The sequence below is a fragment of the Sabethes cyaneus genome, chromosome 1 (assembly GCF_943734655.1).
Source record: "Sabethes cyaneus chromosome 1, idSabCyanKW18_F2, whole genome shotgun sequence".
In the NCBI taxonomy this organism is placed as follows: domain Eukaryota; kingdom Metazoa; phylum Arthropoda; class Insecta; order Diptera; family Culicidae; genus Sabethes; species Sabethes cyaneus.
The window spans coordinates 146,685,808-146,757,896 of record NC_071353.1 but is presented as its reverse complement, the minus strand read 5'-3'; the positions used below and the strand labels follow the sequence as shown (position 1 = coordinate 146,757,896).

The following is a 72,089-nucleotide window of genomic DNA, read 5'->3' as shown; positions in this document are numbered from 1 at the left end:
AATTGAAGACAGAAGACAAAAAGCATAAAGCGGAAAAAAGCAGGTCATAATAAAAAGAAGAAAGGAACAGATGAACGGGTAAAACGTATAACGAACGAACGGGATAGAAAATGAGTTTAAGATCAGACAAATTGAAAAGTGATGGAAAATGAACGAAAAGAACGAGGCAGAGAAGGAGCAGAAAGGGTCTGAAAATGAGGAAAACGGAAAAAGAACAAGGAAAAATGGAACTGAGAAAATTTGAGGCTTAGGAAAAGGGCGAAAAAACGGGAAAGAGAAACAAGAGTTAAGGAAAACAGAGAAAGAGGAACTACCAGGTATAAAAAAGAGAAAACAAGGCAAGAGAGGGAAAACGGAACAGAAAACAAGAGAAACCAAAAGAAAGAAAGAAGAAAAAGAGAGAGTGGGTGAGAGAGAGACGATACAGGAAGCAAGTAAAATGGGGCGGTGGAAATGTGACAGAAAAAGAAGAAAAGAAAAACAATCTATCTGTCTATTGGATAGTGTCTATTTTGGATAGAGAGGAAGTGTATGATTCATTGGATGAACTGAAAAATTTCAATATAGACTAAAAATATATAGGGAAATGACCCACTTTTTTTAATTCAAGTTCAAATTAGCCAAAATTCAAGCTCAAATGAATGCCCGATTTTTGGCCCAATTACAATCCAAATTCAAGTCTGATTATATGCTGTATGTCAAGTCCTATTTCCACTCTAATTTCTAGAGTTCACCTTCCGTTTTGATTTTGAATCTAGTTGCTCCCGAAAGTCTGAAATTTTCAACTTCGCTGGTATTTTATTAATAATAATAGATTCACCATCCTAGTATTACTCCGTTTTTTCAGACCAAAACGTTCTTCTGAAAGGTCAGGAGCCTTACCTGTTGCTTGTCATGCTAGTGATTAGCGGTGGCGTCTGTCAGAACACAATGAAAAATTTTTGATATCCGGGCTAGGTTGATTACTAAGCCAGAAGTAGACGAGGTCGCGATCGCGGGCGTCATTGGGAAACCTCGTAGAAGACTGCTTCCGGATTATGAACCTCAAGCAGAACACTAAAACGGTGAAGAATAAGAATACCGGTAGCGCCATCACTCGAAACCATATGATGTGGAAAAGATTCCTAAGAATTACAGTGATCTTACACGATACTCATTTGACTGTTTTTTCGTCAACCACAATTGAACATAAGGAAGGTTATTGTTCCAGCTCTAAACCATCAGTTCCAAGGCGTTGACAACTCCGACAGCGACAGTCAGAAACATAGGACGAAAATACGTCGAAATAATTGCTAAAAGACCATGAAGGATGACAGAGATATGGCAGTGAGATGACTTACATGAAGAGAAGACAACAGAGATGACAAAAAAACGGTGAAAAGGTATTGAAAAGCTGACGATAAGACGATGAAAAGGCGGCGAAAAAACGACGAAAGACGGCAAAAGACATCGAAAAAAAAACCCACAGCACCAACAAAAATGCAAAAACCGACCATAAAAAAACGACGAAATTCAAGATGCAAATACAAAGATGGTGAAACAGCGACAAAAAATGACACAAGAATAAACAAATCAACAAAATAACGATGAAAAGACGTTAAACTGGCAAAAAAATTTCGTGGCTTTTTTGGTCAAAACTAGAGGATAAAAAGCGACTCACAAACGACGGAAATATTACAATAATACGATGAAAATGGCTAAAAGACGCTAAAGTAGCGACAAGAAAAAATGTTTCAAAAGCCTAAAAAACTAGACAAAACATGCAAAAAAACCACCCCAATGCCGACGAAAAGACGCCAAATAACAATCGAAACAGAAAAGACATTTAAAAAGCGTCAAAAGGCAACAAAACATGCGAAAAGGTCTGCGAATATACAGAAAGACGACAAAAGAACGATGAAAAGGCAATAAAAGGACAACATTTTTGTTGTCTTGTAAACAAACAAAACGTGCCAAAAAAGGGCGACAAAAAATGCCGAAAACAGAGTTTGAAAACCGAGACCACGCTACGGAAATGACAGCAAAACACAATGAAGACGACGATAAGACGCAAACAACAAGACAAAAAGATGTTTAAAAAGCGTAAAATACGAAAAACATGCAAAAAAAGAAAAATTACGAATATACGACAGAAAATTGTCGACTTGTGACCCTGGGTTAGCTCCGGGGTACGATGCTGGTCTATCAAAGGCAGTCGCCGTAGGTTCGAACCTCAACTGGACGATGCCGCTATTGAGTCAATAGGACCTTTACACTAGCCCCGTAGTTTTCCTGTACTCTAAGGACGTTTATACTCATGGCTTTGACTTTGACAACATAAACCGGCGAATGAAAAGATGCAAAAATACGAAGAAAAAACAACAAAATGTCAAGGCCAAAATAAAGGCGAAAAACAGCAACAAAAAAGACGACAAAAACGGTCAAAAGCCGTTGAAAAAACGTGACGAAAAATACAAAAACCCGTAGTCAACAAATGGCAAACAGACGACGAAAATGTGACGTAAAGATGGCGGACAGGCCATGAAAAAACGACAAAGAAATAACAAAAATACAAAAAAACACGTCAAAAATAATCAACAGAATGACGGAAAGACAGCAAATAGATTACCAAAAGACGACGAACAGGCGGCGAAAAGACAGCGAAAGAAACGATTTTGAATGCTAATAACTCTTCCACTACTTCCAACGGATTTCGATGGTCCGCATACCGTTCCATTCATAAAAGATGCAGCAACTTTATAGCTTTCTCGAAAAGATTGTTTTACGATCGCTACATAGTGAAAATCAACGGAAACTTTCAAGCTAAAATTTTCCCATACTTTTTCGCTGCCGACGGATGACGATTACATTAACCAAGCTTGTGATTGTGGGTTGCCGCTGCTTCAAGACAGAGAAGCAGATCCTTTCTTCTTGAGATGGGAAGACTATTGAAATTACATAAAAAGAAAAGCAAAGCCATTATCGTTGACCTTTTTGCTAGTTTTATAACGCTGCAAACAGGCGACATATGCAGTCATGGACTGGCTAATGTAAATCAATTTTCGTGCCTTGACGGTTACAATCGCGGAATGAGAGAGTAGACAAGAGCGAATATGTTCAGACGGCAAAGAATGGAATTAAATGGCATCTGCACAGCATGCTTGTTTTTTGATAATTGTCAGTGCGGAAAAACGTACACTAAATATAGTATTATTTGAATTTTGGTGAAGTTAGATAAAAAAGATGACTCTTATTAATGCATATATTTTAAAAATGTAATTTTTTCCTAGAATTTTGTTAATAGCTGGGTGCGTGAGAAAGATTTCTATTCGAAAATACAGCGATGATTCGCTAATGAGCGTTCATTAATTGGACGGTTTGTTAATTGGGTGTTCGTTAGTTGGGCCATGCTCCAACTTGAATGTCAAAATTCTATTCAACTTTTGACAACTGACAGGTCGTGACCGAATTAACAAAATAAGGCTGTACTCCGATTTTGCCTCTGGTAAAAATATTTGATTTTGGCATCATAAAATACACAAAATACGTATCAAAATTACGATACAATTATTTAGCACTATTATTTACTTAACGCCATTTTACGCCACACATAGGTCAATATATGGTGTGAAAAGTTTTCTTTGATATTCGAGGTGTCTTTGCGAAAATCCGCCTAACGTAGTTCTACGCGTGCCACGCGGTTGCGTCTAGAATACAACCTTTACGGTTTTTCCAGACCTTTAAAGCTAGCTTGGGGGAATACACTGAATATTTGAACTGCACTGCATGCGGGGCCGGTACCAAAACACACGATTTCTCAAGGAAAGACTTCTCAGTATTGATAAATCTATGGCTCAAACGTCATCCAAGGCTTCAAAGCAACTGGAATTTATCATTGCAATCGACAAACAGTATTAAAAATATTTGTAAAAGTGAAAGTTGTATTTGTAAACGTTGAACCATCCTCTAGTGTAGCGCCAAAAAAAGGCCAAACGTAAGCCCAAACGTGAAAACCTTGAAAAAAACATGCATCGGTCTCTGAAATCAGTGAAAATGATGACCCAAAATTGTCCAAAAATGAACCATGTGCAAAACGTTACAGTTAAAATGACTCGCAAAGTTCTTCAGAGAAAGACAAAATTGGTGCTACGAACTACGACGCAGCACCCAATGATCAGGATTAAATTAGAAGAAGAAGGAAACGAAGAGTATTTCTCTAAGACTAATACAAATGTTTCAACGGACATGTTCGCTGCTGCAAAAATGAACCAAGCAGCTGATGTCAATGGTAGAGTAGAATTATTTCGTCAGCAGCAGTTTAATAACTTTGTGCCTTCGCCACGTCCTCGGCCAACACCTCCATGGTCTAACCGACGGCTTCGAAAGTTGAAGCGGTAACGACGAATTCCGACGACAAAACTTGCGCTTACTACCGCAAGTAAGAATTATAGAATCTACGACCGTTTTCTGCATTCTAGGTATGTGTTGCTGGATCAAAATTATTTGAAATACTGATTGGGAATGTACTACTTCGTGAGTTCAAGTCATATATCTCCATGGATCAGCATGGCTTTTTTCTTGGCAGGTTAACAACTAGAAATTTACTGCAGTTCACATCGCATTGCATTAAAAGCATGGAAAATGGCGTGCAAGTGGACACTATCTACACAGACTTGAAAGCTGCGTTCGATCGTGTCGATCACTCCATCTTAGTAGCTAAAATTGAACGTTTCAGAGCCACAACACTCTTTACTGAAATCTTATCTCGTTAAACGCTCGCTCTCTGTTAACCCTCTAACGGGCAACACCGTAAAAACGATGCGATCAAGCTAATGACTATTTTATCATGAAAGTACATACAAAAAAACCTTACGTTCTGATTTTCATGCAAAAATAATTATCTGGAGGAGCGCCAGGTAAGAAAAGTCCAATTTCTCCTTTTCTTTTTTCACGTCTAACGCTCTGCCCAGATATTTTTTCAATTCTGATATATTACAAAATTAAAATAATGCATGAGATTTACTCATAGAAAAATTGTTTAGGTCAATTATTTTGTTCTAGATGTCCTTTTCCTTCAAAAGTAAAAAAGGGAATATTCGCGCATTAATTATTTTCGGAATTTTTGTTTTTGAAAAATGATAACTTGAATGCATGGTCAGAATGTTATGATATTAGTATCAAGAAATCTGTTCTGAACACATTTTGCGTATTGCCAATTAAAAACAAATTTCGTATGCGGCTCTGGAGCTCCAAAAGCGAAGGCCGTCTCTAGACGGTCTTACCCGCTAGAGGGTTAAATTAGGCCACATTGAGTCAGACAGTTTTGTTACCCTGCCTGGTGTTCCACAAGGGAGTATCCTGGGACCGCTGTTGTTCGTCATTTTTCAATGACGTGTGCTTTATCATCCCGCCTGGTTGTAAACTCATTTACGCTGACGATCTTAAATTATTTCTTGTCGTCCGAACTATGACGGACTGCATTGAACTGCAATGATTCTTGGATTCTTTCTCTGATTGGTGCTTGCGAAACTTATTGACTATTAGTGTGTCAAAATGTTCCGTAATTTCTTTCACACGTAAGAAAACTCCAATATTGTTTAACTATACAGTGTCTGGAGAAATGCTTGAAAGAGTCACAGTAATTAACTTGTCGTAACTCGTAACTCACTTGTCCGCTCCATTCTGGAGACATCGGCCATAATATGGAGTCCCTGTACCGAAATTTGGAGCAACCGGATTGAAGCAGTACAGGCCAGATTCCTACGTTTCGCTCTGAGGTTTCTACCGTGGCAAAACCCCACCCATTTGCCGCCTTTTGCTGACCGTTGTCGACTGCACGGAATCGACACACTGGCATAGAAGCGAAATATTTTTCAAACAATTTTCGTGGAAAAGCTATTAACTGGAGAAATAGATGCACCCAATATACTATCCGAAATCGATTTGAATGTGGCCTCCAGAAACCTAAGATAGCGTGATTTTCTGCGCCTTTCATTCCACCGCACAAATTATGGCCAAAACGAACCCCTTAGGGCGATGTGCGTCGTGTTTAACCTTTACGCCACCGACATCAAAAATGAAGGTACTTTCAGTTTAACTTTTGGCTCTATCTCTATGCAACTAGTCTTAAAAGAACCACATTAGATGGGCCTTTAATGAAAATATATGCTGGTAAATTACGGTTCCATTTTACCGAAGATCTTCCAGATCGCGGTGGGATTTTTTTTGGCGTCATAAGTATCAGATAAAATAAAACTAGAAATCTGCTTAATTGACTGCGCAAAAGTTATTTATTTTTTTGTAGTCACTAATAACGAGTTTTACACGGTCGAGGACTGGCTTACGCCTCACATTCCGGAACATCCATTGTCGGTTCTACCGGAACTCAAAAGTGGTCATTTGCAATTCTCTTCGAAAACATGGCAAATGGGGTATCAAATCAAAGGATACCTACGCGGTTCGCCTGCGTAGGGGTCCTGTCGGGACCCAGGTAGCCGCCATTCGACTCTCGCTGGCGGACAGAAACGAAGCCCTGGAAGCTGCTAGGCTAAAAGTGGGGTGGTCGGTATGCCCACTGAGCATGCTCAAGCAGTCGGAGGCTTGCTTCCGGTGCTTCGAGCACGGGTATAAGGCCTGGAACTGCAAGGGACCAGATAGCAGACAATTGTGCAGATGTGGCAGTGCTGGCCATAAAGCAAGGGACTGCGCGGAGCCTCCCCAGTGCTTGATCTGTACCGGTAAACGGGACGCAAAGTACGTAACGGGAGGTCCAAGGTGCCCGGCTGGTGTGTCGGCGACCAAGCCACGATCATAGTGCAAGTGACACAACTCAACCTGAACCACTGCAGCACGGCTCAGCAGTTGCTACATCAAGCAGTTTCCGAATCGGCAACGGACATTGCCATCATCTCGGACCCATATCGCGTCCCTGCCGGAAACGGCAACTGGCTCACGGATAGGTCCGGGACGGCGGCTATATGGACGACAAGCATGTTCCCGGTTCAAGAGGTTGTGTCAACCGGAACCGAGATGGTCTATCGAGCAGTTTACGCGGATGGTAGACTGAGTATCAGTTGTGCTGACTGGTCTAAAGCCGGTGGTTGTGGCGGGAGACTTTAACGCTTGGGCGGTAGAACGGGGAAGTGGTCACACGAACCATAAGGGTCGGATTCTGCTTGAGGCTTTGGCAAAGCTCAATGTAGATCTGGCCAATGTCGGTACCAGAAGTACCTTCAGTAGGAACGGTGCGGAATCTACCATCGACGTGACATTCGGCAGTCCCGGTATGATAGGAGGCTGGAGGGTAGACAGTGGCTACACTCACAGTGACCACCAGGCATCAGTGGCGGGTAGAGCCGACACTCCAACCACCCGTGGATGGAAGACATCATACTTCGATCCCGAAGTATTTGTGGAAGCGATCCGGAGAGAGTGCGGTGATCGCGGTATTCTCGATCCGAACGCTTATCATTTGGTTGAGGTACTGTCGCGAGCGTGTGATGGCACCATGCCTAGGAAAGGCCGACCTAGGTATGGGAGGTCATCGGTTTACTGGTGGACAGATGAAATTGTGGAACTCCGTGGAACGTGCCTTTGAAAGGTTATGTGCTAGTGCCAATGCGAACCCGTGGGGTGATGCCTACAGGGTCGTAATGGCAAAGCCCAAGGGCGTGATGGCGCCCGCAGAGCAATCACCAGATATGCTGGAGTCGATCATCGAGGGCCTCTTTTTGCGCCACAAGCCAAGGCCCTGGCCCCAGGCCGATGAGTCGTCCCACGACCGACGTTCCAGTATCTCAGACTATACCGTAGGATGGTCGGCCTCCCAGCCGAACATCCAAAGTGACGTGGGCGACGGCGGTTTAGAGGTCGGGGAGGAAGTGACGGTTACGAACGAGGAACTCGTTGAAATCGCTAAATCCCTAAAGGTGAGCAAGGCACCGGGGCCAGACGGAAACCCGAATATGGCCTTTAAAGCGGCTATTCTGGAGGCTCCCGAATTATTCGGGGCACTAATGAGTAGATGCCTGGAAGCTGGCAACTTCCCGGACAGATGGAAGCGACAGAGCCGGGAAAACCTCCGGGTGTCCCCTCTTCATATAGGCCGATCTGTCTGCTCGATACTGCGGGCAAGGTGCTGGAGAGGGTTATCCTTAACAGACTCGTACAGTACACGGAGGGTACAAACTTCGGCTTCCGTAAGGGCAAATCTACGGTGGATGCCATCTTGTCTGTCACTAAGACAGCCGAGGTGGCAATCCAGCGTAAGAGGACAGGTATCCGCTATTGCGCAGTTGTCACGCTTGACGTGAGAAATGCGTTTAAGAGCGCTAGTTGGGACTCCATAGCCAACTCGCTTTGGGACGCCCAAGTGCCGGTGTCGCTGTACAGGATTCTGGAACCATATTTCCAGAATCGTGTGCTACGCTACAACACGGAGGAGGGTCAGAAGTGCGTTCCAATCACCGCAGGGGTTCCGCAAGGTTCCATACTGGGCCCGGTGTTGTGGAACGTCATGTATGACGAGGTATTGAAGCTAAAGTCCCCGGTAGGGGTAGTGATTGGCGGCTTTGCGGATGACATCACCCTGGAAGTCTATGGTGAATCTATCAGAGAGGTTGAGTTGACGGCTGCCCACTCTATAAGCATTGTTGAAGATTGGATGCGAACCAGGAAACTGGAGCTAGTGCATTACAAAACGGAGGTTATCGTGGTGAACAACCGCCAGTCGGTACAGCAAGCAAAGATTAGCGTCGGGGACTGCACTATTTCGTCAACGCGGTCCTTAAAACTCCTGGGAGTCATGGTCGACGGCAAGCTCAAGTTCGGGAGCCACGTCGACTATGGCTGCAAGAAGGCTTCCACAGCTATTTCGGCATTGTCTCGTATGATGTCTAATAGCTCTGCGGTATATGGCAGCAAGCGAAGGCTTTTAGCCAACGTGGTCCAGTCTATACTTAGGTATGGCGGACCGGTGTGGTCATCGGCGTTAGCTGGAAAGCACCTATCGTCTCATGTGACAGATGTGCTTGTGAGTGGCGAGTGCGTATCGTACAGTTTCGCATGACGCAATCTGCGTCTTAGCCGGTATGAACCTATATTGGCATCATCATCAGCGAGGACGTAGAGTACTTCAACCAACGTATAACCAGGGGCATACGGAGTACCACAAGGTCGGCCGCGATGACCACATGGCAGCGGGCATGGTCTGATTCCACAAAGGGCCGGTGGATACACCGACTTATTCCGGAAGTATCCAGGTGGGTCGACAGGCGCCACGGCGAAGTCAACTTCCACCTGACACAGATTCTGTCAGGGCATGGTTGTTTTAGACACTATCTGCACTAGTTTGGGCATGCAGAGTACCCCGCGGGTCCCGAATGCGTGAATGTTGAGGAAACTGTAGGACATGCTTTCTTCATATGCCCTCGTTTCGCGGGCGCGAGAAGCAACATGATGGCAGTGAGCGGACAGGATTATCTAAGAGGATGCGTTAAGTACAATAGCCCCTTCCTGAAGTAATAGCAATAGGTGGCGCCAGGGGGGATGGAGGCTAGAGATTCGAGTAGGGTTTTAGTGGGTTCGGATCCTCACGCCCCATTAGGGAGGTCGGGATACTAAACCCCACTCCTTGAGTTGTCTTCTCAGGTGTCTGATAGTATCGCCTCTTCTAAGAAAAAAAAACCGAATTAATCCACCTAGCGGTGTGACCTAGCCTTTCTACTGCCGCAATAATTATTTTTTAATTTCCTAGGAACATCTATAATTAACTTGACTATATTTTTAAATATCCGTTCCTCAGAGGTGGGCACCGCTAATCAGCTAAGCGCTAACCTTTTAGCCAGCTAGTGCGTTCGCTAGGTTTCAAATCTGTTAGCGCTTTCATTAGCTTCCGATAAGTTAAAGTGCCACTAAATAAACTACTAGCCGCTAATTTTTGAAAATAATAACAAAAATAAGTGTGCGGTTTCTTACAAATTGATAAAATTGCTCGCAGCTGTTCGCGACGCGAGCAAATATAGTTCATTCATGGCTAGTTGAACTATTTCCAAAAATTAGTGGCTGGTAGTTCATTTAGTAGTACTTATGTTTATCGGAAGGTAATAGAAGCGCTAGCACATTTAAAACCTAGCGAACGTGCTACTCGCTAGCTAAAATGTTAGCGGTTAGCTGATTAGCGGTGCCCACCTCTGCCGTTCCTTATTATTCAAAATTCTTATATCTGAAAAAAAGGTAATATCTGAATCTGAAAAAATAACTGAGTAGAGCATTAGATATGAAAAACGAAAAAGTGAAATAGGACTTTTTCTTAGTTGGCGCTCTTTCAGTTAATTATTTTTGCATGAAAATCGAAACTAGAGCTTCTTTTGAATAAACTTTAATGAAAAAATAGTCATTAGTTTGATCGTATCGTTTATATGATATTGCCCTTTAGATGTTTTAGGAAACGATGAGATCAAAGAAACAAAAGCAGCGCCATAAACATGCTTGAGGATGGCCATATGATCGACATAATTTTCGGCGCCTGTTATTTTTCCTGATATGAGTGGACCCATATTAATTTATGTATTAAAACATGATACATGACATATGATATTATCTTTTAAAGTGTCACTAGCGAAAACAAATAGTACAGAATTATTAGTATTTCTTCCTCTTTTTCATATAAAATTTCTAAGCTCTAGCATCTATTGATTATAAAAGCATCTATTGATGCGTAAAATTTGTTTGAAATTGGTTCAAATTTATTTGGGAAAATCAACTCATTAGTATTTTGAATATTATACACCACTATACCTATATGATTAAATCAAATACTTTTCTTCGCTTTTTGCTTTGCTCGTTCGATTGCGGGTAACAGCAAGTAAAGAAAATGACAACTGAAATGTTTCTCACTCTTCTTGTATTTCTATGTGAATTTTAAAATTGCAAATCGCATATACATACATACATACATACATACATGCATACTTACATACATACATACATACATACACGCATGCATACATACATACACATACATTGAATTCAATCGACCCCTGATTAATTTATTTCGATTTTATACATTTTAACGGTTTAATATACGGCGCTGAAGTGTTAAAGTTTGAATAACTTTTGAATCAATCATCCGATTTTCAGTAACTTGGTTTCGTTTTATAGATCTCAATAGTAACTTTCAAATGATAATAAATTGTAGGATGTTTCCTATTGAATTAATGCTTATCTATACCTATAAAGAAGGATTTCTGTCTGTCTGTCTGTCCGTATGTTCCTTATAGAATCGAAAACTACTGAACCAATCGGCATGAAAATATGCATGTAGAGGTTTTTTGGGGCCAGGAAAGGTTTTAGTGATGGTTAGAAACCCCTCCCTCCACTAAGAGGGGGGGCTCCCATACAAATAAAACACAAATTTCTGCATAGCTCGACAACTAATCAAGCAAATAGAACAAAATTTGGCATGTGAGTGTTTTCGGTGACAAGAATTTATTCTATGGTAAATTGAGACCCCTCCCCTCTTTATAAGGGGAATTATAACTCCTCTCCCCTTTAAGAGGGGGGTTTCCATACAAATTTCCTCATAACTCGAGAACTAATCAAGCAAATGGAACCAAATTTGGCATGTGAAGGTTTTCGAGGGCAAGAATATTTTCTATAGTAAATTAGGACCCCTCCCCACTTTAAGAGGGGGGGCTCCTATACAAACTAAATACAAATTTCCTCATAACTCGAGAACTAATCAAGCATATGGAACAAAATTTGGCACGTGGGTGTTTTTGGAGACAAAATTTTTTTCTATGATGAATTGGGACCCCTCCCCACTTTAGGAAGGGGGGCTCCTATACAAATGAAATGCAAATTTCCTCATAACTCGAGAATTAATCAAGCAAATGGAACCAAATTTGGCATGTGAAAGTTTTCTAGGGCATGAATATTTTCTATGGTGAATTAGATCCCCTCCCCACTTTAAGAGGGGGGGCTCCTATACAAACGCAATACGAATTTCCTCATAACTCGAGAACTAATCAAGCAAATGGAACCAAATTTGACACGTGGGTGTTTTTGGAGTCAAAAATTTTTTCTATGATGAACTGAGACCCCTCCTCACTTTAGGAGGGGGGGTTCCTATACAAATGAAATACCAATTTCCTCATAACTCGAGAGCTAATCAAGCAAATGAAACCAAATTTGCATGTGAAAGTTTTCGAGGGCAAGAATATTTTCTATGGTGAATTAGGACCCCTCCCAACTTTAAGAGGGGGGGCTCCTATACAAACGAAATACAAATTTCCTCATAACTCGAGAACTAATCAAGCAAATGGAACCAAATTTGACATGTAAGTGGTTTTGGACGCAAGATTTTTTTCTATGGTGAATTGAGACCCCTCTCTTCTTTAGAAAGCGAGTTATGGCCCATCTCCCCTTTAAGAGGGTGGGCTTCCATACAAATGAAATACAAATTTCCTCTTATCTCGAGAACTAATCAACAAATGGAACCAAATTTGGCATGTGGGAGTTTTAGATGGCAGAAATTTTTTCTATGGTGAATTACGACCCCTTCCCAAGGGGTCGGTCACTCAGCACAGCCGTTTTTATGTTAGGCGACTTGAAACGAACCGAACTGTGCCGGTGCTGTACCGAAAGTGCCGAACTGGAAGATTTGTTAAATTATTTAAAATCTGATAGATCTGGCAACCGTGCGAGATGATTTTGACAACTGGCAGTGCTCCCATTTCATATGTAAAATTGAACCGGAGGTGTGTAAAGCCCTATAAATGTTATTTTTATAAGGCTTTAGAGGTGTGCCGTTTAATATCTCTGCAGTGCCGGGGCACTATGTGCTGAGTGTCCGACCCCTTGCTCTTCCCCTTTTAAGAGGGGAGCTCCCATACAAATGAAATTCAAATTTCCTTATAACTTGAGAACTAATCAAGCAAATGGAACCAAATTTGGCATGGAGTCTTGAATTTATTTTACGATAGTTAGAGACATCTCACCCCTGTGGTAGGGGGATATGGACTCTCATACAAATAAAACAGAAATTTTTGCGAAACTCAAAAACTAATCAAACTCGAGAAATTCGAGACTCTTCCATAAAACATTAGTCAATACAAAACCACAAAAACTATCTATAGTAACACTAGATCATTCAGGACGAGACGGTCGCGAGTGTTGCCGGTGACCCGCCGTGGGAAGCGCCGCCCACTGGAGGGCTAGCAAAACTCGAGATTGTGACAAAGATCATCCGAGATTCATGATTTATGTACAACACAGGTTAATTTGTGGCAATACTAAGTTTGTCGGGTCAGCTAGTATGCAATAAAAAGCAGTTTTAAATAGATTTTTTTCACATTTCTTTATGTAACTTTCAAACCACAAGCCCATTTGTCATGAAATCTTGAAGTTAAGGTTTTAAAAGACTCCCCTTTCATATGCAATCAATTTTATTCAAATCGGTTAAGGGACCTATGAGATAATGAGGTCCCATATTTTTCATATTTTTATACATAACTTTTGAACTAAAAGTCCGATCAGTATGAAATTAAATAGCGAACAATGGGACACCTAGACCTTTCATTTGACACTAAGATCATTAAAATCGGTCTAGCCATCTTCGAGAAATGTTGGCTCAATCAAAAGCGTTCCACACACACACACACACACACACACACACACACACACACACACAGAAAATGCTAAGTTTTCGAAACTGAGTCGAATGGTATATGACATTCGTCCCACTAGGCTTTCTTTCGATTTTCGGGTTTTCGAGTGATTCCTATACCTTTATACTATATTTTCATATAGTAGAAAGGTTAAACCTCGAGTATTGCGCACCCGTATGGTGCTCGTATTATCAGAATTGTGTCAGTCGAATATAGTCGGTGCAACGGAGTTTCATCCGCTTTGCCCTCCCTAGGTTACCGTGGAATGGTCCGCTTCGGTTACCAAGTTACGAACAGCGCTGTAGATTAATCAACTTGGACACCCTGCAAACACGTCGGGATGTAACTAGAGCCGATCTTGACTAGATTCCGATATTGATAAGGGGCTGACTCAGCCCTGCGATATTTGGAATGCTTCTCCTAATCAGGTGATAAATTTCATACGAAATGCATCACCTGATTGGAATAAATGCCGACAGTAGTTGAGGTGGCTCATCAAACTTTGATAGCTCACTGATACGACATGGCATAAATTAAAAGAGGAAACACCACAATAGATCAAAATAATGGTCGCGGTGGTAAGCCCCCAATACGGGGACAAAAAACTAAAGCCGTGTTCGTATCAGCTGTTCTGACATGGAACAATTCCTTCTTATTTATATATAGCGCACCGGCGAGCTAATTACAGTACTTTCGGTACAATAATCGGCACAATAACCAATAACTTCAACCGTTTTGTGTCCTACTTCGACTTTGACGTCAGCCGCAACGTGCTGAAAACCTGATTTAGCACTCTAAGCTATTAGTTTTTAAGTAGTCAGTAGAATAGAAAAATCTGTTGTCTTTTCAGCTTGAATCACTTATAAGTGAACTTGTTTATCCCACCAATCTATCAGTCGCTTCTCTTCTGTTCTAGCAACTCACACGCTGATCCTCCTGGTGGCAGTCGGCCGAAACACATTTGCGATATCTGCGGTAAGGAATATAAGGACAAATACATTCTTGCGGCGCATAGGAATATTCACACCACAACGCGATTTTTCGAGTGTGACATATGTGGTATAATGTGTAAGACTGCCAATATACTACGGCAGCATAAAATTTCCATACATACGTCGGAAAAAAAATTCGCTTGTGACGTATGCGGTAAAGCTTTCCACACGAACAGTCAGCTAACGCGGCACATGCTACTGCACAGCTCGGAACGCCCGCACCGATGCCCGGTTTGTGGAGAACATTTTCAAGTTCGATGTAAGCTGACGCGGCATATGAAGAATCATCACAGCGTTCCGTTCGAATGCGACCTCTGCAAGGCATCCTTTAAGTCACGCAGTGGCCTGCAGGGTCATCGGGACAAAAAACACACATCCGGTAATCGAAAATACCCCGGCCGGAAATACGCTTGTGATATCTGTGACCGAAAATGCACCAGCAGAGATATTCTCATCTGTCATTTGAGAACACACACCGGAGAGCGACCGTTCGGGTGTGACCTATGTCACAAAACTTTCATCAGACGCGCACAACTTAATTATCATAGAATCAAAACGCACACACAGGAAAAGAATTTCAAATGTCCAGAATGTGGTAAAAATTTTCACTTGAAAGCACAATTAACACATCATCTGAAAACACATAACCCGTATCGCGAATTCAAGTGTCTGATATGCGGAAAAGTCTATAAAAATAGATGTACGCTCGTTGATCATATGCATCGCCACACCGGTGAGGGAGAATGCAGCTGCGACATCTGTGGTGCATCGTTCGAATCACGTGCTAGTTTACTTCAGCACAAGAAAATCCACACATCCACACCCGTTGACCCAAAACCTTTCAAATGTGATCAATGTAGTTCTGCATTTATGCACAAGGGTAGTCTCAGTTATCACAAAAAGAAACGCTGTCCAGCAAGTTCCCAAATGCACCAAACTGACGAATTCAAATGTGACGTATGCAGTAAAACTTTCATGTCAAATTATGCACGGAAGGTTCACCGTATTTCAAAACATACGACCGAGAAGAACTTCAAATGCGACATTTGCGGCAAACAGTACCACATGTTAGGGCAATTGGAGAGACACCTGAAATTGCACAGCTCGGAGCGGTCGCATAAATGCAATTTTTGCGAAGAGGAATTCCCCACCAATAATAGGCGTATGAAACATATGAGCAGCGTTCATTGCGATGAACGGTGGCATAAATGCGACATGTGCAGTCTGTCGTTTAGAACCATCCCTGGAATGAATCTTCACAGGAGAAAACATCTACAGATGGAGGACAGTTTGAAGCAGGACGCCGAACAGCGAGAGAGCAGCACACAGGTTGACGCACCTATCTTAGATGCAAACTGTGCTGAAGTAGTTGGTCCAAGTAAGGGAAAACCTCATTCAGACAGTGAACTCGTTGATTCCTAGGAGTTTCGGAACCGGCATTTTCAGTTCCAGGCGCTCATGTTGAAATTCATATTCCATTTGTAATACACAATAAAGTTTAAAGTGAACAAATAAAGTACAACATCGCAACTCAGCAGTTTGATTTATCAAAGAAATTCGGTGCCCGTGCCATTAATACTCATCTCACTCAATTGGATTTCCATGGTGTTTTTTTCCAAAACTCGCTCTGATGACTCAAGCCGTCCATTAAGCCGTCGCTTAAAGCGTCGATGACACTGGGCGAGTTTTTAGGTTGCTAGTAAGCGAGTTGGCGAGTAGATCGTGAACTCGCCCTGTGTCATCATACACACTAGCTGACTAGCAGATTGTTTGCTAGTAGCGAGTAAAGTTGAATGCTGCTCAATTTTACTCGCTACTCGATGGCGTGTGCGCTTGTTGGCTAGTACACTAGCTGTGTGGCATCATAGTTGCGAGTAACTAGCGACGCAGCGAGGGGGTTTTTAAATTATTAATTTTATAGCACCAGAAATGCCAAATATTTTTACTAAGTTTGAAATTGTAAATGCAATGTAAATTAATTGAAGTAATTCCTCCTTCCACATTTACCAATTATACATCTATGAAGTTAGAATTAAATAACATAGGATAACTCTTATGTAAATTGTACATTGTGTACGTTAAACTTGATCGTTTATCTAGTAACGATTTGTTCGAATGTACGGTATCGCTGTCTAATACGTTTTAGATTTATCAAAAACCCTCGCATACTAGCTTACTTGCCGATTTGTGCGTTATCATGACTCGGGCATTCGCTAACTCGCCCACTCGTGAGATCGCTGACTAGCAGCTTACAAACTCGTCCAGTGTCATCGACGCTTTATCGCCACACGCACAGATCACGATTCGTCTAGGGATGGGAACTATCAGTAAAAATCGTTACTGATAACTATCAGTAATTTCAGTACGTTACTGATAACTATCAGTAAGTATCAGTAATTTTATTCATCAGGGCATTGAAGCAAATAATAGGAAATTGTAATATTATAACTGCGTTCTTCATTGTAAGTTTACTTTGTAATTTACCAAGCGGGCTTTATGGAGGCTCGCGCAACTACGGACTAGATTTTTACTACCCAGCAGATATGTTGGGAGCACATCGTGCCTACGCATCACACGAACCAGTCGATCAAGACCAGCCATTGCACTTATTGGATGAACACGGTTTCCCAGATAAACTGACGCTACTGATCAGAGCTTTTGGATCGAGTGGTGTGTTTCGTGCGCATCTCGGGGACACACCCTTCGCGACGCGGCGAGGGTTGAGACAAGGTTAAAAGATGACTGATATCATAGCTAGGAACCTTGCGATGGTGGAGGCAACCTACGCCAGGTTGAAGGCAGTAGTCAAGGAAGATCAGATTAATAATAAATACGTCAAAGATCACATACATGAAAGGAAGAGGCTCCAAGGAACCAAACGCGTGCCTCTCACGAATGGTAACGCTTGACGGCGACGAACTAGAAATGGTAGATGAATTCGAGTATTTTGGATTGCTGGTGACCGCGGACAACATTAGTAAGGAAATCCAGCGGCGCATTCAAGCGGGAAAGCGAGCCTACTTTGCCCTTCGCTATACGCTACGATCAAGAAGCATACGCTACCGTACGAAGCTGATAATGCACAAATCTTTTATTGGGTCAGTAGTGTAACCTTTCGGTTACAAATTTTAAATAATTAGCTTTGCCAATTTAAGATCTCAACCTGCTCGAATTTCCTTAATCCTAAAGCCCTAAGTCCACATCTGAGTAAGCTGTCGGCTGTGTGAACGATAGCCCTCCAAGTCTTCTGGACGGAGGGATGGTTTACAGGGGAAAGTTTTCTCTGATGCGAATGTCTCTCATTGCTAACAACCAGCCTCGGATAAGCTATCAACTGTGTGGGTGATAACACTCCAAATCTTCTAGATGGAAGGGTCACTCAGGCGGGATAACTTTACCGAGACGGCATACAGTCACCTATATGGGTGATAACATTCCAAGCCTTCTAGGCGGAACGGTCACTCAGTAGGAAAACTTTGCTTACTATCACCACCCCGATTTGCAACTGTAAGGGTGGTAACCCTCCAAGTCCATGGATGGACGGACCACTCAGACACTAATACGCCCACAGATACGTCGATAAATACGAACACGGTGTTCAATACCACAGGGTGCTAACCAAGAGGATTGTTGCCAATTCAATAGGTTGTTTAAAATCGGGAAGCTTCGGATATCCCGCTTTTAAACTTGAAAAGCTTTAAAAAGGCCAATCCGTAAAATGAAGCTTTATTCTTTCTTGCAATCCAAAAGAAAACACTGGTGCGCGACGGTGATTTTTTTAAAGTTGTACAGGTTTTAAAATTAAATTGTGACGGAAGATAATGTTGTTTTGTTCAAATTCAAAAGTAAGTCAAAGTTAATTGTGCAATCTTAAAAGAATATTATTGTAAAAGTATGTTTGTTAAGTATAGCTATTGTGATAGTACAATGTAATCCAATATCCGAGAAGACAAGTGATTGTTAGTAGCAAAAAACAAACAGGTAAACATTTTTAAATAAAAATGCTGGTGTACGGGGAAATAGGTGTAGGGCTAGTACGGTGAGATATCTAATGCGCTCGTAGGTCCTTGAGGGGCCTTTTGTGTTTTGGTTCCAGAAATTTGGACCGTTTCTTCGACAGTCACCAAAAGTGCAACACAAGAACACCGCATCCGCATCTAAAATTACGACCACGAAGCTACGAACATCGTTCAAGGTGTAGAACCATTCATCACCGGAACGTCAATAAATCGGTGGCCAGGAAGTACAGACCCTGGTGGATTCGTGTGCTTCGGCTGCTTAGTCCAGCCTAGTCCTACCGGCTTGACCATTGCCGGCGGTGAGGGAAGACCGCAGAGAAGAAGGAGCAACCGCTAGCCCCTCTAGTACACCAAAACGAATGCGCGCAAGTAAACTTAATAAGGCCGTGAGAATTCTCGGGATAGGGAACAATAAAAATTGTAATAGTGATTATAACTTTGGGTTTAAGCAATATTATCCGCCACTAACTTCCCTTATTTCCGCTTACCGAACTCGAAAGGAGTATTCAGCCCTCTTCTTTTGGTTTCTTTTGAGAATTTTGCTTTTTCTATTTTATTTAGCCTTTCAACAGCAGCAATTGAACTGGTAAGTTTTTCTCTTGGTTAAACTTTGCATATTGTTTCGATATCCGTTTCTGTGTTCGCGCGAGTTACGTGGTGATAATAAGCATTGTTGTGACTGTACCGGTGTAAGCAACATAAATTCCTCTCAAACCCCCCACCCCACTGAGCAGTTAGAGGCAAACAGTAGTTCTTTGTGGACCTGTAAGCTCGCTCACGGAGGATATACGCGCTCTTGCCGTGTCCGAACGTGAGGGTACTGCGGATATTTGGCGGAGTACAAACTGAAAGCAAAGAGTGGTGGAGACGTATGAATCATGAGGTACAGTCATTGTTTGGAGAGAATTCCATCGTACATTTGGCGAAAGTCAATAGGCTACGGTGGGTCAGACACGTCGTAAGAATGCTGGACGATAGTGCGATGGAAACAGTTGTCTTCAACAACCTCACTGCCACCAGGAACAGGGGGCTCAACGTGCAAGATAGCACGATCATGTCGAAAGTGATTTGTGACTTTTGAGACGACTGGAAAATTGGCGACGAGTGGCCAAAGTTCGAGTTAAATGGAGGCGACTGCTTGAATCAGCACGAACTACCCCGACTTTAGGCTACTGACGTTGACTACGATATATTGTGTCATCCACGACCACGTTTATCGTACGCAACTACCGACCAATAAGTTTATTCTAACTAATTTTTCTAACGGGACAACGTTACTATATCAGTAAATATCAATAATAGCGAAACCTTCCTGATACTTAGTGATATTATTGCTTACTGATAACTATCAGTAGTTAATGATAGTTTTCCCATCCCTAATTCGTACAGATCATGATAAACAGTGAATCTTTAGCGTTGATCACAAGATTTTGTTCTCTAAACAGTCTCAGCAGTCGATCATACTGTAACATTTTACCTAGCTGCGAGAAAAAAGGTCACATATGTCGTTTATATTGTGATTCATACGTTGCACACAACCAATCGTCTGTATCTGTTATATTCGTTATATTTCTCAACGCAATCATGCAATTGAGCTTGCTGACTTTTATCGTACGCACACATCGACGCGCGATTTGTTGTTGCTGTTGTTAGATTTTACATTGATTTTACACGTTTGTTTTTGTTTTCCCCCAGTTATACCCCGGTAAAAAAACATACGTTTGAGTGATAAACGATAAGTTTTTGCAGCCTTTTGCACTGGGCTTAGCAAGCTCTATGAACATGATCTGACATGAGGTTTGTCATAATCTGTGCGGATCGCGACAAAGTATTTGTCACTTGTAAGTAGTGATGTCAATGAATCTGAATCTGATCGCTCCCATGATCTTGATCGCTAGAAGCGATTTTATTCCATCCCTGCTGCGGATACATTCCATTGGCCAGTGTTTGCGAAGATGTTTAATCTTTGTATTAGTTCTTTGAGTTCCTTTATTGCATAATATAGCTCTAAGAAGTTGTACCTAAAAGAGTCAAAACCGGAAACTGAAACAAGTACCGTGAACGTACCGTATTCTGCGCAGTTAAGACATTTTTATGATTCTTCCGCTATTCTAAGCATCCTAGATTTAAATTAACAACGTGGATAGCAGCAGCGTGTAGTGCTACGGTCTATAATATCTGATAAAAAATATGGGAATTATTAGTCGACCAACAATTGAGTTTTTTTTTCGTTTTGTAAACTTATCCACGGTCCCTAAATTCTACGCACTTTCTTGCCCATGTTCCTAATTCTGCGCATATTTGCTCCTAATTCTGCGCACCCAAAAAGTGAAAATAAATACTCTTGCCATGCTTTTTATGTCTTTATACGCTAAAAGCACACAAAAAAAATCCGGCATTAGCCATTAGTAATGACCCATTACCATAATTAAATCCATGATCCGGCCTTCTTGTGCTGTCCGGGTGGCAAAGGAATATTGTTATCATTTTGATTGCGTCATTTTAATATTTTATTCTCGATAACGTGAAGGGCGAATTGATTCGGGTTTTCTGCATTCTGAACATTACACTATAGACTAATACTAAAAATTGTAATTTCATATAGAAACCACTTTCCCACTCTCTGACAGTCCCATGAGGTTGGACATTAACAAAAAAAAAATAGAAGACATGGTTTCATGAATTGGCGCTCGTAGGTTCGGACCCCGAGACACAGCACAGGATGCCAATCAATGCAAGTTAAAGATTCTACTTGAATTTTCATGCCTCTATACCTCAGCCATTTGGGTGAGGTTGCGTTTTCTTCGTAGGATACATTACTGCGCAGAATTTGGAACATGAATAAAAAATCTGTGCCTAAATATGCGCATTATTGCATCGCATTTTTCTAAGAAAAGCAATGCATACAATCACTCTTTTTGTCTAAAACATGACTAAAACTAATTATTCTTTCTAATTATGCTGGGTAATTTGATCATTGCAAAGAATTTCGATCATAAATTTGTTAATTTTCTAGAAGGACAATCTTAGCTTTGGTGCTAACGACGATGTCTTCTGCTATATAAAATACTTTCAGTTTCACGTTAAATTATTTCGCTCTCAAATATTATGGCCCGTTAATGAATAATGGCGTAATATTCAACAGACATCTATAAAAAAATAACGCAATGATCAAAGTTATGCACAATGTTGAAAAATAATCATATTGTGAGTTTCATTGAAAATTATCCACCGCGAAACTCAAAAATGAAATGCTCTTTCATAGTTGCCGGGTCGATTTTGATATTATTGGAAGAAATCACACAGAAATCATAAAGTTTTAGTTACTTTTGACGACCCAGTTAGGTGAACAACATGCCTGTTTACAGCATTCTGGCAACAGTTCTAGCGCGGTGTTTGCTTCAAGCGCGGTGTTTCCTTTAGACCGCGTTTAACTTTGGGCAAAGCACCCAATATAAAGTAAAATGCGCAGAATTAGGAGCGGTCACGGTAGTTTTTATGGTCGATTTTATTTAACTGAATAAAAACTTCTGGTTGTTTGCAACATTTATGTAGTCTGATTAGTGTAAAATGCTGCTTACAAAATTCTTGATTGTTTGCTATCATTAACTCATTTTTTAAAATTTTGCGACTTAGTTCGGTCTGATTTATCCTTTATTCTTTATTCTTCGAGAAGGGAAAAGCCCGCGGAAGTGGATCGGCTTTAGCGACTCCTTCTTCAGCAGGCACAAAACCTTCATTTTTTAGCATCAACAGCGTACATACCAAATGATACAACTTAATTAGTAACTGTACATTGGAAACTTAAAATTATTACATGTTTTAACACATGATTTAACACCGACCATATGACATCACGACAAGCAATCGAGTTGAGCAGGCGAGTCTAGCAGTCGAATCAAGCAATCGAGTCAAGCAGTTGGGCCGAGCAGTCGAGTCGAACAGTCAAATCGAGCAGTCTAGTTGAGCAGTTAAATCAAGCTGTTCAGTCAAGCAGTCCGGTCGAGCAGTCGAGATGCCCAGTTGAACCGAGCAGTCGAGTTGAGCAGTTTAATTGAGCAATTAAGTCGAGCGCTTGTGTCGAGCAGTCGAATTGAATTTTTTAGTCAAGCAGGCGGGTCAAGCGGTTAAGTTGAACAGTTGAGTCGAGCAGTTCATTCGAGTAGTCGAGTCGAGTATTTGAATCGAGCAGTTAAGTCGGGCTGTCGAATCAAACAGAAGTCAAGCAGTTGAGTCGAGCAGTTAAATCAAGCTGTCCAGTCAAGCAGTCGAGATGGTCAGTTGAACCGAGCAGTCGAGTCGACCAGATTAATCGAGCAGTTAAGTCGAGTAATTCCGTCGAGCAGTTGAATCGAGTAGTCTAGTCGAGCAGTCGGGTCGAGCGGTTCAGTCGAGTAGTTCAGTCAAGCAGTTGAATAGAGTAATTAAGGCAAGCTGTCGAATCAAACAGTTAAGTCAAGCTGTTGAATCAAGCAGTCGGGTTGAATGGCTAAGTCGAGCAGTCTGGTCGAGCTGTTGAATCAAGCTGACAGTTGAGTCGAGCAATTAAATCGTGTAGTCTAGTCGAGCAGTTGAATCGAGCAATCGGGTTGAGCAGCCGATTCGAATAGTCCAATCGAGTAGTTGAGTCCGGCAGTTCATTCGAGCAGTCGAGTCGGATAGTCCAGTCGAGCAGTGGAATCAAGCAGTTGAATTGAGTAGTTGAGTCGAGCGTCGAATCGAGCAGATAAATCATGCTGTCCATCCAAGAAGTCCAGTCGAGCAGTCGAATCGAACAGTTCAGTCGAGCAGTTAAGCCGAGCATTCGGGTCGAGTAATAAGTCAAGCAAATGTGTCAAGCAGTCGAATCGAGTAGTTAAGTCGAGTAGTCCACTCGAGCAGTTAAATCGAGCTGTTCAGTCAAGCAATCAAGTCGATCTGTCCAATCAAGCAGTTGAGTCGAGCAGTCGAATCGAACAGTTTAACCAAACAGTTCAGTAAAGCAGTCCAGGCGAGCAATCAAATCGAGCAGTCTAATCGACCAGTCCAGTCGACCAGTCTAGTCAACCCGTTGAGCAATCGAGCAGTCCAGCAGTCGACCAGTGAGGTGACTGAGAATACAACCCATTGCTACGAAAGCATTACGTCCTGTCAGGGAGCTGGTTTTAGTTACCAATAAGCCTCTTATGGCGTCCTGTCAGAGACCTGGTTTTCGGTACAGACATAAGCCTCCAGGCTTGCTGATTATCGCGAAAGCGCTTTACTCTCTTTGTTAGTTATTCTCCAGAGAGTTGCACGACCTGTGAAAAAAAGCTTCTCAGATCAGCTTCGATCAGCTTTGCGGTTGAAGCTATTCGGCATATTTCGCTTTTTCATGTTCTTCGTTCCTCTCTGAATTATCGCCTGCATGGCAGGCAACAAGTATTGCTCACTCATGAACTACGGGTTAATGCGATTCACAAAGCAGTCTTCAGCTAAAGAAGCATTCAATAGTGAGCGATATCATCTACATTCTTCATGAAGAATATTTTTTGGTTCTTCCTCGCGAATGAATGAATGATTTTAGGAAACAAGGGAAACCAGTTATTCATGTCGAATGGCAAAATTCGTTGTGATGGTAAACAGAATCAGAAGATTTGTTGCATTGCGGCTAGATAAACCTAAAACTTTTCCTCTTAATTCTATTATTTGGTCGGCGTTAAGTCAAACCGAACCTAGTAACAAAACTTTGATTTCGAGAAAAACGCGTTCAAAGTTTGCTGCTCTGTATGGTTTATAGCTATGAATCGTTCGAAATCTTCTCATAACTCTGGCTGTTTGCAACATTTATGTAGTCTGATTAGTGTAATGTAGCTTAGAAATTTCTTGATCGTTTGCTGTCATTAACTCATTTTATTAAATGTTGCGACTTGGGCCGGTCGAAGTCAAAGTCCAAGTTTGCTACTACTGTGTAGTTTAAAGGTTTCAATCGTTCGAAATCATTTCGTATCTTTGGCTGTTTAAAACATTTATGTATTCTGATTAGAGTGAATTGTCGCTTTGGAAATTCTTAACCGTGTGTTGTCAATAATTTAAATTATTTAAATTTTGCGACTTGGTCCGGTCTGATTTGAGGGGGTGAGAAGGAAAAGGGTGTAAGTGACAAAATTGGAAAAATCGAGATAATGGTAGGAAAGGATACTTTGAGTAAGGTTTTATGCATGCCAGAAAATTCACGTCAAAATTTTACCGTTTAATGACTTTTATAAAAACATGAAAAAAACGAGCAAAATAAAAGTTGGTTTTCGTTTGGAAGGAAAGGGGTGTAAGTGCACTATCTGAGCAATTCTAACTCAACTAACAAAACGGTTTGTCTCGAATATTTTTTAATGAAATGAAAGTTTGCTGATATGTTAGATGCCACACAAGGATTCATTTTCTACGAAACTTAATTATTTTCGTCAAGAGTAACTTTTCAAAAGGGCGTATTTATAAATGGGATTTTTTTAAATATCGTATCTCGGAAACCACTTCTTTGTTAAAAATGACGTCAACGGAAAAGTTATAGGAAATTAAGTATATTTTCGGAAAAAATACACTGAAAGAAAAAACTTTTCAAAATCAAGACAAAAATCATTAAACTTGAATTATCAAAACATGTCCCCTCAGATTTATCTCATTTTTATTAAAGATAGCTTAAAACATGTTCTAAAATGTCTTTCGATTTTTTTTTAAATCTGATAAATTTTTCAAAAATATCCAAATTTTCCTTTTTTTGTAAAACCAGAACAAAATCGAATGCTACGCATTATCATGTTATGTCATTTTAACTTTTTTTAGGCCCAGCCGTTCTCAAGTTATGCCACTGTTTGTATTTTATGAAGTTTTTGTCCTTCCGACGTGAGGCAACTGAAGGGGGAGGGGGGGGGGCAATGTGATTTTTTAATCAAGTAAAACAATTTTACATACTATCGGCCAGGCTGCTATTACTCAAACTATTTTCCCGAAGAAAGTAATATTTTACCATGATATATAAAGTATACAAATATACGCTAGAGCCGACGGATGAGAAAATTCTGAGCTTCTAGCACGAATTCGAACAATGGAATTTCCGAAAACCATTCAAAAAAAATTTCCCTCGGTTTTGTCTTTTTTCGTATATTTTTGCATAGAAAATAATAACGTACATATTATAAGCAAGAATAGATTCGGTTTTCATGTTTAAACCTTAAATAAAAATTCTTAAAATCCATGTTTTTTTTGCTCGATTAAAAAATTCACTTTGTTTTTTTTCGCCCCCCCCCTTCAGTGGCCGAACACCGGAAGGACAAAAACTTTATAAAATATGTATTTGTAATGGCCTAATTCAAGAATGTGCAGGTGCAATAGTGATATTTCTCTTCCTGGGGTGCGTAAACATTTCTTAGCGTCACCCAGTTAATTTATTTTATCAACACCTTTATTAATTTTAAATATATTCGTATGGTTAGGAAAATATATCACATAGATGATCATTTTTTCAGTCCTCTATGAATATATGTAAAATATCAGTAACTACGGAAACAATATGAAATTGAATGAGATACATAATTGTTTGTCCAGTGCAAGTCTTTGTTGATTGCAAGAACGCAAAATTTGTTTGAAATTTGTATAGGAAAACTAGTTCTTGCTATTTTAATTCTACGAGTAACTATTTCTATAAACCAGCTACAGATCAAACCGATTTTGGCACGTTTCACGGATTATTTTTGACACGACCGTATTCGAAAATCAGTTTTATTCTTTTTTAAAAACAAAACTGACATCTCAGAATATTTCTTCGAGGCAATTCTGAAGGCTTAGCGGACAATTCCCGGTTCGGTTTGGCGAATTCTGCGCGAAGTTACAAGCACACGTACATACACCACAAATACACACATACTCATATACATACATGCAAGCACACATACATACATCAATACATAAAATCGACACTTGATAGATGTTTTGGTTATCCTCGTTTTGACGGTTTTATATACGTTCCTAAGTATTCAAGTTTAAATATAGTTTATTTTCGTTTGATAGGTTTAAACAGAACAGTTTTCAAATAACGTTTGCTTATATACTTATATAAAATTCAATAGTGATGTTTCATTTGTCACCAAGATCATCCAAATCTGTCTATCGACTCTGAGAAAAGTGAGTGCAAAACGTTCTTAAGTACACACATACGTACACTCGCGCATACGTACACTCACACATACATACATACACACTATTTTCTAAGGTTTCCAAAAATAAAATACGGAAACAGTTTGCTTTTACATTTTATCCGTTATCTGCAGCCAACTAAACTAAGCTATTAATCATCGCCTCGGTGATAAATTTTTGTTCGCTTCGTCATGAAGATCGAAGCATTCGAAGAAGAGTGAAGAATATCATGTACGCTTCGCACCGCAAACGGACCGAAGGCGAAGAATAGAAAGCGCAAAGATAAAACACAAATGTTCGGCCTATGTATTATTCTCTCGCAAGTCACATCGCTGCAAGCTTTGTAGTGTTATTATTATCTTCATTCTGGAGCAGTGAGGCGTTATTGAATCTTCGAATGCGTTCCTGCTTGAAGACTAAAAATAGGCGTTATGATGCGATTATCAGCAAGCCTGTAAGCCTCTTATATAAATAGATTATTATGATGAGCCCGATTGCACTAACGATTTTCATAGAATAATTCTGAATTACTGAACACTGCAGCTAATCCGAAAAATGCTTCACGACTTATGGAACAATAGCATTTCACTTCACGACACTTTAGACGCAAATTAATTATTATTTTTCTTAAATTATACGTTTGAATCGCGCAGCCAAAACACCACTCGAATCTTTTTTTTCCACTGTTGATCGTTTATATGTCAACGTCGGCTAATTTACAGTGCTGCAAGTACAAACGTATCTCGAGAAACTGCTTAACAAGATTTTTGTTGCATGCATTGAACGGCAGTTTTTTCTCGACAGTTGTAAATGCAATGATTTTGATGATTACCTGAAGCTTTTAAATTTATACATTATACCAATTATCGGTACGATCGGGTTTTCGGCCGCCCTGATTGTACCGAATCCCGCTCACGAAAAAGTCGGATGCCTGGCAGAAATCGAACAGAACCAGTCTTCATTTTTCGCTCGATTCTCTTTATGTCAAATGTGACACTTTGAGGCAGAAGAAAAGTGGTTCATCAGTTTTGCAGTTTCGGGCAAAAGGTAAGAGAATTATATGGAAAAGGACAAAGCAGGCATAATTTAATTGTTAACCTGTTTATTGCACGCTTCTGACTGCTACAGTCCGCTGCTGCCACCCTTCAAAAAAGGAGGGAAAGCTGAATCGGTAGAAAACTGGTTTTTATTCGAAACCTCTGGCAGAAATCGTACAGAAATCCGGCAGAAAAATCGTTGGCGAAATTTCAGCCCGAATCGGATGTTGCATTTCTGCTAGTTTTCACGGGCGACGGCGGTCAGAAATCCGGCAGAATGTCTGGCAGAAAAAGTTTTTCGCTGCCAGATTTTTGTTCGATTTCTGCCGGACGCGCCTAAGCGGGTTACTGTGAGTATTTCTGTTTGACTCCATTTGGTTCAATCTAGAAATCACAGTTGATTTTATTATTTTACCGATTTTACCTATAATAAAGCTGAAATTATTTCCATTGTTGGTTGAATCTCGTTTGGCGTGTAACTCATGTTTTTGTTCTGCTCTGCCCTTTCTGCTTTTGGTGAAATTGCGCCCTTCGTTTAATCGACTGTCAAACATCTGTCGTTGAGATTCGGTTAGCTTCCCTCAGATTGGACTAGGACGCGGTTTTTGTTTGCATTATGTGCCAATGGTGCTAATGCACTAGCAAGTTTTTCGATTGTAGCGTGATCAGAAGTTTAGTTTTTAGAAGCGCCATTGTTCTAGTTGCGTATAAATGCAAAACGAAATGGAAAATTCAACTGCACTAAATTTGGACGAAGACTCCACTACGATAAAGGTTGAAGAGCTTATTATAACCGATGTCTTAGATGCAAAGGGCGAGCCAAACGAAATTAACGGATACTACTGTGAAACCACACCGACGACGACCGCCGCAGAGGGCACACCGGTTGTAAACCAGACGTCTGCTGCAATGGGCATCATTGATGAAGGTGATAAAACGGATAGTTTCAAGTAAGTTTACACTATTTCGAAAAATCGTGCAAGAGCGCTACAGGCGCCTTTATCCCAGAATTGATTGCAAGGTGCAGTGAGAAGATCGTTAACCCTCTAACGGGTAAGGCCGTCTGTAGACAAAATTTGTTTTGAATTGACAATATGCAAAATGTGTTCAAAAACAAAAAATCCGAAAATAATTAATGCGCGAATATTTCCTTTTTTACTTTTGATGAAAAAGCACATCTAGAACAAAATGATTGAGCTTAAAATTTTTCTATGAGTAAATTTCATGCTCTATATCAATTTTGTAATGTATTTGAATTGAAAAAAATATCTGGGTAGAGCGTTAGACATGAAAAACGATAGAGAGAAATTGGACTTTTTCTAACCTGGCGCTCCTCCAGATAATTATTTTTGCATGAACATCAGAATTTAAGGTTCTTTTGAGTGTACTTTCATGATAAAACAGTCATTAGCTTGATAGCATCGTTTTTACGATGTTGCCCATTAGAGGGTTAAACTAGCAGTCGACAGCCCAACTAAATTGGATCGATTTTATGTTAAATTAATTAAATAGCTTCTAGTATTCAAACTGGCGCTTTTAAACTTGTTTTTTTAGTGCTGGAAACAACAATTTATTTAGATTTATTCGTTCTTGAATCCGAAGCATTATTATTGGCAAAATTGCAAAATCTATTAAAAAGTCTTTATTTTGGATCATAATTCTTTCAGAATTTTGAGTTACGCAAAAACATTCGAAATGCTGTATCACTGCTAATTACTAAAGGGCATGTGCAGCACAATGTTTGTTCTATTCTATATTTTATAACAGTTTTAAATTTTGTAACATGTGAAAAATAAAACAAAATGCAGGCAACCGCAATCCAGTTTTAATGGCAGTTCTATTTGATACTAGCTGACCCGACAAACTTCGTATTGCCACAAATTAACCTGTGTTGTACATAAATCATGAATCTCGGATGATCTTTGTCACAATCTCGAGTTTTGCAAGTTTTTGAGGTGTTCAACCTTAGATGATTCATTTTGGCAGTTACGTAACTACGAAAGTGTCGTGTGCGTCGGTTATTTCCAACCGAGTCCTCCGGAATACGGAACAACGTCCGTCCAAAAACTGACTCTTGTTTAGAGTATGCTATATCTTGCCACAGTATGCGTAACTCTCCTATTGAACGATACATTTCTCTCCTTGTCTCTTACCGTTCGTATGACGGTATTCTTCCTATGCAAGGGATTTCAGTTACACTCAAGTAAATAATTCAGTTTCATTAGATTTGTTTTACGCTGATTCATCTAACTTGGCTCGTTCCCTACAGAAAGCTTCCCAGGTAACCAAAAGCATCACCAATGCTATTCAAATGTAGGCCAAAAAGCATTTAAGTCGCCTTAAATGCTACTTAAATGCTATTTTGGCAAAATATACAGCTACTTTACTAATAACCTTCTTATAGTGCTGACAATGCTAATTTACAGCTAATTACCGACACGAAGAATTTGAATACAATTTTGGATGCCAATTTACAACACCTATGCAGTCAAAAAGCTAACATACAATAACGTGCAGTATAAAATGCCGGATACGCTGATTTGCTGCTTATGTTAATGCTTATTAGTTACCAGGAATGGGTAGTTTACTATACAAATTTGCAATTTTTCCTCACAGTAAAGTAGAAATCAACTCCCTTGTCCCCTCAGTGCATAGCCAGAAAGCGGATAGTAATATTCGCCATGATTGCACAACATTTCACTGAATATCATTTTGCGAAAAACCTTAAACGGAATGTACCATTTCACGGAAAACTTTTTTGTGGAAAGTACCATTTCGCGATCCTCTCCTTATTCGCTGTCGCTCGTTCCAGGAAACCCAGGTAGACCTAGGAAAACAAATAAACCTTGACAGTAGTGATTTCTGCGAGGAGTTGCCTTCCCAAAGTGGGCGGCGCTTCCGACGGCGGGTCACCGGCAACACTCGCGGCCGTCTCGTCCTGAATGATCTAGTGTTACTATAGATAGTTTTTGTGGTCTTGTTATTGACTAATGTTTTATGGAAGAGTCTCGAACTTCTCGAGTTCGATTAGTTTTTGAGTTTCGCAAAAATTTCTGTTTTATTTGTATGAGAGTCCATATCCCCATACCACAGGGGTGAGAGGTCTCTAACTATCGTAAAATGAATTCAAGACTCCAAAATCTCCCACATGCCAAATTTGGTTCCATTTGATTGATTAGTTCTCGAGTTATGAGGAAATTTGTATTTCGTTTGTATAGGAGCCCCCCCCCCTCTTAAAGTTGGGAGGGGTCCTAATTTACCATAGAAAATTTTCTTGCCCTCGAAAACCTCCACATGCCAAATTTGGTTCCATTTGCTTGATTAGTTCTCGAGTTATGAGGAAATTTGTATTTCATTTGAATGGAAGCCCCCCCTCTTAAAGGGGAGAGGAGTCATAATTCCCCTTCTAAAATGGGGAGGGGTCCCAATTTACCATATATTAAATTCTTGTCACCAAAAACACCCACATTCCAAATTTTGTTCTATTTGCTTGATTAGTTCTCGAGTTATGCAGAAATTTGTGTTTCATTTGTATGGGAGCCTCCCCTCTTAGTGGGGGGAGGGGTTTCTAACCATCACTAAAACCTTTCCAGGCCCCAAAAACCTCTACATGCAAATTTTCACGCCGATTGGTTCAGTAGTTTTTGATTCTATAAGGAACATACGGACAGACAGACAGAAATCCTTCTTTATTGGTATAGATTACCCCATAAACAATCCTTCCTGCTTTTCTCCCTATTTAGAGATGCGTGTTGATTTGTGTGGAACAAATGTCATATGTCACTCGCTAGGTGTGTGAAACGGTGCTGCCACCTGCCGAACTTTGTTCTATTTGTGAGGCGGAAAAGGGATTTGTAAAAAGATTGCAAAACATTATTGTCTGTCGCAAAAATTTTAACACACACGCCATATAGACACTTGCGTGAGTGTACTCCCAGTAAACCATTTGGTTTGGATATCTCGATTACAACTGAGATATACGAAATCATATCTGAACGAAAAAGTTATATTTCACGCCATATAGGAACATATATGTACCAAAGTGGAGGCGATATACGTGCGAAAATTTTGACAACTATTTGTAATTCTATTTTGCGAATTTTTTATAACACGCAACTAAATACTCCTGAATATATGATTAAGATATAATCAAATATTACAATTGTCTATCCTGCTTTATAATTCACAGTCATGACTCGTATATGAAGGCACGCACGGCTGCAAAACAACTTATTGTTCACTTCGATTTGACATACTCTAATCATACAATTCCAATGTGAAATTGACATGAAAACGATAATGTGAACTTTCTATCATGATTTTGTGTTATCTGGGCAAGGGATCAATTTATGTTTAGAATAATCACTATTCAGCATCCCAAAGTACTCCCTGTACAAGACGCTTATGCGCTTGTTAGACTGGTTGTTCTCTACGGGCATGAAGCATGGACAATGCTGGAGGAGGACTTGCGAGTGCTCGGAGCTTTCGAACGATGAGTGCTTATTGCGATCTTCGGCGGCGTACAGGAGAACGGAGTATGGAGGCGGAGGATGAACCATGAACTCGCACAGCTCTATGGCGAACCCAGTATCCAGAAGGTGGCTAAAGCTGGACGGATACGATGGGTAGGGCATGTTGCAAGGATACCGGACAAGTACCCTGCAAAGATGATGATTGCCTCAAGTCGGATAGGACCAAGACGAACAGGAACATAGCGATCAGGATGGTTAGATCATGTGGAGCGAGATCTGATGGAGAGTACTCGGTGTTCAAGAAATTGGAGAGCGGTAGCCCGCAACCAAGTTGATTGGAGAAATGTTATTCAACAGGCTTTGTCTTAGGACGGAAAGCCACCTAAGTAAGTAAGTACTATCCAGCATTCCACTGTCTGTCCAGCATTATCTGTCAGATTTACGCAACCGCTGCCACAACGTACCAATTCGGCGCGTGCCTTTAACGAAACTCTGCTTCCCGAGAAAATATTTCGTTTTTCAGCTCCATATAGTTGTGCGCAAAGGTAAATCATGTATTAATGACAGTGTAAGCACGTGTAAATTTTCTATGTTCATGCTCTTATTCTTTGCTTAGATAACATTTATTTTGTTCTATTCGGTACAGACTTACAAACAACACAGTTACAATGTCTTACGTTAACCGAAAATGATAAAATTTAAATGCTGATTGCGTTTGTAAAAAATTTGTCCATGTTTGAATGGACAAACACGAAGCAAGCTACCCTAGCATTCAGCTGATGAGCGAGAGAGAAATATTGTTGCTTTTCTCATCACTCTTGCGTTGACAGTTTCTTACGAGATTTCGTGTGAGTGTAAAAGAGATACTTTGACTGCGAGCAACCAGCACAGAGCTGCGCGCAACTGTTAGGCGCACAACTAAACCTACGAAAGAAAAATTTTAGATAATAATCGCAATAGCATAAATGAAACAAACTAAGTAACTTTCTGTAAGCTACATATACTGGCAGGAGCGTAAAATCGATCATAAAAAAGGTAGCAAGAGCAGCATTTGAAATCATGGTCACCTACCGGTCCGTTTCACAATTCCTTACCGAATGATACCCCTGGTCCGGACGACAGATGGAAGCCATACCAGGGGCCCTATTCTCACAGTTACCTCACCTTACTTCTCTCACGCGTCTTATTCTTACAGTCACTCTCACCTCACCTTACCGGCCCCCGTTTGATTTGTATACAGTCACCCAGGTAAGTGGAGTCACCTAGGTGACTCAGAATCGCAAATTGTGCTCACTCAAAAATTTTTGGTGAGATGACTGTGAGAATAAGGCCCCAGGTAATCTTCAGCAATGGACGTTTTTGGTTTCAACCCTTTGCTCTGCTGGACCGGCGAATAGTGACGTGAATGTCATCTTTTAATGAACGTTAAAGAAAATCCGTCATTACTACTATTTTGATAGCAAAGCAATAGTGCTGCCGCCGCGAAATTTAGTATCCTTTGCTATAATTTCGTACTAACCTGCATACGTATTATACTCACAGCAGGTTTTACAATATGAAACAACCAAACAAATAACCGTCGGCCGAAACACACCCCAAATTTGTTTAAATTACTTTTATCATTCTGAACGAAAACGATTATGAAGCAACCGACTGTCAAAAGACTGTAACGGCAATGCAGTGCATTGACGTGAATCTGATAACAAAACTTTGTTCGCTTAATACTTCTGAAAACTTTAAGAAAACTCAATTGATTGACAAATGTATGAATGAATTTTTGAGTCACTGTCGACCAATGTAACACCCGCATCTAGGCAAGTTTTCATTTAGTATGCAATTATGTTATGTTTTTCGCTATAGAAATAATAATAAAAATAGTAATATTTAAACCTTTATAACTTTTGAATATCACTGGTTCGCTTACCTTCCTCTTGCCTTTTTCTTACTTTGTTAGCTTTACCTGGATTCTCTGTAGCCCGTCACATCACCTGAATCGGTTGTACAACATTTTCCCGAAAACCGTTTCCCCGAAACCCAGTTCCCCGAAGGATATTTTCCCGAAACCTATTTCCACGAATGAACTGTTTTCCCGAATGTACCACTTTCCCGAAAACCATTTCCCCGAATGTACTACTTCCCCGAATACCATTTCCCCGAATATAATACTTTCCCGAAAACCATTTCCCCGAATATACTACTTCCCCGAAAACCGTTTGCCCGAATGTACCATTTCCCCGAAAAGTATCGTTTTATATTTCGAGGTCACAAATTATATAGGTGTTGAAGCTAAGCACATCAGAGATCAGAGTATTAGGCATTACTGATCCGAGGCGCGCAAATTCCGCTCGGCTAATTTTGGCTCCTAGTTCCGTGCAAATGGTATTAAAGTCAACAATATCTCTGAACAAAACATGCACATTTCCTTCAACAATGTTTGAATGCTTGAGAGTATACTTTCAAACATTTTTGTCGAAAATGTTCTGTATGTTCCGCTAGGAAACCGCCACCTTTAGACCAAGCGTATGAAATTAGGCGTCGCACGCAATTGCGGCACCTCACGGACTCAACGAATGGTTGTCCGACTTTCTCTAGAAAACTAAACACCAGAAAATAAAATACCGAAGGATATTCCCCAGAAAGAATCATTCTCCAGAAAACCAATGCTCAGGAAGTAATAAATTCCAGAGAACTGATTCTCAGAAAGTACTATTTACCAGAAAGCTATTGGCAAGAATGAACCAATATCTAGAAAAATATTTAACAACGAGTAATCCAAAGTTAAAAATAAATGGAGCGTTCATTTATTTAAAGGAATTAACTTACATCAGGGAACAAAACCAAATTATTCTGCAGTAGGTATTATTATAATTATTAATATCTTTTCTTCCAACCACATCTTCATCTGCTATCTTACAGTTTATTAAGTATCTCTCTTTTCTGGATTTTTCGCGCATCGTCTAATTACCGCATTTGCCCGCATTTTCGACTTTCCTCGAAAATTAGTTTCTCGGATAAACGAATGTTTTTAAAATCATTGTTACGAGTACAATAAGTTACGCTTATTACAAGATGTGGCACCTAACTATTTTATCGTGCTAGTAGCAAACGTTTCCTAGATGATTCAGGGCGAGACGGCCGTAGGCCGCGAGTGTTCGCCGGCGACCCGCCGTCGGAAGCGCCGGCCACTGCGGGGGGGCAGCCCCCCCGCAGAAACCACCTATATTTAGGTGCATGTGTTTTCCTAGGTTTGCCGACTAGAAGGGGTTATCCTTTAGTTGAGTCCGAACGAGCGATAGCGAGTAAGGACAGCATATAACCAACAATTAAGTAGACCGAAGGCTGCGAATGTTTTGACATACAGTCGATATTTCCCTACTGCAAGAGTTAAATTCTCTGACTGAAGATGAAAGAAGGAAGCAGCCACCAGCGACTTTGCTGGCCTAGACCGTAATTGAAGAAGATGTGCGCCGTCTGATGAGCGGTATCAAATATCAATTGCAAAATGCGAGAATATCTTTGAAATAATGACGAATTTTGTTTCAGTTTTTCATGAAATATAATGTCATACCTTTAATTGACCTTTACACAGTGAAAGTAGTTCGAGTGAAAGTATGGTAAAAAAGGGTTGTAATTATTATTGGAGCCTTGCTTTTTGCACCCTTAAGACCTAGCGCCCTTAGCGGTGGCTAGTCTGACAACCGCACGCTACGGCACTGACCTTACCTACATGATCCGAAAACGATTTTTACGTTGGAAATCATACCAAGGGACCGAAGGTCAAAGTTCTGCGTTTGTTCACGAAGAATGATCCATCTATTCACCAAGAAAAATGATAGCCAATCCACCGTTGGATGTAGCAGACTTTCGCACGCACAAATTTGTGAATTTCCGCATACCCAGTCGTAGTAACTAATTTTCTGTTGATTCCGCACGAGCAGCAGTTACTTTATCAGCAAGAATATGTGAAAACTGGTTTTGTTTTGAGGTGTTAAATAGTATGTTACATGTTCCGTCAAAATTCATTGACGTTTCAATTGTTTCAACTTTATGTGTTTTTCTACTTTTAAAATTTGCAGCCTTCTGTGGTACTCAACCCCAGTTTTTAAATTTTAAACTTATCAGATTTGCAGCATAAAACTGCTTCACCTATTCTATAATGCTGCGCAGGGGAAGTAATGGCTTATTTTTAAAAACATGCTTTCCGAAGAAGCGGCATTCGAGAAATTGGTTTTTATAAACTGTATTTTGGGAATCTAGTACCTACATTCGGAAAAGTATTTTTCAGAAAAACTTCATTCGGGGAAAATATTTCCCCGTATGTCGTATAATCTTACATATATTTCTACTTTGAAGATACCGGGAAAAAAATTTTGGGTAAGACCAGACATACACTTGACAACAGGCTTGCAATGCAATGTAACATAAATTTTACTCGTGGAAATCAGGTTTTCGGGGAAATGATACCTTCGGGAAAATGTTTTTCGGGGAATTGGTACATTCGGGGAAATATTTTTCGGGTAATTAGTACATTCGGGGAAATATCTTTCGGGAAATTAGTACATTCGGGGAAATATATTTCGGGGAATTATTACATTCGGGGAAATATATTTCGGGAAAAGAGTTTTCGGGGAATTGATACATTCGGGGAAATATCTTTCGGGGAGACGGGTTTCGGGGAAATGGTTTTCGGGGAATTGTTATACAATCCCTGAATCAGTTATTGGTCCATATTATTGCTGTTATCATGTTGTTCCAGATTCTTTTCTTGTTCAGGTCGTGTTAGTATGCCGACATTTACTCGGTCTTCCAGCGAAAACAAACTGAAATAGAAATTTTGTATATAAATTAAGATTCGTAAATCGAATCTTCAAACGTCTTGCTACTATTTTGAACGTTCTATCAAATTGATTCAAAAATACTTTTGGTAGGCTTCACCACATTTGGCATCCCTATAGTGTGCATCTTTCATTTGTGTAAAGATACATACCAGCCCTGGGACCTGGCTGCAGTTAAGCAATCCTCAAGGTTATGCCATGCCCAGGGAGTACAATGATTATGTTGTATTAAAAAATAAAATTGTTCATGTACCATTTCCATAAAATTCCTCTACATTCTTTACCATAGAATTTCAGGCTATCGAGACAAAATGAATACACCCCTGTGAAAGATATCACTCATCTTCTTAATCTGGGGGGCTCTGTAGCCGCAAGGTTACCGAGTCTGCTTTGACAAGCGAATGGTCATGGGTTCGAATCTTAGTAGAATCAAGCCATTCGATGTCAAAGTGACTTTAGCATGGGTTTATTCTCAGGCCCCTCATCGCCCTTCCTTCATGCTGAGTTCTATATTATCCCGATATGGCCTATTGACAGTGCAAAAATGAGACCCTTGTAGTAAAAATGCACTGGTTTGCTACGCCAGGGATGACTATAATTGGGGACTGTGCGCTGTCATGTGGAACGAGGTGGATAAAGTAGAGTAAAGCATTGAAAGAAGGGTACCCAATTACACACAAGCACGCATAAAAAAAGAAATTCAATAAGCATATCGCTCACTCAATAGCGACTATAGCTAAAATAAATGCAGTGCGGGTTATACAACAAACACCCGGGCGATATCACAATAGATCTAACTTACTGGTCGCAGTGATGAGTCCATACAGGAAAAAAAAATCTTCTTAATCTCACCAACACCGATACTGGAAACGACTCGACCATGTTTTTCGACGCAGAATCAACCAACAATTCCTTCAATTCGCTATAATATTTTTACGTTTATCTATCGCTTAACATGTCAAGAGCATACACTAATCTTAGAACCGGACATCTTAATGTCAGAGGACTTGAAAGACATATTGACGGTATCAAGCTGCAATTGAATAAATCGCAATACCATCTCTTCGCTGTAACCGAACCAAAAATGAAAGTACCTTCTCCTGCCGGGCCGATCCGTGTTCCAGCATACAACTTTATTAAGCACTCCTTACCAAGCGGTAGAGGGCGCGGCTCGAAAACATGTGGTGGAGTACGAATTTATGTGCAAAAGGGACTCAAAGCGGTCCCGGTACTGAAGTCAACGTTTGATCCAGTCATGCCCATTGCGACCAGATTCGAATATTTAGTGATTCAAGTTAAGATAAATGATCTTAACATTGGTGTTGCAATTAATTTTATTATAATCCGTCCTGCTCCAATAATAGTTTCGCACAGTCTTATGAAAGGTTGCTAACCCATATCCAAGATTTTGGCTTTGACAGATTGTTTCTGGTGGGAGATTACAACATAAATGTCGCCGCCACGCTACCATCGTTTAATTTAACTGCCCTCGCTCATATTCACAGTACGTTCAACCTTACAGTACTCCCCACTCCTCCAACAAGAATAGCAGAAAGGAGTGTCTCGTCTATTGACCTTCTAGTAACAGATAGTCCACAAAAAACATTCTAACATCTAAGACGGCTGTTAATAGTGTCTCGGATCATAATACAGTCTTCCTCATTACGGACGTACGTGTTCAGACCCAGGCACCACAACGTATCACAGTTAGAAATTTCGAAAGAATCGACCAGCTCAGACTGCAAGCTGACTATCAAGCACTGAATCTAGACTATCTTCGCGCTCCTGGAAACAGCGATTGTAAAGCTCAGAGACTTACGACTGAGCTGCAAGATCTTATGAGAAGGCATGCTCCTGAAAAGGTGATAACAGTGCGCGATAAACGTACTCCTTGGATCACTGCTGAGATTGAACAGGCAATCGCATTGAGGAACCTTGCACACAAGCTCTACCAGCGCAATCCTTACAGAAGCAGAGAGGATAATAATCGGCTAGACTATCGACGCAAGAGGGATAGAGCAGCTTCGCTTATTTTTGCTGCGAAAAAACAATACGCAGAAAGAAACTTCGCTCACGATTTGCCAGCAAAAGTGTTATGGAATAATCTACGTCGTGAAGGTATCCACAATAACGCAAAGAAAAACGTGGCAAGTGAACAAATTGACCTCAATGAACTTAACCAGTTTTTCGCAGAAGGACATCAGAGATTACAGCACTCCCCAACTGTCAGCCAGCATACAACCCCAGCTCATAGCACTGGTGGTGTCCATGGCTTTGAAAGGTTCGAATTCCGCCATACTTCAGTCAATGAAGTTTCTACAAAAGTATGGGAAATCCAATCAAATGCCATCGGCTCGGATGGCATCCCGATTAAGATCATAAAAATGCTTTGCCCGTTCGTCCTTCCTGCTTTGGCACATTTGTATAATGCCATCATTGACGCTAAGGAGTTTCCAAACATATGGAAAAAAGCTATCGTTACACCCATCTCCAAAGTTTCGAACCCCGTAGCGCTTAAGGATTTCAGGCCAATCAGTGTCCTTCCGGCTATCTCTAAAGTGCTAGAAAAAATTTTGCTGGTTCAAACGACTGAGTATCTCGAAGCAACCAATCCCTCGCTTCTCGCTGAAAACCAATCTGGCTACAGCAAAGGTTATAGTACAACAACTGCCTTAGCCAAGGTTAGTCATGATATATATAACAACCTAGATAATGGGCATTGTACGGTGATGGTGCTAGTAGACTTTTCTCTCGCTTTTAATTGTGTTAACCACATGGTCTTGAGTAATAGACTATCCAGTGATTTCCGTTTCTCAGATGGAGCACGGAATCTCATCGCATCGTTCCTCTCTAATCGCAAGCAAATGGTCCGAGTAAACAATTCTACATCAGGTGAAAGGGCAACAGTAGACGGTACGCCCCAAGGCTCATGTCTCAGTGCTTTACTGTTTGCCATGTACATTAACAGCCTCCCAAGCGAGCTACTATGTCAGTACCAACTGTATGCAGACGATCTACAACTATATATCTCTGGGCCAATCGCGGAAGTAGACAGACTCATTGCGATTGTTAACCGTGATCTAGCTGCAATCGAGCGCTGGGCGGCTCATAATTATTTATTTCCCAACCCGAAGAAAACAAAAGCCATCACATTCTGCAAAGAAGGTAAAATAGTGCCACGATCGCCTATTATGTTTTGTGGAGAGGCAATTCCATTATCCGAAAAAGTGACTAACCTTGGGTTCAGGTATCAGGTATCAGCATCTTTGGCTCGAGCAGCACGTTCCTCACAATCATGTGGAAGATTTGTGCCTTGCCCATCTTGCCCGTGTCATCATTTACCTGATGAGGACGGGAAGGAAAACAGGAGGAATAGGAAGGGGTGGATGAGGAATTTGGACAAACACAAACATATATATACCGAGAGATTTTTGTACCCCCGAGGGGATACTGCAATCCTTGGTAGTTAACTTATCAAAAGTACACCCCTTGGGGGGTATCTATCTATACCTATAAAGAAGGATTTCTGTCTGTCTGTCTGTCTGTCCTGTGTTCCTTATAGAATCAAAAACTACTGAACCAATCGGCGTGAAAATTTGCATGTAGAGGTTTTTGGGGCCAGGAAAGGTTTTAGTGATGGTTAGAGACCCCTCCCCCCCACTAAGAGGGGGGGCTCCCATACAAATGAAACACAAATTTCTGCATAACTCGAGAACTAATCAAGCAAATAGAACCAAATTTGGCATGTGGGTGTTTTCGGTGACAAGAATTTATTCTAGGGTAATTTGAAACCCCTCCCCTCTTTATAAGGGGAATTATAACTCCTCTCCCCTTTAAGAGGGGGGGTTTCCATACAAATTTATTTATTTATTTATTTACTAGTCTTCGATGGTATCGCACAGACAGTTCCTAATTCTAATACATACTTATTCTAAATTTAAAAGTCATTCTACTAATATTAAAATCATAAGAGTCAGACACTACATTGAATTCACGACAACATACGTCAATAGGATTGTTCTGGCCAAATAGAGTGCGATGCATTGGAAGCCGAAAAAAGTCCGATCGACGGGTAAGCCTGGGTGGTACGTTGATTTGAAGCCGCTCCAGCAGCTCCGGGCAGTCAATAATGTTTCCAAGAAGATCAAAGACAAATAAACGTTGCAGCAACCTTCTCCTATTCGCCAGCGTGGGTAGCCGTATAAGAGCGCATCGATGTTCATACGGAGGCAATCGAATAGAATCATCCCAGGGTAGCGTTCGCAAGGCGTACCGAATGAAGAGTCGCTGGATTCGTTCAATCCGGTTGATCTGGACAGCATGGTAAGGTGCACATACTATCGCTCCGTACTCCAAAATACTACGTACTATCGCGCAGTAGAGTGACTTCAGACAGTAGACATCATCGAACTGCTGCGTATTTCTTTTGATGAAGCCTAGTAACGCATATGCTTTGGCAGTTGTAATTGCAACGTGCTGAGCGAAACATAGTTTGCTATCAAGGAGAATTCCTAAGTCTGTTACAGAATCAACCCGGCTGATGCTGACTGTTTGCATTCTATAATCAAACAAAGTAGTCTGTCTGTTCCTGCAGAATGAGATCACATTGCATTTCTGTATATTAACTTCCATGCCATTCAATGTACACCAATTCAACAGCGAATCAATATCGGATTGTACAGCGCAGCAATCAACTGACGATGCTACTACCCGGTAAAATTTTAGGTCGTCAGCGAACATCAACTTTGGAGATTTTATAGTGGAGCACAGATCATTCACAAAAAGATTGAACAGCAGTGGGCCAAGGTGGCTTCCTTGGGGCAAACCTGATTTAATCTCAAAATGGAGGGAGCTAGTTCCATTAACTCGCACAAAGGCATCGCGGTCGGTAAGATACGACAGTATCCACCGTGTCAGCCACTCAGGAAATCCCAACCTTACCAGCTTCGTTACCATCAAAGAATGCGGCACCCTATCGAACGCTTTAGCAAGATCCACATAGACGGCGTCGATCTGCTGACGCTTCTCAAGTGCATTCGTCAGCGTAGAAACATATGACATCAAGTTAGTAATCGTTGAGCGCTTTTTCACAAACCCATGCTGATATTCCGAGATCGTATGATGAACCTTTGGGTAAAGCGAATCGTGGATAAGGCTTTCGAAAACCTTCGGCAAGCAGCTTAGAATCGAAATACCACGATAGTTCTTGACGTCATGTGTACTCCCTGCTTTATGGACCGGTGTAATAGCGGCAGTCTTCCAAACACTCGGGAAAATTCCTTCCGACATTGATAAATTAAAAATAATCGTTGCCGGAATAGCGAGTGTCGCAGCACAGTTTTTGAAGAGAAGCGGTGGCAGTCTGTCCGGCCCAGCGCCTTTCGATACATCAATTGATTGCAACTTGAACATCACATCACTCCGAGAAAAGTTGAACAACGGCATATTTAAATTGTACAACGGTAAACTACTCAGATACGCTTCAGACGAAGGTGGTCGGTTATTACTTTGCACACTTCGAAAGAAGGATGAGAATAGGTTTGCTGACTCCAGTGGTGACTCCGCCGAGCTATCGTTGTAGTGCACACGTTGAGGAATTCCACCTTGCTGCTTCCGATTCTTTACATACGTCCAGAACGATGCGGGGTCATGCTTGATGTTGTCTTCCATGCGACGAATGTAACAGCTAAAACAATGCGCATGCAAAGAGTTATATTCGCATACAAATTTCCTCATAACTCGAGAACTAATCAAGCAAATGGAACCAAATTTGGCATGTGTGTGTTTTTGAAGACAAAACTTTTTTCTATGATGAATTGGGACCCCTCCCCACTTTAGGAGGGGGGGTCCTATACAAACGAAATACAAATTTCCTCATAACTCGAGAACTAATCCAGCAAATGGAACCAAATTTGGCGTGTAGGTGTTTTTGGAGGCAAGAATTTTTTCTGTGATGAATTAGGACCTCTTCCCACATTAGGAGGGGGGGCTCCAATACAAATGAAATACAAATTTCCCCATAACTCGAGAACTAATCAAGCAAATAGAACCAAATTCGGCATGTGGAGGTTTTTGGAGGCAAAAATATTTTCTACGGTGAATTAGGATCCTTCCACACTTCAAGAGGGGGGGCTTCTACGCAAATGAAATACAAATTTCCTCTTAATTCGAGAACTAATCAAGCAAATGGAACCATATTTGGCATGTGGGTGTTTTTGGAGGCAACCATTTTTCCCATGATGAATTAGGACTTCTTACCTTTTTAGGAGGGGGGGGGGCTCCCATTCAAACGAAATACAAATTTGCTCATAACTTTAGAACTAATCAAGCAAATGGAACCAAATTTGGCATGTGAGAGTTTTAGATGGCAGAATTTTTTTTCTGTGGTGTATTACGACCCCTTTTCCTTTTAAGAGGGTGGGCTCCCATACAAATGAAATACAAATTTCCTTATAATTTGAGTACTAATCAAGCAAATGGAACCAAATTTGGCATGTGGGAGATTTTGGAGTCTTGAATTTATTTTACGATAGTTAGAGACCTCTCACCCCTGTGGTAGGGGGATATGAACTCTCACACAAATAAAACAGAAATTTTTGCGAAACTCAAAAACTAATCGAACTCGAGAAATTCGAGACTCTTCCATAAAACATTAGTCAATACAAGACCACAAAAACTATCTATAGTAACACTAGATCATTCAGGACGAGACGGTCGCGAGTGTTGCCGGTGACCCGCCGTCGGAAGCGCCGCCCACTGGGGGGCTTGCAAAACTCGAGATTGTGACAAAGATTATCCGAGATTCATAATTTATGTACAACACAGGTTAATTTGTGGCAATACGAAGTTTGTCGGGTCAGCTAGTCGCTCATAAAAGTGCTATTTTAGCTTAAATCGTTTCGGTCTCTTCGGCTCCGTATTGCTTGGAAGATAACGAAAAAGTGCGCCGAAGATCGAAATGATTTAATGCAAAATAGCACTTTATGAGCGATATCGCACTTTGGATGGTACAATTTTACTTGCAATTGACAATAAGCGGCTGTAGTAGAATATTATATAAGCTAGAAAACCCAAATTTTGGTCGCGGAAGCAGAAGGGTTTAAATTGGTGGAATGCCCATCTAAAGGACGAAAGTTGACAATGGACACTACGAGTCAGAAATTTGAGAATTAGAGATTAACAAACGGACCTTTTGAGGTCCACCATATAAATTAGCTGAAGAGTTGAAATTATGAATTTCTCACATGTAAGAACACAATTCTTTAATGCGCAACTTGTACATCTATATATGAAATTCATACAAAAATCACCGGCTTTAGTATTGAGAGACGAATTGCGCTGCATTCGTAGTCCTACTTCAAGCCTGCGCCCGTGCCACTAGGCATGGACCCTTGTACTTTTTACCCCTTAAAATAGCTCTACTAGTAGCTCTATAGTTTCACTTAAAAGAGGACGTATTTATCCCGCACCAATCTATCAATCGCTTCTCTTCTGTTGCAGCAACTCACACACTTTGGAAGCGGATTCTCCTACTGGCAGTGGCAGTCAACGGAAACACATTTGCGACATCTGCGGTGCATCATTTAAGTTAGGTTCTGGCTTAAGCCGTCACAACAAGGTCCACAGAACCGTTGTATCAAATCCTTACGAATGTGACTTATGCAGTAAATCTTTCTCGACAGTTCAAACACTGAAGATTCACCACATTTTAAAACATACAACGGAAAAGAATTTCAAATGCGACATATGCGGTAAAGAGTACCACTTAAGCGCACATTTGAAGCAGCACCTGAAGAATCACAACCCGGATCAGACGTTTGAATGCGATATCTGCGGCGCTTCATACAAAACAGCTACTGGTTTAAGGCTTCACAAGAGAATGCACGCATTGGTTGAGCCAAAACCTTACGAATGCGACCAGTGTGGTACTCGGTTTGTTTGTAAGAGTGGTGTCAATAGACATAAGAAGATGAAACATTCACAATTCAAGAAACCTGTTGACCTGCTGTTCAAATGTGACTTATGCAGTAAAGCTTACGCGTCAAATCGTACACTGCAGAATCACCGCATCACGCATACGACGGAAAAGAATTTCAAATGCAACATTTGCGGTAAAGAGTTCCATATAATACGCCATTTGAAGAGGCACTGGGTATTGTATCACTCGGAGCAATTTAAATGCGCTATCTGCGACAATGTATACAAGAACAAAAACTATCTTGCGAGGCATATGAAAATTCACACCTCGACTTTCGAGTGTGACATATGTGGTGAAATTTGTAGTTCACCTAACATATTACAGCGGCATAAAATTGTAACACACACGTCGGGAAAAAAATTCGCGTGTAACACTTGCGGTAAAAGTTATCATATGAAAGCGCGTTTAGCGGAGCACCTGAAGCAGCGCGACCTGCACCGGTGTACGGTTTGTGAAAAAGATTTCCCAACGCGATGTCAGTACACGCAGCATATGCGCATTCACCGCAAAAAATGCGGGACACTGATTATCGACGGGGAGCATACTCTATATGGTTGCGACATATGCGGCGCAACATTTAAATCACGTGGTGGTATGTACGCTCACAGAAAAGTGCACACATTCTGCTGAGCTTAAACCTTACAAATGTGACCAGTGTAGTGTTCGATACACTAGACAGTGCGCTCTCTATGCTCACAAAAAGAAACGCTGTCCGGCAGGTTCCAATTCTAGAATGCAAAAGAAAAGCTTAGTTGGGAACGAATCCGACCAGCCGGCGCTGGAAAGTGAGATATCCAATAGAACTTTCACGTCCAACCAAACGCTGTAGGTTAAACATATAGGTACGACGGGAAGCGAATTCAAGTGCGATATCTAAAATTGCACAACGCGGAGCGTTCGTAATAAATTGCGGATAGGGATTTCTATCCCGCGGTCCAAACTCAGTGATCAAATGCCCACTCAGAGCGTTCGGAGCGTTGCGAGATGTATCGTTCAGCGTACCAATCGCGATTTGGCTGAACACATGTGACCTGTGCCGTTCGCATTTCGCTATAAAATTTAGTCTTAGTTTGCACACGAAGAAGCAGGACTTGAAGGAAAGCAAACGATGTTAGATAGAATGTAAGTTGAGTTATTTTATGTACTTTTTAAGTAAACGAATAGTGAAATGCGACAGATGCAACGAACAAACGACCAAAGTAACCCATGAAAAGCATACGTTTTTTTAGTGCCAGCAGATTCACATTAATTGTGTACATTAATTTTACCGTAAACATTACTATGTTTATGTTTGCTGATTCATTAATATTACTTATTTATTTATTTATTTTAACTTTAAGTGATCACCTCTCTTTGGAAGCCAATATTTGGGAAAAGCCAAGTTAAGTTGACACCATTGCTATGCATAAAAACCCATATTTTTACCACTCTGGAAAATTACCTTAATAATAATCAGATAATACATTTAGTAAATACAGTACAATTATAGAATTACACTATCATACTTAATCTAATATATCACAGTTGTAAAATCTATCTTTAATCAACAGTTGAAAGTGTGAAGTCGAATAGCTTACTTGCTTACTTACTTAAATGGTTTGCCGTCCTAGGACAAAGCCTATTGAACAATAAGGTTTCTCCAGTCAACTCGGTTGTGGGCTACCGCTCTGCAATTCCTCGGACACCGAATACTCCTAGGCCTAGCCAGATCGCGCTCCACCTGAGCTAACCATCTTGCTCGCTGTTATGTTATAGAACACTTGAGGCGGTGGAAGTTCAGTACACCAGACTGAAACGCGAAGCAGAGAAGATTGGATTGAAGATAAATACGTCTAAAACGAAGTATATGCTGGCGGGCGGGACCGAGCGTGACAGGGCTCACTTGGGCAGTACCGTGATAATCGACGGGGATGAGTTCGAGGTAGTCGACTAGTTCGTATACCTTGGCTCACTGGCAACAGAGGACAACAATACCAGTCGTGAGATTAAAAGACGTATTATCAGCGGAAGTCGGGCCTACTACGGAGTCCACAAACACTTGCGGTCGAACAATTTGAGCCCCCGTACAAAGTGCACACTGTACAAAACGCTAATTAGACCGGTTGTCCTCTACGGGCACGAAACGTGGACATTGCTAGAAGAGGACCTACGAGCACTCGGAGTTTTCGAACGGCGGGTACTAAGAACCATCTTTGGCGGAGTGCAAGAGAACGGTGTATGGAGGCGAAGAATGAACCACGAGCTCGCGCGTCACTACGGCGAACCAAGTATTCAGAAGTGGTTAAAGCTGGACGGATACGTTGGGCAGGACATGTTGCTAGAATGCCGGACAACTAACTCCTGCAAAAATGGTTTTCGAATCAAATCCGGTAGGAACAAGACGAAGAGGGGCACAGCGAGCGAGGTGGCAAGACCAGGTGGAGCGAGATCTAGCGAGCACTAGGTGCCCGCGGAACTGGAGATCAGTTGCCGTGGACCGAAATAGATGGAGAAATTATACTGCGCAGGCCTTGTCATAAGACGTTAGGCCAATTAAGTAAGTAAGTAAGTAAACTCATTGAACAATTCCTGCATGGGCTCGAAGCAAGAGACGTATGCGACGAAATCATCGCAAAAAGCCCGGATACTTTCAACGCTGCGTACACCATCGCACACTCCTTGGAAGCGACCCGGAACACGACCCGAGATATCAATACTGGCACACCGCCGCCAGCGTACCCCAAAGCTACCAACAAACTTGGCTACGAGAAGCCAAGAACAAGGAAGTCGCCTCAATCTCGTCAACGATTGCCACTCTTTCAACAACGAACGCAAGTTAACCCGTACATTGCTGGTGAATCACGTCCCTGCAACGGCTGTGGCGGACAGCATCTGATAAATCAATGTCGGTTCCACAACGTCTGGTGTAACGCCTGCGGCAAGAAAGGTCACATAGCCAAAGTCTGCCGATCCGAGAAATCTCAGAATTCTTCTACTGATCTGGTGGAGTCCCAAGAAACGCCGACTTCCGAAACCGACTTCGTGCAGTCCCTCCATCAGGTGCTCAACGTCTCATCCACCGGAAAGAAACCCATCGATGTTGAAATCGATGGCCGCCGCCTGCAAATGGAGCTGGACACCGGAGCGCCGTGTGGAATAATAGGAGCCAACGAATCGGCAATTCTCCAGTTACACTGGACATCGCATACAGTGCCTTGGTCGTCTCCCTGTGCAAGTATCCATCGGATGTACATCGCGCAGATTAAACTTGTACGACGTGGCCGAAAAATCCGATTCTCTCTTCGGGCGCGAATGGATTGTTCAGATTCACACAGATCAATTTGAACAGAATGTTCTCTGTAGATCAGTCCGTCAACTCACTCACGAGCACCGAACTTACTCCGGATCAAGCAGCTCACTTGTCGCAGCTTTTGGACAACTTCGACAACTATCTTCAGCGACATTCCTGGAAAGCTCGAAGGACCACCTGCGAAAGTGCACCTGAAACCAGGGACATCCCCAGTTTTCGCGAGGGCTAGAGACGTGCCTTTTGCGCTGCGTGATCGGTATGCAGCCGAGATAGATAAGAAGTTAGCCTCCGGATTCTACGAGAAAGTGGACTACTCCGAGTGAGCATCGCCAACCCACATCGTCATGAAAAAGAACGGAAGTATTCGAATCACCGGTAGCTTTAAACCGACCGTCAACCCAACGGACGCCTACACTCATCTTTCAGTCGACGATGAGTTCCGTCATGTGCTCACTCTCAACACTTCAACGTACGGGCTCATTCGTCCCTCAAGGCTGCGCATGGAATCCATTCTTCAAGGACAGGATCACGTTGTCAGCTTCTACAACGACGTCATCGTATTCGCTAAGAACTTCGACGAGCTCCCGCTAGCTCTTACCGCAACGATGGACAGGATGAAACAAAATGGTCTACGACTCAACCGTACGAAATGCATCTTCGCCACGTCATCGCTCGAATGCCTAGGTCATCGGATCGACCGCCACGGCTTGCACAAATCGGATAAGCACGTTGAAGCTATACGTGACGCACCACGTTCGACCACCCCGGAGGAATTACAGCTATTCCTAGGTAAGGCAACCTACTATAGTGCGTTCATTCCCAATCTTTCTTCAAGGGCTAGAAGTTTACGCGACAGGTTGCTAGCCGATCCATTCGAATGGACACCCGAAGCAGACAGGGCCTATCAAGACTTAAAACAGGTTTTGGTCTCACCCCAAGTGTTAATGCAATACGACCCAGTCAAAATATGCCGACTACTGCTCCAGAATCCCAAGCCAAACGATACAATCCGATGTCAATCGCTTGTCTCTCCACGAGGAAAGAAATAACGAAGATGAGTTTGAACAGTTTTCCTTACAGCAGATTCAGCAACTGCCAGTGCGAGCGGAACACATTGCACGTGAGTCACGAAAGGACACGAACTTTGGAAGGATCATTCAAGAACTGGAATTGGGACGAAATATAACACAGCTGGGTTACAAGGCACCGGAAGCAAGATACACCCTAGTTGCTGTCTACTCTTTGAGCACCGTGTTGTCATACCTTCCTTCGGCAAACGATCTTGAACGACCTTCACGTGGGACACATTGGAATCGTCAAAATGAAGGGATTGGCACGTTCATTCGTATACTGGCCGGGGATAGACGCCGACGTCGAAAACACGACAAGATCCTGTACGGAATGTGCACAACATGCATCAGCACCACCGAAATTCAACACTCGTCGTCGTCGTCGACGCAGTGGGTCGAATTGAAAATCACCAACTCAATTACAACTGCTGCCACGATTAATCTTCTCGATGGATTATTTGCCGCCTACGGAGCACCTATTATAACAGTTGTATCGGACAACGGTTCTCAATTTACTGCCGAGGAATTCAAATCGTTTCTCCAGCGTAGCGGAGTGAAGTACCACAAGTGTTCGGACGTTTCCGGAACTAAATTTTTTGAGCAGTTCGAATTTTTTATCGTACAGCTAAAAACTGTAATTGTTTATTTAGTTATATTTAAATTTTCGATAGGGATTATCAAATTAAGTGTACTCACATGAGTAGTTCACGTTTTACTCAATCCGAAACCTTTTTGTCCCTTTCAACCTCCTGTATCTGCCTAGCGAACCGTAGAAACTGCTTTTCATACTCATTTACAAGTTACAAATTAGTTTTAGTAAATTTACCTGTTTTAATCACAAGTTTCACTATAAACAAAACTTCAATAAAGAGATAAATTGTTCCTGCGCTAGCACTTAGTTTTATTTATGCTTCGTTTTTCTCCTTCCGTTTTACTTCCGTCGATGATAATTTGTCACGATGACAGGTCGTAACGATGACAGTTTACGCTCACCGTTGAGGAGCGTTTCTCACCTCAGGTAGGGTTACCAGTGGTGCCGCAACAGCCCCGCCCCGTGATTCTGGTGTTGGTCCACTACTAGAACCAGACTTACGTTCTCCTACTTCAGGCACCGACAGCTTAGCTACCGGGCATCTGTAGTCACCCTTGGTTGTCCGCACTATCGCTTGCCTGACGCGCCCGTCGATGCCCTTGATAACCTCCTCCACGATTCCTCGAATCCACGTCTTCCTATTCTCGTTGTCTGCAAGATACACTACGGCACCAGGCTCGATCGGTTCTTGATTATCGTACCACTTGGTCCGCTTGTTGTTATACGGTAAGTACTCTAACAACCACCGTTGCCAAAGCTTGTCCGATAACAACAGGGACCGCTTTTAGTTGTCCCTTAACGCTTCCGCTTCGCTCGCAGAAACAACATACGATTCTGTGCCACCTGGAGGGTAGCCGCGAAGAAAGTGATTTGGTGACAATGCTTCCTCTGTATCTGTCCCCTGCAGCATGTATGTCAACGGTCTCGAGTTGATCGCGTCTTCAGCCTCGGCCAAAACCGTCAGCTTTCGCCCGTCGTCCATCGCTGATAACGCTTCTTTCGCTGATCGCACCAGTCGTTCCCAAGCCCCGCCCATATGGGGGGCTGCTGGTGGATAGAAGTTCCACCTCGTTCTCGCATCCGTGAATACTTCGCTACAGCTCATACCGATGTTCTTCATCACTTCCTTACTCGCCGCTGCGAAGTTCGTCCCATTGTCTGAGAAAAACTCCGTTGGCATTCCTCTTCAACACGCAAAACGCCGTATTGCCATCAAGCATGCCTGACTTGACAAACTATGGGCTACTTCTAGGTGGTTTGCTCTAGTGACAAGGCAGGTAAACAATGCCACCCATCGCTTCTCTACACGCCGACCAACGGTAACCTGCAAAGGACCGAAGAAGTCCACCCCAGTAAAGCTGAACGGACGATTAGGAGTTACTCGTTGCACAGGTTCCGGTTTGCATTTTCTATCCATCACCTTCCTGACTTCGGCTCGAAGATGTGGTATATAGAACCTCTGGCGCACTTCGTTAGTGACCGTCTCTCGTCCTGCGTGGCCGAACTTTTGATGGTAATGTTCCAGAAGTTTCCGCGTGATATGGTGGCCCTTCGGTAGCACCATCGGGAAACGCAGTTCGAACGGAAGAAACTCAGCTGTTGACAATCTTCCTTCCATTCTTATCACATTGAAATCATCTAACATCGGAGACACTTTGTAGAGAGGACTGCGCTTCTCGAGTTTGGGTCCAGTTGATCCCTCTGTGCGACGACTCTTCAACAATACTCTAACCTCGTCCGGGAACGCTTCAACCTGAGCAAGCTTCAACAGCGCTCTCTCTGCCACTTGATACTCCTCACGGGTCAATGGTTTCACGATCGTCAGCAGCTTCGTCATGACCAATGCTTTGACGTTCGTTGATGCTGGAACTGTTTCGATAGCCTTTCCTAGCCTCTTTGCCCGTAGATTGTCGATAAACCTCTGCACACATGCCAGCGTTCTGACGAGCGCGTTCCACTTGGAAAATCTGGACACGTCCACTAACTGAGCTTGTACTTCGATGTCGTGTAACAAACACGCCGTTCACATCTCTTCTTCCACGTTCGGTTTCGTCTCACTTGGTCAATTGGTCTACCACATTTAACTTGGTTGGCAGCCATCGCCACTCCGATGGCTGTGACCGGCTGATGATCTCCCCGATCCGGAATGCCACGAACGGCTTGTATTTCCGTTGATCGGAGACAATCCATGACTGCACGGTGCGGGAGTCCGTCCAATAGAAAACTTGCGTCACTGTCAAGCAGTGATTCTCTTCGATTGTGTCTACCAGACGACCACGTCAGCAAAGCTCATGGACTGTGCTGGCAACTTTAGGTTGTTCACGGTGTACACATCTCGCAAGATGAATTTTTCGTTTGAACCGCACGCTGCGATCGTCAACCGTAAACGCTGTGAATCTTTTTCTAATCTAGTGACCCCAGCGGTCCAGGAGATACGTAGCGGCTGAGTAGTACCGTTGCATTGCAGCTTCCTAGCCAACGAACTGTCGACCAGTGAATATGACGATCCTTCATCTAGGAACGCGACTATCGTAACGCTCTTGTCCCCGTTGAATATCCGAACCGGCACCATCCTAAAAAGAGTCGAATTCTTGTTGAAAACGTTGTGCGTGTTACAGATCGACTGAGCCTCGGGAGGATGTAGTAGACTGTTGTGACGCTCTGAGCAATCTCCCACTGTACAGCGATTATTCAGCTTACACTTCGCTTTTCCGTGAGCGTTGAGGCATATATGGCATAGTTCCCATTTATCCACCGCTTTCTTCCGCTGTGGCACACTGAGCTTGCGGAAGTTCTCGCAATTACGCAAGCGATGATTTGTTTGTCCGCACATGACGCAGGGTGTTCGATCTTGCTTATTTATTTCACCGGTACCGTCGAATCCACTATGTGTGTAGACGTAGCTCGCCTGTTCCTTATTCATGGTGTTCTTCGCTTTGATTTGAGCCGACGTATCGGAGTAGTTGACCACTTCGCTTGCAGCGGATACTAGATCGGACAAAAAATCTGCCAAAGTACTCAAAGTGTATCTAAAAGCTGCTCGGGGCGTCCGTAAAGCATACGGAGCGTCTCCATTACGTGGGGCACAGCATCTGGTGACAAAAGGCGACTGCAAACTGCATCTCTGGCTGCACCCTTCAAGCCCTCTTGAAGACGGGCTAAATTTACCAGATTAGAAAACCCACATGCTTCAGTGGACGTGTGATAACTGCTGAAAAACATGGGCCACTCTTCTGGCCGCCCGGTAAACGTTGGAAGCTTGCGGGACAAGAACTGGCGTGCTGTCAACTGCGCCTTGGTCGGTCCAATCCTAGCGATGTCACGTTTACCTTTCTTTTCGGTTTCCTCTTCATTAGACTCCGTCTCGGAACGACTGCTATGATTGTATTCCGATTCGGAAGTGCTGCTATCACCGGTTTTGGCTTTAGCCGGCGTCGGTGCTCCTCCATGTTTGGAATGTTTTTTGCTTGTTGCAACAACAAGCTTTCTACGCCCTACCATGCCGCTACGAACGAACAAGCCGAGCGCTACGTCCAGACTGTAAAAAATGCACTGAAGTCGATGGGATCAACCAGCAACACTCTGCAAGCCAGCACCAACGAATTCCTGCAGCAGTATCGAAAGGTTCCTCATTCCGAAACCGGAGAATCACCAGCAAAGTTATCCTTGGTCGAAACATCCGAACCCGGTTGGATCTCGTCAAACCACAGGATGTCAGCACGAAGATAGCGGAAAAACAACGAGCAACGTTTGACTCGTCGTTTCGTTCCTTCACACCGGGACAACGCGTCTACTGCCGGTCGGGAAATCCTCGAATGGACAAGTGGATCCCAGGAATTGTAGCTGCTCGTCTGCGAGATATGCACTACGACATTGTTTACGAAGGATAACATCTAAAACGTCATGTTGATCAAATTCGACGTTTCCACGACAACGAGTGCAGTCAGAAGTGCACCCGCAGTCTCCAAGTGAATCAAGCTCGAATAGAACCCTACAATTTCCACCGAATGGAACAGGTGAGGTATATCTCGTCGTATACACATTTTATCGAGATATCGTGACGTCACCGCAATTCGACCGAGAATCAAGTTCATCGTCAGAATCGTCATCTGAGGGATCCGACACACCAGATGGACGGTTCTTAACATCGAGCAGCAGTCCGGGGCGGTCAATCGAAGGCTCACCACCAGTATTGCGTCGTTCGGAAAGACAATTCAAAGATATTCTCCATAGTTGAAATTTCTTTCGCAGAAGGGGTATGTATGCACTCTACTCGATTCTAATCCACAGATTTTTCCGAGGGTGTACTTGTTGACTTGCCATCGTTCAGTTTACTTTACTTATTCAGCCGAGAGCCGGGGTGGCTCTTGCCGTATCAAGAATTCCTCTCCATTGTACTCGGTCCTGGGCTACTCGTCGCCAATTCGTTGCGCGTCTCGACACACGCAAGTCAGCTTCAACCTGGTCGAGCCATTTAGCACGTTGAGCCGCTCTATTCCTGGTGCCGGTGGGGTTCTTGAAGATAACGGATTTCACTACACAGTCGTCCGGCATCCTTGCGACGTGGCCGGCCCACCGTAGTCTCCCAACTTTCGCCAGGTGAACGATGGGAATCTCTCCAAGCAGTGCCTGTAGCTCGTGATTCATACGCCTCCGCCACTCTCCGCTTTCCGTCTGTACTCCGCAAAAAATAGTCCGCAACACCTTTCGTTCAAAAACGGCAAGTGCACGTATGTCTTCCGTAAGCAAAGTTACTGTCTCAAGTCCGTAGAGCGGCGGCAGCATATGCTCCTAGATCGAAATGTCTTGCGGAAGGAAAAGTAGGCTCGATTTCTAGCTTGAATGCGTCGTTGGATCTCCTTACTCGTATTATTGTCGGCGGTGACCAGTGATCCCATATATACGAACTCATCAACCACTTCCAGTTCATCGCCGTCAATAGTCACTGTCCGTGGGAGGCAATCGTTGCTTTCTCTGGAGCCTCTTCCTATCACATATTTGGTTATCGATGCATTGATTTGAAACGCTATCCTCCTAGCCTTCGTTTTTAGTCTTCATCGATGGCGTAATGGACCAAAATGTCTATTTAGACATTTTAAACCAAAATTTGAAGTAAAGTCCCGACAAAATGGGATTCAGTCAGAGGTTCAAGTTTTACTGAGACAATGAGCCAATGAACAACGCACTTAAGAAACACACATGGTTACTTTACAACTGCTCAAAAGTTATTGATACTCCACAACAATATCTCGAGGCATCAATACCATTGAAAACCTTTGGCAATTCTTCGACAAAAAAGTTAGAAACCATCAAATTTTTATCAAAAACGATCTTAGAAAGCATTTGATGGACCAATGGGATCAAATTCCCACCGAATACACGAAAAAACTGGTAGACAGCATTCCAAAACGACTAAAGGCAGTTGCAATGACCAAGGGATACCATACTAAATAGTAATCTTTGCAATTCAGCCACATCGAAGCCCGTACGAATATGAATTTGAGTGGTTTTTTTCATGCGCTAATTTATAATTTTTTTTAGATAAATAAAAACCATTTTTCCAAAACCAGATATCATACCTTAAAATTAACATCTGACACTATTATTTTACCCAAATAACATGTCCCTAAAATTTCTGATAAACTTTCAAATATAGAAAAACGAAATCTGAAGTAGGCTGTTTTTGAGATACTGCAGTCTGCGTCCTAGTAGTGCTCCACAATTGCAGAGTAAGTGTTCCACGGTTTCGCTCTCGGTATTACACAGGCGACAAATATCATTTTGTACGAAACCGAGATTCTAAAGATGATATTTACTCGGACAATGTCCTGTCACAACTGCGTTACCCTTACTTGGAGGGTACGCTGTTCTTTTTTCTTGTAAATGAAAAAAAACAACGTCTTTACAACCACCTACCAACCAGACGGGTTGGCGTGTCAAAACGGAATCGAAGGAGGAGGAAACTCCTCCTTCTCGAGGTAGTGCCGTCCTATTCTGCCTAGCGGCAGACCTCACGCTGTCCGTCGAGCTTCCCTCTCACGCATACATTTTGGCCCCGAGGGGACTTTGTTTTGTCAACAAATGACACATTCACATGAGCGAGTCTGGCACGCTCCGAGCATATAGCCTCGCTGAGCGGCCAACCCTTTCATGCCCATACGCCACCGCTTAAGTCACGTGGCTTTAGTACCTCGAACAGTTCCGCGCTTCGTTGTTTGCCTTAGTCGGCCAAATGCAACAGCGCATTTGCTTTGGAAACTGTTCGTTGCCGCAGGTTGAGAATCATGCGCGTTTCACCTAGAATGTGGTGCAAACGCGGCGTTTTAATGAAAGTACTTCGGCCTACCGGCGTCGTCGCTCGATCGAGTCACCGACCGGCGCGGGTGATCGAATTGAATGTTAAATTTATGTTCTGAGCCGACCGGGGTGATTCATCCGGGTTCAGCCAGATAAAAATGCGTGAATGCAACGTTACGAGGAAGTGAGGGTCGCTTCACAACTCATAGGACCGGTAAGCGTGCTGAGATCTCTTTTATTGAGACTCAGCAACTTTTGAGTAACCTTACTGGGCGTTATAATTTTTTTGATTGTTTGAGCGATTGTACGGCCATCCAATTGGACATGACTGCTCGACTTTCCCAATGTTTCAGCTCACCCTTCAGCACACGGTCAGAGATTCCGCAGAATGGGTCTGGACCCGTCACCCGTGTATGGAATGTTAGAGCCACATCCGGGTAATTCGTCTGCTTGTCCATTCCCCTCTATACCACAATGACCGGGAACCCAGTACAAATTTACCGAGTTCACCTAGCTTAGTTGCCGTAAGAAGCAAATGTAATCCCAGACCATTTTTGAGGAGCACTTAAAAACTTTAAGGGCTTTTAGTGCCGCTTGGCTGTCAAGAAAATGCAGATATTAGCACATCTGTATTTCTTTTTAAGAAAGACGTTTGTACATTCTATTATAACTGTTATCTCTGCCTGGAAAACTGTTGGTGTTGGCCAATCTCCCATAGCTACAGATATTCTTATTCTGGGGCCGTACACTCCAGCACCCGTTTTGACTCCCATTTTTGACCCGTCGGTATAGAACTAGATTGAACCACACTGCAGACGCTAGGTTCCCCTCCATCCCATACCGAACGCGAAGGTTCGTTTACCATGTATGAGATGTCATAGTTTTTTTTTGTATGGACATCACTACGACCAGTATCGTTAGATCTATTGTGATATCGCCCGGGTGTTTGCTGTATGACCTGCACTGCATTTCTTTGCCATAATCGCTATTGAGTGGTAGATATGCTTATTGAATTTCATGCGTGCTTATGTGTAATTGGGTTTTACTCTTCTATCAATGCTTTCTCTACTTTACCCTCCTTGTTCCACATGATAGCGCTGTCCCCAATTATAGCCATCCCTGGCACAGCACACCAGTGCATTTAACTATAAGGGTCTCGTTTTGCGCTGTCAATAGGCCTTATCGGGATAACATAGAATTCAGCATTAAGGAAGGGTAAATGAGGGTCCTGAGAATAAACCCATGCTAAAGTCACTTTAACATCGAATGGCCTGATTCTACTAAGATTCGAACCCACGACCATTCGCTTGCCAAAGCAGAGTCGGTAACCTTGCGGCTACAGAGCCCCACAGATGTCATAGTTGGTTCTAGCTTCCACCCAACCACTGTTCATTTCCGTAGCTGGACCAACAGGTAGAAGATTCAGGATACTCAAGTGACCGGTTTTATCTCCGTCGAGTATTGTCTTCAATCGTTTGAGTGTTAGGGCGCTTTTCGTAGCCTCTAACTGAACATGTTGATTCAGGGGTAGCAAGTGGAGCATAGCCTTTGAGGAGCCATTGAAGGAGTGCTTTTCATTGCTCCAGTTATGGCCATACATGCTAATCGTTGAAGTTTGTTCAACTTTTTAATAGCTGTGGCTTCCTTAGTTTTTGGCCACCATATCAACGAGACATAAGCTACCCTAGGTCTCACAACGGCGGTATAGACCCACATCACCATTTTTGGTTTGAGACCAGGCCTTCTTTACTACACGAAGACAGTGTAAAGTTTAAGACCCTCGCATCCTGTTCGAAAGCACGTCGACGACTTTTCCACGAACCGTGATGACCAAATCATCAACAAAACCCACAACTTCGAAACCTTTTGCCTCTAAGCTTCTCAGAAGATCATCAACCAGCAATGACCACAGCAGGGGTGAGAGAACCCCTTTTTGTGGACAACCTTTGGTTGCAGTCACCGTTGTTAACATCCCTCTCCCAGTTCCGAGGTGATTTGCCTATGTGTGAGCGTACTGTGGATCCAACCGACTATACAACATCAAATGGTTTTTTCTTCATCTCATTTGCCATTGATGAATAGCAAGCATTATCGAAGGCCCCTTCGAAGATATCGAGCCTAACGCTATTTCTTTCGATAAAACAGACTTCAGTTTTTGTCACGAGCGTGTGTATTGCTGTGATTGTAGATTTACCAGCTTGATTTGCAAACTGGTGTTTCGATAATGGATATCTAATCAGCTGTTCAGACTTAATGTATTCATATAATACTTTTTCCATAGTCACGTTTTCCTGCTTCTGGTATGAATACAACTTTTACTCCACGTAGACGGAATATGATTTAGGCAAGTCTGATAGCCTTAAAAATCTTGATTAGAGATGGAATTGGCGCTGATTCTCCGTTCTGAATCTGAGCTGGCAAAATCCCATCTGCACCTGCGGATTTATAAGGTTGAAAGCATTTTACTGCGTTCTCCACTTAGCCCTAGTAAAGACCAGCCCAGTGAGATTGCGATCTCTTTTGTCCTCTCACATGATCCTGGATAGTTTCTTTGAGAACATCTTTTACCATAATCGGAGTCCGCGCTGGTAACAACATTGACTGAGGAAGATCCCGGAAAATGAGTATCCATCATTAAGTCTGTAGCACTTCAGCAGGTGATTTTGTGAACGAACCGTCTCCTTTCTTGAGAGAACTGAGTCCGTTCGAATGGTCCTTTGCAAGAGTCTTGTTAAGTCTTGCCACAATCGGAATACTTTCAATGCTTTCGCAATTGTGTACCCAAAATTTCCTTTTCGATCGTCAGTTCTCTGCTATATTCGGTTAGAACTCTCTTATAAAGAGTCCAATCAGAAGTAATCTTAGCTCTATTGAACAGTTTTCGCACCATTTTGCGAAGCCGTTCGAGCCTTTCGTTCCACCGTTCGTTTATGACCTTTGAGGCCGATTTAGGTTGTTGAACTGACCTAATTCTTGTAGTGAGGCTTTTCGATTCGAGTTCCAGCGCACACTGATCCCAGTTGGTCTTCCTTGGATCTCGATATGCAACCTGTGACACTAGACCACCCATTTTTTCGAAAATAATGTGCCTGTGATCAGACAACGAAGCTTCGTCCAATACGTGCCAGTTCTGTATTTTCTCCGAAATTACTGGACTGTACAGGGTCAGGTCCAAGACTTCCTGCCTGATAGCATTTATGAATGTAAGTTCATTGCCTTTAACAGCAATATCGATATTGTTTGACGAGAGAAATTCTAAAAGGCACTCACCTCGATGGTTGATGTCGGTACTTCTCCACAAGGTGTGATGAGCGTTGGCATCGCAACCGACGATAAAGTCTTTGCTGACTCCTCTGCAGAATTTGACGAACGCCGCAACCTCTTGAGTGGGAAAGGAACGTCACCAGGAAAATAGGTCGATGCTATGATTGCATCGGATGTTCCCCTGGTGGTTGGTATGGTACCTCAACTCTGATCGCAACGATGTCTCCTGTGATGAAATCTGTAATGTTAAAACAATTAATGTTTGCCTTCGAAGAGTCATGCTTGTCATCATAGAGTAACTTACATGTTCTTGTTTGAATACCTTGTATTCTTGCTTTTTGGACCCAGGGCCAGGTCCACACCGTCTTTGACAAACCTCCTGGAGAGTACTGCATCAACTGCATGAAAGTACGATGCAGCTTTCGCGTGATGGAGGTTCGTCTGTAGAACCCTAGTGAAGATCTCATATAAATGACGCACAATCTTCTGCATAACTCGAGAACTAGTCTTGGCATGTGGGGGTTTTCCGAGGCAGGGGCTCATATAAATAAAACAGAAATTTTTGCATAATTCAAAAACGAATCAAATTCGAGAAATTTTACTCTTCTATAAAATATTAGTCAATAATAATAACACCAAAACCTACCAATGGTGAGACTAGATGATTGAGGGCGAGACGGCCACAGGCCGCGAGTGTTGCCGACGACCCGCCGCCGGAAGTACCGGCCACTGCGAACCCGCAGGAATCCGATGCATGCACTAGACGATGTTCTCATCCAAGCTTTCCTTACTGGAACTTGGCGGACAGTGTTTCTTTTTGTGATAGCTGAGACTAGCTCGGTGAGTGAAGCGAGTATTACACTGGTCACATTTGTGAGGCTTTGGCTCGACGGATGTGTGGATTTTCTTGTGTAGACGCAAACCGGAACCGGACTTGTACGATGCGCCGCAGATGTCGCAAATATACGCTCCCCCGTGTGTGTGTTGATGCATATGCTCAACGAGAGTAGATTTATGTTTATAGATTCTTCCGCATATCAGACACTTGTATGAGCGATCCGAACTATGTACCTTCATATGCTGTCGTAATCCAGCCTTCAAATGAAACTTTTTACCACATTCTGGACAATCGAAATTTTTATCCTGCGTGTGGCTTTGGATTTTATGATAATTAAGTTCTACGCGTCTGATGAATGTTTTGTGACATATGTCACACTCGAACGGTCGCTCTCCGGTGTGAGTTCTCAAATGACAGGTCAGAGTATAGTTGTCGGCGAGTTTTCGGTCACAGATACCACAAGTGATGTGATTCTGGTCGTCGGATATGTGGTATTTTCGGTGTTGCTGCAAGCCACCGGGCGTCTTAAAGGAGGCATTGCAGAGGTTGCATTCGAACGGTCGCTCACCGCTGTGAATAGGTATATGCCGCGCAAGCTCACTTCGAAATACAAAATCTTTTCCACACACCGGACACCGGTGCAGGTGTTCCGAACCGTGCCGCTTCAGGTGCGCTGTTAGCTGTTCTTTCATATGGAAATCTTTACTGCATACGTTACACGTGAAGTTTTTTTCCGACGTGTGCTTTGTAAGTTTATGCCGCCGTAGTGATTCGGGAGCGCAAATTTGACCACATATGTCACATTCGAAAGTTTGCGTTGTCGTGTGAATTTTCATGTGCTTAACAAAATTCTCCTTCCTATTGTATCCTTTCCCGCAGATATCGCATTTATACGAACGCTCCAAGCTGTGAAATGTCAGGTGCCTCTCCAACTGCTTCATCATGTGGAACTCTTTACCACAAATGTCACATTTGAAACTTGACGGTAGGTGTTTCCTTTTGTGAACATTGAGAGCACTCTTTTGAACGAATCGAGAACTACACTGATCACATTGGTAAGGTCTAGGCTCAGCAGATGTGTGGATGTTTTTGTGAGCATATAAACCACCACGTGACTTGTACGATGCGCCACAGATGTCGCAAATGTGTTTCGGTTGACTGCCACTGCCAGTAGGAGGTTCCGCTTCCAAAGTGTGTGAGTTGCTGCAACAGAAGAGAAGCAATTGATAAACTGGTTGGTTAAATATGTCATCTTTTAAGTGAAACTAGCTAGCTGAGTAATGCAAATCGAATATTGAATTTTGATAATCGTACGAACAAAAATTGAAGAAGTCATCGTCGTCGATCGTTACACTACTGCCCGAGCGGTGTCGGTTAATGGCTGTATTGTGAATCTAAAATTAAATAAAAAGAAGAAAACTTATCTAATTTAATTCTACTATGTATATTTTATTCACGACAGATACGTATTTCGCCGACGACTTGCAGGCTTCCTCAGTGTCTGTTTTCGAACTCTGAGGAAGCCTGCAAGTCGTAGGCGACATACGTATCTGTCGCGAATAAAATATATATAGTAGAATTAAATTGGATAAGTTTTCTTCTTTTTATTTAATTTTAGGTTTCGTATTTTACTAAAACGCTCCAAAAACTTCAGTGTATTGTGAATGAATATTCCACCTTCATAAATGTATGATGAAGAATTCATACATTCATGATTTTTCTTTCCAAAACCTCATAGATTGCATTGAAAAATAGTGATTTTGACTGCGAAACGATCGAGAATTATGGCTTGCTCACAATTCGTTTTTGTTCTTTTTCTATGTCTTTCCAAATATTTCGACAGTTCACTTGTATTGAAAAGGGACATGCGATGGTCAGCCGTGCCTGGGGAGCGAAGCGATCGCATGTAAAAAGTATGCGGAAGTTTTATCTCAATATAATCGCAACTATCAACATTAACGCAATACAAAGTAATACCAAAATTTCAGCTCTCTCTGATTTCATACGTAGTTTAAATATGGATATAGTTTGTTTACAAGAAGTTGCAAGTAACGATTTGAATGTATATGGATACAAGACCTTTGCGAATATAGATGAACATAGGAGAGGCACAGCAATACTAGCAAGAAACGGAATTATTTAATGTATCGAATGTACAGAAGAGCATCGATTCTAGGGTTATATGCACCACTATAGAAAATACGCTAAGAGTTATAAATATTTATGCTCCATTTGGCACAGATAACAGGACTGCTGGGAAAATTTTTTCAATAGAATTATCCCTCAATACATAGTAAATCATGCTAAATATGTACTACTAGCAGATTTTAATTCCGTAACTTGCTCCCGTGACACTGCAGGAGCAAATAACATAAGTCCAAATTTGAAACGTTTGATTCAAGCCGGAAACTTAACTGATACCTGTAGATTTATTACAATGATATAGACTATACATTTGTGTGCGGACGGTCTATGTCTCGAATAGATACTATTTACGTGAATTAGTCTTTTATTGACCGGATGAGGTATTGTAAAATCCTACCTAATTGTTTTAGCGATCATAAGGCAGTCGTTATGCCAGTAATTCTTCCCTTGGTATCGGAGTGCGTACCACGTCCAATGTGGAAACTGAATAACTGCCTGTTACCACCGACCAACCTAGAAGAGTTGCACAGGAAATGAATATACTGGAAGAGGACGAGACCTAATTATCGGACATGGACGGAATGGTGGGTAAAGTCTGTCAAAGACAAGCTCAAATCGTATTTGAAGTGGAAACAAAATCAGCTTTACAGCATTACAACACGCACAACAGCACCATGAGATTTTATTACTCATGCCTTCAGAGGGCGTATTCAGCTCAGCTCATATGGGAACTGACAACACCATAGAAATTAATCGAATAAAAGCGACAATGCTCGCCAAGCAAAAGAAATTCAATGAAAATCTCAAAAACCCTCCGTGCGTCATCTACCAAATGAGGAGGTGTCGCTGTATCAGCTCTATGATCAACGGAAGCGTAAGGAAGGGACCAGGATTGCAAACCTCCAAATTGATGGCCAAATACTGGAAAATTCACGCGACATCGAAACAGCAGTCTATAACTATTATCATCTGCTTTTCTCAGAAGAAAGAGTAGAGCACCGGACTACGTTTGAACCGGCCCAAATCATTCCTCCGGAGACAGAGACAAACAACGCTATCATGGATCGTGTCTTAGAAGAGGAGTTTTGCGACTCGTTCAGACTGTCTGCTCCGAACAAGTCGCCAGGGAAAGACGGGTTAACCAGAGAGTTCTACACAAAAGCACGGAACATCATTAAAGCAGAATTCATTGAAATAATCAACGTAATGAAAAATGGGCAAATTCTACGGGAGCAGCTGGAAGCAATTATTGTATTAGTTCACAAAAAGAACGGAGACAATACGGTAAAATCCTATCGTCCTATTTCACTGTTAAATGTGGACTATAAGATTCTAAGTCGAGTTCTCAAGGACAGACTCAACAAAATCATTCCGTTTGTTCTTACCAGTGAGCAAAAATCTTCTGTCTGATTCGAGACGAAATTGGACACACTCACTACACGAAGCGGAGCGGTGTAGTCATGGCGTGATTTAAGCAGTACATTCGATCGGGTTAACTAACAGTTTCTCTTCAGTACCATGCGCAAAAATGAACGAAAACTTTATCAACCTTCTAGAATTTATTGTGAGAAATTCAAGGTCACAGCTTCTGATTAATGGGAAACTCACTACTTACTTCGACATCAAACGCTCAGTGCGTCAGGGCGATCCCTTGAGCATGAGTCTATTCGTTACATATTTACAACCGTTGATAGACAAACTAAAGCAGATATGTAACGGGACAGGAGAACCGATTACAGCATACGCTGATGATATTACAGTACTGTCAGGCGGGGCGAGATTGTGCCAAAAAAGCATATATTTTTGTTCTTTAGCTCAGTACACACACAATTTAGGAACTAAGTTGATTTCAAACCTGTCAATACTAAATTGTTCAATTAACAACTACCGTAGAGATGGTTTAGTTACAATGAAATCTAATTTTACTGGAAGTGCATGAACTTTGGCACAATCTCACCCCTTCTAAGGGGTGACATTGTGCCAAAAACATAAAGTTAGGCTAAAAACCTAAACAGTGAACATTAGCATGTTTATAAACAATACACATAAATATCAGTATAAAGTAGATCATATGGGGCCATCCATGAACTAAGTGGACTATTAGGGGCAGGGGGTAGGCTAAAAACAACGCATCATACAAAAAGTATGAACGAAAATAACCCGGAGAGGTCTGAAATAACTAAAAATGAGATCGTAATCAATGGGCAGCCTTTATTTAGCCAGTAGCGTTTCTAGGGTTAACAAGGGGAAGATATATGAAGGGTTGTATCCTAAGGGGGCACACCTATTTGATCATTTAACAAAAGTAACCATTACTTCGTTCAAGAACCCGCGGATGTGGCTCATCGCACCCGCCTCCGCCCTCCTTAAAACTGGCAGTTTATACAAGGTATAATATATTCGTCTTATATTAGAGTGTTTATTCATAGTATCTGAAATTTCCAGTGAAAAAGTAAAAATTAGTTTAAATTATTTAGCAGACCTATGATGTTGTTTGCTCCAAAATGTATGATGCAATCTAATCTGTCGAAATATTGTGCTCAATAGTAAAGAATGTGAGTGTACTGACGTATTTTTGTTGTGTATGTGAAATCCACAAATTATGGTTTGCCAAAATCTCACCCCCGTGAAGCTCGAAAAGTACGTAAGTTTCGAAAAATATTATTTTCGTAATCAAAACTTATCCAACGCATAATAACTGTTCAATACATTGTAAATGATTAGTTTATAAACCTTCAAAATAGCAAGTTGATGCGATTTCTTGCTTGGGTTGGTTTATGCGGGACATTTTTTACAAGCGTTATTTCCGAGTATTTTTGATCGCGAACTTTGAAACACTGTTTAGGCTAACTAATTTGCTAACATTATCTGTGTTCCATTCTAAGGTATGAATAAATATGTTATGTTCATCATCATTTTGAATTTAGGTCACCAGTTTCTATAGATATAATAAACTTTCCCAAATAAACATTTTTGGTTTTTGGCACAATCTCAATCCCGGATGGCGGTACTGTTTATTTTCTGTAAGAAAACGGGTAGAATACCATCCGGATCTGAAACTTTCATTGGTTCAATAGAACTAAGTGTCCATTTGATCGAAGCCACCGTAAATAATCGGCCTGTAAGCAAAGCCGAGTCGTTTGGCACATTATGTAACGACACATTCCAAAGCAGCAATGGACATCATGCAAATATTTATTTGTTTATTTGTACATCAACAGGCCTTGTGGCCCAAATGATAATTTAACCTAAAAACTACGCGCTGTTGATGAAAAACGATTTTTTAGCACGTTACGGCTGACGTCAAATTCGAAACTGGAGTAAAAACGGTTAAAGTGGCGTAGGAGACTGGTCATCATGCTGAAGCTGCTGTAGTTGGTCCGTCGATTCGGCACGTGTAGAAAGTGGCTATTGCGCAATGTACGACGGAATTCCACGGAAGTCTCCGAAGAGCAAAACGAATAAATCTTCGCTGCACTGACTCGATTCGGCTAACTCCATTTTGATAGTATGGACTCCAAACTGGAGCACAGAATTCAAGACTGAAGCGGACTAATGCACAATAAAGAGCTTTCAAGCAGTAAACATCGTTGAAGTTCTTGCTGATGCGCATAATGAAGGCTTTGTCCACGATGAACGCGATGTGCTGTTTGAATGTTAGTTAAGAGTCGAGCAGTATCCCCAGATCCTTGACGCAGTTTTCACGACGTAATGGCGTATTTGACAGCTTGTAGTCAAAAGCGAACGGGCTCAGCTTTCTGGAAAATGTGATGACTTCACACTTGTCGGGGTTAAGCAGCATGCGGTTGGCGACACACCATTTGGCAAAGGTCGATAGTTCCTCCTGAAGGACAGCGGCGTCAGATAGATTTTCGACTTTTGAGTGTAACTTGGGCTTGTCAGCAAACAAGAGTCGCGGACCTTTAAGCAGGTAGTTGACGTCATTGAAGTAGATAAGGAATATTAAAGGATCAAGATGGCTGCCTTGTGGTATTCCGCAATGAGCAGTGAACGATCCAGAGAGACTGCCCTCAATGTTCACCTTTAAGTGGCGATAAGTATGAACGGAACCAACGCAGCAACGGACCACCTACGCCAAGCTTATCCAGTTTAGCAATAGCGATTTGGTGGTTCAATTTGTCGAAAGCTGCGAAAAGATCAGGGTAAATGACATCTGTTTGCGACCGAGCATCGAAACTATTTATCACGTAGATAAACCCATGTTGGTTATCAGAGATGTACTGTTTGAAAAATGCAAATACTGGTTCAAACAGGGCGAGCTGAAACAGTTTCGAAATTGAGTTTAGAGCACATTCCTTGACAGTTATCTCGGTTTTTCCTATTCCCTTTTTACGCACCTGAGTTAACGGATAAGCTGAAAAGATGGCTCATTGGAGCGGCGATAGCGTGGATGCATTTTTCAGGCGGTATACCGCTCGATCCAACGGATCGAGAAAGTTTCACCTTCGCGGCGGCCGATGTAACCATCACTTCATCGATGGTGAGGTTGTTCAATGAATGACCCAGTAAAGGAACACACTCGGTCGCTGTGGATATCTCTGCAATCGTCAAACTTTCATCAGTAAATACACTGGAGAATTTCATCGAGAACAGTTCAGAAATTTGCTCGCGGTTTTATCACCCAGGAACATAACCGAGGGTAGACCGTCATAATTCCGTTGCTCGTTGACATTTCCAAAAAGATTTGGCGTTACGTTCCAATCTTCGTTCGACATTTCTCAGGTAGCTTCGAAAGCAAGAACGACTCAAGCGTTTGTGTCTTGTATTAATCGATAGGTAGTGGTTGCGGAGGGGTAAGGTCCTGTACCTCGAAAATTTATTTAGAGCAGCTTTCCTTTCGGATTTGAGACGTCGCAACATAGCGTTTGGCCAGGGTATCTGGGCGGGAGCAGTTGAACTGAGCGGGAGCAGTTCTTTTGGGAACGTGACGATCGATAACGTAGTTCAAGATATTGGAGAAGGTTGTGGCAGCAGTGTTTATATCGTGATTATCTAAAACTGTACTCCAGTTGATGCTGCTTAAAACATTTAGAATATCCCCAAAATCAGCATGGGCGTAGTCGTAGAAGACGGCCGGAGGCGCAATATTTACGTCACGGAAAATTTGTTGGCTGGTAGTACAGAGCTGGATGATGCAGAACATGCTTGACAAGCGGGGTAGGCGCCATCGTCACTTCCGGGGCCTGACTACGAACACTGGCAAAGCATAGATCGAGGAGACGCCCATTTTCGTTGGGTATATCTTTTACTTGTTGAACGGTTGCAGTACTATAGCAATCGAGCAATTCAATATTGATAGGCGATAAAGTTGACAAACCCATGTCAGCGTACAGGTATCCGTTGCCGCGTTCACGCCACTTGATGGTTGGTAGATTGAAATCTCCCAGAATAATAATGTCATCCGACGCAGATGCTATCGATGCAGTTAGGTTAACTGAATTAATATGTGCATTCAGAAAAACCGGGTCTCGGATGCGGTCAGGAGGTACGTAGATAGCACACAATAGTCTACGGTCTGAATGTTTGATATTTACCTATAATACTTGCTCGACCGGCAACCACTCGACGTTTTCGATGACGAATGTCTGCAACTGGCGGTGGACCGCAATCAAGACTCCGCCTTCCGTAGCGCGAGGCTCCGTTCTACCACACGGGTCTGCCGGCCTAAAACGCCGGCTCTGCGTGGAGATGCAGGTATGTAGGGAAGGGCTTGCGAAGGCAGGAGCTACGTTGCCTTCCCCGTGTCATATCCGGACCTTAGACTAACAACCTTCTGTATACACGAATCCTAAACACGATACGCTTTGCAATTTTTCCGATGATAATAATTTATAAACAAAAAGAATGAAAGTTTGAAAGCGCCAGAACAAAACAGTTTGATTAAAAGAAGCCTTTTACTAATTTAACAAACAAGTAATCCAGTTAGTCGACTGCCGGCCAGTTTAACGATCTACTCACTGCATTTTGCAAGGTTATTTTGCGACAACGATGCTATCGGAGGTATGCAAGGAATTGTTAACACTTTGCTAGTACGACTAAGAAAATCAATGCTGGGATAAAAGCGTCAGTACAACTCCTGTGTTATGTGATATCTTGCTAACTGTATCACGATAAACTACTTAATATAGGCTGACCAGACGTCCCGGATTATGCGGGACTGTCCCGGATTTGGACGGTTTGTCCCGGATTACTAAGTGTCCCGGAAAATGTCCCACATTGATTAATTTTTTAATCGAAAAAGTTTCTAAAGATGAAACATAGGAAATTATGTAACATTGCATGAAAAAACTACTGCTGACACCGCTCATCAGCCGGTGCACACTCTCCCCAGTCACGGCTCGCCCAGCCAGCACCTCGAGTTCCTCATCTGACCAATGTCGCTGGTGACTGTTCTCTTCATCTTGAGCTTTCGTTTCATTATCCCCAAATATTTCAATACCGGACGAACCCAGGGACAATTTGATGCACTCAGCTCTTTTGAGATGAACTGAAGTCCATTGTCCCTTGTAGCATGAAGACTTGAAGGCACCTAGCCCTGTGTATCTCCGAATTCTTATCCGTCATAAAGTACTGGTTTTCGCACGGATGCCAATGAAACAGATTCCGTGCCAAGTCATGACCTTTTATTACGAACCGATCCCAAAAACCAATCTCGAAACTGCTACAAACCCTACCGCGAGCCAGAGCATGAAGAATTGAACCCTTGGGTTTTGGCTGAAATCGGCCTTCTCTGAAACTTATTCATCATCAGGTCAGACCCATACATCGCATTTTGGCACCACCTGGCCACACGGCCCACGAGACCGGATTCTAACCTTTGTTTACTGTTTGAGGCTTTTGTTGGGATCCCCATTTGCTCGGTAACACTTGTAGCCATTCCGAGACGGATTCACCGTACAGTACAGCGGTTAGTTTTTTTCGCCAAAGCACAAGCCGTGATGCTAAGATCAGCCTTGACTTTCTGAATGTTACTTTTATTTCTTCTCCTGCATGATGAATATCTCGAAGCCATGTTACCTTAAAGCTATAGAATATACCGGCCATAACTGTTTATGAATAATACAACGCTACCAAAAGCTAGCATCCACGGCCACTGGGAGCCAAAATGAAGTGCCCAATTTCTAAATGATCCTATCTCTACTACCGAACTGATTTAGCAAATAAGCCATCCAATATGTCCCGCATTCATCCAAAAAAAATCTGGTCACTTTAACTTAATATTATTAAGATTAGTGCCGTAACCGTAATATGCACGAAATGTTACATTGTGAAAGTGTAAAATTACCTAAAACTGTCAGTTTTATCGTCTCCACCGGCTGATGCAGCAGGAGCCGTCTCTGTTACTTCATCAATGATGTCTATTGCAGCAGATGCTTGTTTCACAACGAATGGACCATCTCCGGAGGGTGTCGTCGCCGTAGTTTCACGGCAGTACCCATTAGTTTTGATTGGTTCGGCCTCAATATCTAAGACATCGGTAATCATAAACTCTTCAACCTTTATCGCAGTGGATTCTTCCAAGTTTATTAACGTTGAATTTTCCATTTCATATAGAAACGCACTTCTAAAAACACAATGTTTGATGGTAAAAATGAAAAATACTAAACATCGAAAAACTTGCTTTTAAACCGATTAAAACTTTTAAACCAAACACATTCTCAGCTGTTTTGGCATTTTGACAGTAACGCAGAAACAAAAATATGACATACACGCCAAACGAGATGCCGCCAACAATGGAAATTACCTCAGCGTAGGTATTTAGATTGGGTAGAATCTTGGGTAGAATGGTAAAATCGGTAAAATCAACTGTGAATTCTAGTTTGAATCAACAAGTGGACCTTCGAGGTAGCAAAGATATATATATTGTCAATTGCAAGGAAAATTGTACCATCCAAAGTGCGATATCGCTCATAAAAGTGCTATTTTAGCTTAAATCGTTTCGGTATCTTCGGCGCACTTTTTCGTTATCTTCCAAGCAATAAGTGCGCCGAAGAGACCGAAACGATTTAAGCTAAAATAGCACTTTTATGAGCGATATCGCACTTTGGATGGTACAATTTTCCTTGCAATTGACAATATTTTTGGATAGAACTAAGTGTAAACTCAATTATCTGAACAATTTTAGGTGAAATTAAAGCAAAATTGTAATTGTGTGGTACATACATATTGTTCCAGGATGTTGAATCTAAACATACTGTCGATAATTGTAAGCGGTATGCACTATACAATTGTCCTAGCGCTATCGAAACATCAGCATTCAGTCTAGATTTGAACCCTTTTCAACATCTTTTTAGATAATTTCATTTCTATAATGAGAAATCAGTCGATTTTTTATCAAAATGACTTAAGCCGAGCTCTTGCAAAAAAAAAAATGGTCAGCAATTCACAGAGGGATATTTGAAAAATTGTTAATTTTATCCCAAACAGATTAAAACAGGTCATCAAGAATGTAAATGGTCCTACAACTTAGTAGTTGAGCGAGAAAGGACATTTGTTTCAACTAATAGTTAACTGTCCGAATACTTTTTTGGCTGCATTTTTAGACAATTCAAATTATATGTACTCTATCTTCAAAACGGAAAGCTTTTTCCCCGAATTTTTGTTGTGCATCTAAATATGCTTCAGTTAAACATTGTTTTAAAAAATATGTGTTACCATTCGTTGCAAAAATACTGTGCAAAATTACTAAAAGAAAAATTTATGCGCTGCTGTCCGAATACTTTTTTCGTTGACTGTAGAGTCCATATTGTTTAAATTACCTAAAAATGCAAGGCTCAATCGTCATTTTCTTCACTTGCTGTTCCTCGCAATCAGACAACAACACAAACCAGTTGGTTAAACCACCGGTTACTAGCGCCGTTGTATTTTGTTCAACGCCTGTGGAATATTTTTAACTAAAAAAATTAAAAATTTGTTCTGTTCCAGCATGCCTAGGAATTAAAATTGGCGTGAGTAACGAAACGTTAAGCATGGGGTAAAATAGCCATTAGTAGACCCTTTAGTGCTCCAATTGTCTTGTTCTATGAATTATTTTGAACTGGTAACGCTAAACACCCAACCGATGGCACTTACAATACAACAATACTTTCGATTAAAACTAAAAAAAAATCAATTTACGTTACAAAACTCTATATTTTACATATATTTCAAAGTAAATTGAAATTCGGTTTACAATTTTGCATGGAGAGGGTTGTATATTTTGCATGGAGAGGGTTCACTAATGGCCCCATTTTTGCATCGTTATCCGTGTAGTGGACCCTCTTACTTACTTATTTATATGTTGTCCATGTCCGTCGGTCAGAAACAACAAAGGGATGAAATCAGAGATCTTCACTGTTGGCGGTTACCCGTCATGGCTTTTACCTGTCGCCAGGACAGGTTCTCATCTACAGCCGAAAACAATATATTGAACTGAAGCAAACCGTATTTAGGTTTAAGAAATCACA

The 72,089-nt window shown here is 41.9% G+C and overlaps 3 protein-coding genes across 3 annotated transcripts; 2 read left to right on the top strand and 1 right to left on the bottom strand.

Moving 5' to 3' along the window:
• Positions 1 to 14,212: 14,212 nt before the first annotated feature.
• LOC128746390 (zinc finger protein 836-like) lies at positions 14,213 to 16,060 on the top strand. The gene is made up of 2 exons (XM_053843442.1): positions 14,213 to 14,224; positions 14,543 to 16,060. The coding sequence occupies exons 1-2, from the start codon at positions 14,213 to 14,215 to the stop codon at positions 16,058 to 16,060; spliced, it is 1,530 nt and encodes a 509-aa protein (XP_053699417.1).
• A 23,258-nt stretch (positions 16,061 to 39,318) lies between these two features.
• LOC128746389 (zinc finger protein 271-like) lies at positions 39,319 to 48,739 on the top strand. Its single transcript, XM_053843441.1, has 7 exons — positions 39,319 to 39,430; positions 39,600 to 39,626; positions 39,709 to 39,830; positions 41,163 to 41,221; positions 44,650 to 45,260; positions 47,712 to 48,376; positions 48,470 to 48,739. Exons 1-7 carry the CDS (start codon positions 39,319 to 39,321, stop codon positions 48,737 to 48,739), a joined length of 1,866 nt encoding a protein of 621 aa, XP_053699416.1.
• Positions 48,740 to 60,391: 11,652 nt separating this feature from the next.
• LOC128746388 (zinc finger protein OZF-like) lies at positions 60,392 to 70,188 on the bottom strand. The gene is made up of 2 exons (XM_053843440.1): positions 69,929 to 70,188; positions 60,392 to 61,680 (listed from the first exon to the last, which is right to left on the bottom strand). The coding sequence occupies exons 1-2, from the start codon at positions 70,186 to 70,188 to the stop codon at positions 60,399 to 60,401; spliced, it is 1,542 nt and encodes a 513-aa protein (XP_053699415.1). The 3' UTR covers positions 60,392 to 60,398.
• Positions 70,189 to 72,089: the final 1,901 nt, after the last annotated feature.

Bases quoted from the DNA above. Each gene is read 5' to 3' on its own strand.
- LOC128746389 (XM_053843441.1), top strand. From the start codon at position 39,319: ATGAACTTAACCAGTTTTTCGCAGAAGGACATCAGAGATTACAGCACT. The intron at 39,831-41,162 runs GTTAGTCATGAT...ATACGTCAATAG, and splicing joins CAACAACTGCCTTAGCCAAG to GATTGTTCTGGCCAAATAGA. The intron at 48,377-48,469 runs GTACGACGTGGC...TGTTCTCTGTAG, and splicing joins ACATCGCGCAGATTAAACTT to ATCAGTCCGTCAACTCACTC.
- LOC128746388 (XM_053843440.1), bottom strand. From the start codon at position 70,188: ATGGAAAATTCAACGTTAATAAACTTGGAAGAATCCACTGCGATAAAG. The intron at 61,681-69,928 runs GTAATTTTACAC...CTTCTGTTGCAG, and splicing joins GATAAAACTGACAGTTTTAG to CAACTCACACACTTTGGAAG.